At 47.1% G+C, this 70,143-nt stretch overlaps 6 protein-coding genes across 9 annotated transcripts; 1 reads left to right on the top strand and 5 right to left on the bottom strand.

Moving 5' to 3' along the window:
* Positions 1–18,407: 18,407 nt before the first annotated feature.
* On the bottom strand, positions 18,408–20,021 carry LOC109754014 (hydrophobic protein OSR8). The gene is made up of 2 exons (XM_020312948.4): positions 19,732–20,021; positions 18,408–18,747 (listed from the first exon to the last, which is right to left on the bottom strand). The coding sequence occupies exons 1-2, from the start codon at positions 19,819–19,821 to the stop codon at positions 18,622–18,624; spliced, it is 216 nt and encodes a 71-aa protein (XP_020168537.1). The 5' UTR covers positions 19,822–20,021; the 3' UTR covers positions 18,408–18,621.
* A 9,328-nt stretch (positions 20,022–29,349) lies between these two features.
* Positions 29,350–29,925, bottom strand: LOC109754017 (uncharacterized). The gene has a single exon (XM_020312951.1). The coding sequence runs from the start codon at positions 29,923–29,925 to the stop codon at positions 29,350–29,352; it is 576 nt and encodes a 191-aa protein (XP_020168540.1).
* A 3,248-nt stretch (positions 29,926–33,173) lies between these two features.
* Positions 33,174–39,357, top strand: LOC109754011 (probable protein phosphatase 2C 70). 4 transcript variants are annotated; one of them, XM_020312941.4, is made up of 12 exons: positions 33,174–33,476; positions 33,636–33,780; positions 34,807–34,870; positions 35,660–35,768; positions 35,862–36,015; positions 36,598–36,723; positions 36,804–36,927; positions 37,008–37,084; positions 37,164–37,216; positions 38,537–38,591; positions 38,680–38,906; positions 39,023–39,357. In XM_020312941.4, the coding sequence occupies exons 2-12, from the start codon at positions 33,664–33,666 to the stop codon at positions 39,060–39,062; spliced, it is 1,146 nt and encodes a 381-aa protein (XP_020168530.1). In that variant the 5' UTR covers positions 33,174–33,476; positions 33,636–33,663; the 3' UTR covers positions 39,063–39,357. The 4 variants fall into 4 exon arrangements, with proteins under 4 accessions (XP_020168530.1, XP_020168531.1, XP_073354225.1 ...); XM_073498124.1 differs by having other exon boundaries at positions 33,228–33,476; positions 38,988–39,357; XM_020312940.4 differs by having other exon boundaries at positions 33,331–33,470.
* A 12-nt stretch (positions 39,358–39,369) lies between these two features.
* On the bottom strand, positions 39,370–40,249 carry LOC109754012 (mavicyanin). The gene is made up of 2 exons (XM_020312944.4): positions 40,000–40,249; positions 39,370–39,857 (listed from the first exon to the last, which is right to left on the bottom strand). The coding sequence occupies exons 1-2, from the start codon at positions 40,169–40,171 to the stop codon at positions 39,514–39,516; spliced, it is 516 nt and encodes a 171-aa protein (XP_020168533.1). The 5' UTR covers positions 40,172–40,249; the 3' UTR covers positions 39,370–39,513.
* Positions 40,250–42,463: 2,214 nt separating this feature from the next.
* On the bottom strand, positions 42,464–46,343 carry LOC109754021 (transmembrane 9 superfamily member 9). The gene is made up of 7 exons (XM_020312954.4): positions 46,013–46,343; positions 44,893–45,057; positions 44,689–44,798; positions 44,506–44,611; positions 44,305–44,417; positions 44,051–44,204; positions 42,464–43,947 (listed from the first exon to the last, which is right to left on the bottom strand). The coding sequence occupies exons 1-7, from the start codon at positions 46,133–46,135 to the stop codon at positions 42,790–42,792; spliced, it is 1,929 nt and encodes a 642-aa protein (XP_020168543.1). The 5' UTR covers positions 46,136–46,343; the 3' UTR covers positions 42,464–42,789.
* Positions 46,344–52,832: 6,489 nt separating this feature from the next.
* Positions 52,833–55,254, bottom strand: LOC109754016 (serpin-Z1B). Its single transcript, XM_020312950.4, has 2 exons — positions 54,768–55,254; positions 52,833–53,767 (listed from the first exon to the last, which is right to left on the bottom strand). Exons 1-2 carry the CDS (start codon positions 55,176–55,178, stop codon positions 52,979–52,981), a joined length of 1,200 nt encoding a protein of 399 aa, XP_020168539.1. The 5' UTR covers positions 55,179–55,254; the 3' UTR covers positions 52,833–52,978.
* Between the last annotated feature and the right edge of the window lie 14,889 nt (positions 55,255–70,143).

The following is a 70,143-nucleotide window of genomic DNA, read 5'->3' as shown; positions in this document are numbered from 1 at the left end:
GTTTTTATGTTTTAATTAGTGTTTGTGCCAAGTTAAACCTATAGGATCTTCTTGGATGATAGTTATTTGATCTTGCAGAAAATTCCAGAAACTTTCTGTTCACGAAAATAATTGTTAAAAATCACCAGAACGTGATAAAATATTGATTCCAATTGCTGCTAATCAATAAACAAATTTTCTAGCTCGTCCTATTTTGGCTGATTTTTTGGAGTTCCAGAAGTTTGCGTTAGTTACAGATTACTACAGACTGTTCTGTTTTTGACAAATTCTGTTTTTCGTGTGTTGTTTGCTTATTTTGATGAATCTATGGCTAGTAAAATAGTTTATAAACCATAGAGAAGTTGGAATACAGTAGTTTTAATACCAATATAAATAAAAAATGAGTTCATTACAGTACCTTGAAGTGGTGTTTTGTTTTCTTTCGCTAACGGAGCTCACGAGATTTTCTGCTGAGTTTTGTGTTGTGAAGTTTTCAAGTTTTGGGTGAAAGATTTGATGGATTATGGAACAAGGAGTGGCAAGAGCCTAAGCTTGGGGATCCCCATGGCACCCCCAAGATAATCTAAGGACACCTAAAAGCCAAAGCTTGGGGATGCCCCGGAAGGCATCCCCTCTTTCGTCTACTTCCATCGGTAACTTTACTTGGAGCTATATTTTTATTCACCACATGATATGTGTTTTGCTTGGAGCGTCTTGTATGATTTGAGTCTTTGCTTTTTAGTTTACCACAATCATCCTTGCTGTACACACCTTTTGAGAGAGACACACATGATTCGGAAATTATTAGAATACTCTATGTGCTTCACTTATATCTTTTGAGCTATATAGTTTTTGCTCTAGTACTTCACTTATATCTTTTAGAGCACGGTGGTGGATTTGTTTTATAGAAACTATTGATCTCTCATGCTTCACTTAGATTATTTTGAGAGTCTTAAATAGCATGGTAATTTGCTTAAATAATCCTAATGTGCTAGGTATTCAACATTAGTAAAAACTTTCTTATGAGTGTTTTGAATACTAAGAGAAGTTTGATGCTTGATGATTGTTTTGAGACATGGAGGTAGTGATATTAAAGTTGTGCTAGTTGAGTAGTTGTGAATTTGATAAATACTTGTGTTGAAGTTTGCAAGTCCCGTAGCATGCACGTATGGTAAACGTTATGTGACAAATTTGAAACATGAGGTGTTCTTTGATTGTCCTCCTTATGAGTGGCGGTCGGGGACGAGCGATGGTCTTTTCTACCAATCCATCCCCCTAGGAGCATGCGCGTAGTGCTTGGTTTTTGAAGACTTGTAGATTTTTGCGATAAGTATGTGAGTTCTTTATGACTAATGTTGAGTCCATGGATTATACGCACTCTCACCTTTCCATCATTGCTACCCTCTTCGGTACCGTGCATTGCCCTTTCTCACATTGAGAGTTGATGCAAACTTCGCCGGTGCATCCAAACCCCGTGATATGATACGCTCTTTCACACATAAACCTCCTTATATCTTCCTCAAAACAGCCACCATACCTACCTATTATGGCATTTCCATAGCCATTCCGAGATATATTGCCATGCAACTTTCCACCGTTCCGTTTATCATGACATGTTCATCATTGTCATATTGCTTTGCATGATCATGTAGTTGACATAGTATTTGTGGCAAAGCCACCGTTCATAATTCTTTCATACATGTCACTCTTGATTCATTGCATATCCCGGTACACTGCCGGAGGCATTCATATAGAGTCATACTTTGTTCTAGTATCGAGTTGTAATCATTGAGTTGTAAATAAATAGAAGTGTGATGATCATCATTTTCTAGAGCATTGTCCCAAGTGAGGAATAAAAAAAGGCCATAAAAAAGAGAAGGCCCCAAAAAATAGAGAAAAAGAGAGAAGGGACAATGTTACTATCCTTTTACCACACTTGTGCTTCAAAGTAGCACCATAATCTTCATGATAGAGAGTCTCTTGTTTTGTCACTTTCATATACAAGTGGGAATTTTTCATTATAGAACTTGGCTTGTATATTCCAACAATGGGCCTCCTCAAGTGCTCTAGGTCTTCATGAGCAATCAAGTTGGATGCACACCCACTTAGTTTCTTTTGTTGAGCTTTCATATATTTATAGCTCTAGTGCATCCGTTGCATGGCAATCCTTACTCCTTGCATTAACATCAATCGATGGGCATCTCCATAGCTCATTGATTAGCCTCGTCGATGTAAGACTTTCTCCTTTTTTGTCTTCTCCACTTAACCCCCGTCATCATATTCTATTCCACCCATAGTGCTATATCCATGGCTCACGCTCATGTATTGCGTGAAGGTTGAAAAAGTTTGAGATTACTAAAGTATGAAACAATTGCTTGGCTTTTCATCGGGGTTGTGCATGATGAGAGCATTCTTGTGTGACGAAAATGGAGCATGACTAAACTATATGATTTTGTAGGGATGAACTTTCTTTGGCCATGTTATTTTGAGAGGACATAATTGCTTAGTTAGTATGCTTGAAGTATTATTATTTTTATGTTAATATTGAACTTTTATCTTGAATCTTTCGGATCTGAATATTCATTCCACAATTAAGAAGAATTACATTGAAATTATGCCAAGTAGCATTCCACACCAAAAATTCTGTTTTTATCATTTACCTACTCGAGGACGAGCAGGAATTAAGCTTGGGGATGCTTGATACGTCTCCAACGTATCTATAATTTTTGATTGCACCATGCTATATTATCTTCTGTTTTGGACATTATTGGGCTTTATTATACACTTTTATATTATTTTTGGGACTAACCTATTAACCGGAGGCCCAGCCCAGAATTGCTGTTTTTTGCCTATTTCAGAGTTTCGTAGAAAAAGAATATCCAACGGAGTCCAAACGGAAAGAAACATTCGGGAACGTGATTTTCGGAACGAACATGATCCAGAGGACTTGGACCCTACGTCAAGAAAGCTACCAGGAAGCCACGAGGTAGGGGGCGCGCCCTCCACCCTCATGGGCCCCACGTTGCTCCACCGACGTACTCCTTCCTCCTATATATACCTACGTACCCCCAAACTACCAGATACGGAGCCAAAAACCTAATTCCACCACCGCAACCTTCTGTACCCGTGAGATCCCATCTTGGGGCCTGTTCCGGAGCTCCGCCGGAGGGGGCATCGATCACGGAGGGCTTCTACATCAACACCATAGCATCTCCGATGAAGTGTGAGTAGTTTACCTCAGACCTTCGGGTCCATAGTTATTAGCTAGATGGCTTTCTCTCTCTTTTTGGATCTCAATACAATGTTCTCCCCCTCTCTCGTGGATATCTATTCGATGTAATCTTCTTTTGCGGTGTGTTTGTTGAGACCGATGAATTGTGGGTTTATGATCAAGTTTATCTATGAACAAAATTTGAATCTTCTGAATTCTTTTATGTATGATTGGTTATCTTTGCAAGTCTCTTCGAATTATCAGTTTGGTTTGGCCTACTAGATTGATCTTTCTTGCAATGGGAGAAGTGCTTAGCTTTGGGTTCAATCTTGCGGTGTCCTTTCCCAGTGACAGTAGGGGCAGCAAGGCACGTATTGTATTGTTGCCATCGAGGATAAAAAGATGGGGTTTATATCATATTGCATGAGTTTATCCCTCTACATCATGTCATCTTACTTAAGGCATTACTCTGTTCTTATGAACTTAATACTCTAGATGCATGCTGGATAGCGGTCGATGTGTGGAGTAATAGTAGTAGATGCAGGCAGGAGTCGGTCTACTTGTCTCGGACGTGATGCTTATATACATGATCATACCTAGATATTCTCATAACTATGCTTAATTCTGTCAGTTGCTCAACAGTAATTTGTTCACCCACCGTAAATACTTATGCTCTTGAGAGAAGCCACTAGTGAAACCTATGGCCCCCGGGTCTATTTTCCATCATATTAATCTTTCAACACTTAGCTTATTCCGTTGCCTTTTATTTTGCTTTTATTTTATTTTGCATCTTATCACAAAAATACCAAAAATATTATTTATCATATCTATCAGATCTCACTCTCGTAAGTGACCATGTAGGGATTGACAACCCCTTATCGCGTTGGTTGCGAGGATTTATTTGTTTGTGTAGGTGCGAGGGACTCGTGCATGGCCTTCTACTGGATTGATACCTTGGTTCTCAAAAACTGAGGGAAATACTTACGCTACTTTGCTACATCACCCTTTCCTCTTCAAGGGAAAACCAACGCAGTGCTCAAGAGGTAGCATATGGGAGGTAAAAACTTGTCAACTGATTCTCTTGCCATCTTTTCCTTCCTTTTTCTGACCCAAGTGTTATTTCCTTTTAGAAAAAAATGAGGCAGGCCTTGGAGAAGAAGGATCTTGACCTTGCGGCCACGTAGAAAACGGCAGAAGAGAAATGAGCACTCGCCAACCAGAAGCTAGCTTCGATCGGAAAGTTAGAAGAAGAAAATACCAAGCTGAAGACTGCTCTTGATGAAGCCAACAAGGAAGTGACGCGACTGAAGAAGGATAAGGGGACTCTGACCGACAAAGTGGAGGATCTCACCCGCAAGAGAGACGAGCTAGAGGTTTATCTGGGAGGACTCGCCAAGAAGTTGTTCCTTATGCTTGAAGGTACTTTTCTTTGTCCGATTGATTTGCTACCGTCGACTCGTCATATAACTGTCGACTCATTATTTCTTTGTGAGTGCAGAATTCTGACAAAACTTCGAGGAAGAGACTGGGCGAATTGAGACGAGCTTGGACCCCATCAACTCTCCCGTTAAAGATGAAGCTGCCATGAACGTGCTCCGACTGGAATCTCGTCTTGCCAGCGTCATGGACTACCTCGCTCGACTGAAGGTTGCGGTGTCGCGGATCAACACAGCGCTCTGGCCAAGGGTGACGCTCCAAAATGACCTCGAGTCTCTGATGACTTGACTCAATGAGATCCCCGGTCGAGTGCAGGAATGGTAGAAGTCATCTGCTCGGTGTAGTGCTGACATGGCTTTGTCTCTGGTTCGTGTCCACTGCAAAGAAGCCATGGAAGAGAAACTAGCAGCGCTCAAGGTCGCCAACACCAAGAAGCTTGACTTCCAGTCCTTCGTGGAAACCTTCATCGAAGCAGCCACTCGCATTGCAGATGGAATCGACTTGGATGAGTTCGTCGAGCCTGCCAGCCCTCCTCCTGCGGAGTGAACAAACTTTATGCTCTGATTAAATTTGCCTCGGGATGCTGAGTGATTTTGTAACCGTTAAAATCCTTCGGGCCTGATGCCCGAGTACTTTTATCTGCGGTTCGGAACCTCGTGGGATTTATCTAAACTTGGTTTTTCCTTGAATATGCTTGTCTTTGTCTCCGACTGGAACTTGTTTCTTCACTCGGAACAGACTTTTGTACTTGTGATGCAGCTCCGAGGAGAGGGTCGCAGATGACCTGCACCTCATCGTCCCTGCGAATCGAGATGGAGCATACATTTTATTTGTGGCGCAGCTCCGAGGAGAGGGTCGCAGACGACTTGCACCTCGTCGTCCTTGCGGATCGAGCTGGAGCGTATGTTGTATTTTTGGCGCAGCTCCGAGGAGAGGGTCGCAGGCGACCTGCACCTCATCGTCCTTGCGGATCGAAACGGAACGTACGGCCAAGTCCCGGAGGGAGAGGATTGCTCTTCACTCGGAGATTTTTAAACTTAGGCGAGTACGGGACTGCAGCTAAGCCTCCGAGTGAGAGGGCTGCTCTTCACTCGGTAGGATTTTTAAAACTTTGGCGAGTACGGAACTGCAACTCAACCCCCGTGTGAGAGGGTTGCTCTTCACTCGGTAGGATTTTTTTAAACTTAGGCGAGTACGGAACTGCAACTAAGCCTCCGAGTGAGAGGGTTGCTCTTCACTCGGTAGGATTTTTAAAACTTAGGCGAGTATGGGACTGCAGCTAAGCCCCCGAGTGAGAGGGTTGCTCTTCACTTGGTAGGATTTTTCAAAGTTAGGCGAGTACGGGACTGCAGCTAAGCCTCCGAGTGAGAGGGTTGCTCATCACTTGGTAGGATTTTTCAAACTCAGGCGAGTACGGGACTGCAGCTAAGCCTCCGAGTGAGAGGGTTGCTCATCACTCGGTAGGATTTTTCAAACTTAGGCGAGTACGAGACTATAGCTAAGCCTCCGAGTGAGAGGGTTGCTCATCACTCGGTAGGATTTTTCAAACTTAGGCGAGTACGGGACTGCAGCTAAGCCTCCGAGTGAGAGGGTTGCTCTTCACTCGGTAGGATTTTTCAAACTTAGGCGAGTACGGGACTGCAACTAAGCCTCCCAGTGAGAGGGTTGCTCTTCACTCAGTAGGATTTTTCAAACTTAGGCGAATCAGGTTCGCAGCTAAGCCCCCGAGTGAGAGTGTTGCTCATCACTCGGTAGGATTTTTAAAACTTAGGCGAGTACGGGACTGCAGCTAAGCCCCCGAGTGAGAGGGTTGCTCTTCACTTGGTAGGATTTTTCAAACTTAGGCGAATCAGATTCGCAGCTAAGCCCCCGAGTGGGAGGATTGCTCTCCACTCGAAGTAGTTTTTGAGACTTAGGCGAATCAGGTTCGCAGCTAAGACACCCACTGGGGGATTTGGACACATGCATTGACAGGACAACAATAATTAAGATATTACAAAAATCTTGTCTTTGATAAGCAAACTGAACGATTCTTATTACAACTCGTCGACTCGAGTGTTTAAGTGTAAAAATGGCGGAGCAGCTCTGCATTCCAAGTTGGTGGCTTGTCCTTCTTCTGTTCCACATTGTAGAGGTGATATGCTCCGTTGTGGAGCACCTTGGTGATGATGAAGGGACGTTCCCAAGCAGGAGCAAGCTTGTGGGGCCGTTGCTGATCCACTCGGAGCACAAGGTCTCCTTCCTGAAATGCTCGACCTCGCATGTTTCTGGCATGGAATCGACGGAGGTCTTGCTGATAAATGGTCGACCGGATCAAAGCCATCTCTCTTTCTTCTTCCAGAAGGTCAAAAGCATCTTGTCGAGCTTGTTCTGCTTCAGCTTCTGAAAAAGTTCTACTCGGGGCGCGTTGTGAAGCAAATCACTCGGCAGCACGGCTTCAGCCCCATAGACCATGAAGAAAGGGGTCCGACCAGTCGACCAATTTGGTGTTGTTCTCAATCCCCAAAGGACTGGTGGTAACTCGTCCACCCAAGCACCAGCCGCATGCTTGAGGTCACGCATCAACCGGGGTTTCAGCCCCTGGAGGATCAAACCATTTGCTCTCTCTGCCTGGCCATTCGACTGTGGATGCGCGACAGACGCGTAGTCGACCCGAGTTCCTTGGGAGGCGCAGAATGCTCTGAACTCATCAGAATCAAAGTTGGAGCCATTATCCATGATAATACTGTGAGGGACTCCATATCTGAACGTCAGCTCTCTGATAAAACTGATGGCAGTGCCTAAATCGAGATTCTTGATGGGCTTGGCTTCGATCCATTTAGTGAACTTGTCAACTGCTACAAGCAAATGAGTGAAACCACTTCTGCCGGTCCTCAGGGGTCCAACCATATCCAATCCCCAAACAGCAAATGGCCAAACGAGTGGAATGGTCTTCAAGGCTGATGCAGGCTTGTGGGACATGTTGGAGTAGAACTGACAACCTTCACATTTGTCGACTATATCTTTTGCCATCTCATTTGCTCGTGGCCAATAGAATTCCGCTCGGTATGCTTTGGACACGATGGTCCGAGAGGACGCATGGTGACCACAGGTCCCCGAGTGGATAACATTGAGGATCATTCGACCTTCTTCTCGCGTGATGCATTGCTGAGCAATTCCAGTAATACTCTCTCTGAAAAGCTGTCCACCTATCACGGTGAAGGCTTTGGATCGACAGACAACCTGACGGGCCTCATCTTCATCTTCCAGAAGTTCCTTTCTGAGCAGGTATGCAATATAGGGCACCGTCCAATCGGGGGTGATGACCAATACCTCCATGATGAGGTCGACCACGGCTGGATTTCAACTTCAGTCGGATCAGTAGAACTTTTTGGTTGTGGGGGCTCTTCTGTGAAAGGATCCTCTTGAACTGACGGTGTGTGAAGATGCTCCAAGAACACATTGTTGGGAATGGACTCCCGCTTAGAACCTATTTTTGCTAAGTCATCAGCTGCTTGATTCTTCAGTCGGGCTATATGGTGGAGCTCTAACCCTTCAAACTTCTTTTCTAACTTTCTCACTGCATTGCAATAGCCAGTCATAGCTGGGGTCCTGATGTCCCACTCTTTCATCACTTGATTGACCACTAAATCTGAGTCGTCGTAAACCATTAGGCGATGGACGCTGAGTGAAATGGCCATACGCAACCCATACAGAAGTGCCTCATATTCAACTTCATTGTTGGACGAATCAAAGTGAATCTGGAGAACGTAACTGAGCTGTTCACCTCGTGGGGATACCAGGACTACCCCAGCACCAGAACCATTCAGCATCTTGGATCCATCAAAGAACATAGTCTAATGCTCCGAGTGAATCTGAGTTGGTTGTTGCTGCTCAACCCACTCCACGAGGAAATCTGCTATTGCTTGGGACTTGATTGCTTTCTTTGCCTCAAACTTGATATCCAACAGAAGGAGTTCAATCGCCCATTTTGCCACTCGACCAGTTGCATCTCTGTTGTTCAGAATTTCTGACAATGGAGCGTCACTGACGACTATAATTGAATGATCTGAGAAGTAATGTGCAACCTTCTTTGTGGTCAAGTAAATTCCATAAACAAGCTTATGATAATGCAAATATCTCTGCTTGGATGGAGTCAAGACTTCAGAAATATAGTACACTGGGCGCTGAACCTTGTAGGCTTTACCTTCTTCTTCCCGCTCGACCGTGAGTACTGTACTAACAACTTGTCTAGTGGCTGCAATATAAAGCAGTAAAGGCTCTTTGCTGATTGGGGCAGCGAGCACTGGCTGGGTGGAAAGCAGGGCTTTGAGCTCTGCAAACGCTGCGTCAGCTTCAGGAGTCCACTCGAACTTATCAGATTTCTTCATCAGTCGGTAAAGAGGCAATGCCTTTTCACCGAGACGAGAGATGAATCGACTCAAAGCGGCCAAACAACCAGTAAGCTTCTGAACGTATTGCACACGCATAGGGCGTTTCATTCGGAGGACTGCACCAACTTTCTGTGGGTTTGCATCGACCCTCATTTGGAAACGAGGAAACCGGGTAACTTTCCACCTGGGACTCCAAATGTGCACTTTGACAGATTAAGCTTGATATCATATCTTCTCAAATTGGCAAAGGTTTCAGTGAGGTCAGTTAGCAGGTCGGAACCTTTACGTGACTTGACCACGATGTCATCTGATACGTCTCCAACGTATCTATAATTTTTGATTGTTCCATGCTATTATATTATCTGTTTTGGATGTTAATGGGCTTTTATATGCTCTTTTATATTATTTTTGGGACTAACCTATTAATCAAAGGCCCAGTGCAAATTGCTGTTTTTTTTGCCTATTTCAGTGTTTCGCAAAAAAGGAATATCAAACGGAATCCAAACGGAATGAAACCTTCGCGAGGATCTTTCTTGGAACAAACGCAACCCAGGAGACTTGGAGTGGAAGTCTGGAACTCCGCGAGGAAGCCACGAGGCAGGAGGGCGCACCCCAGGGGGTGGGCGCGCCCCCCACCCTCGTGGGCCCCTCGTAGCCCGACCGACCTACTTCTTTCGCCCATATATACTCTTATACCCTGAAAACATCCAGGGGAGCCACGAAACCACTTTTCCACCGCCGCAATCTTCTGTACCCGTGAGATTCCATCTTGGGGCCTTTTCCGGCGCTCCACTGAAGGGGGAATCGATCACGGAGGACTTCTACATCAACACCATAGCCTCTCCGATGATGTGTGAGTAGTTTACCACTGACCTTCGGGTCCATAGTTGTTAGCTAGATGGCTTATTCTCTCTCTTTGGTTCTCAATACAAAGTTCTCCTTGATGTTCTTGGAGATCTATTCGATGTAATACTTTTTGCGGTGTGTTTGTTGAGATCCGATGAATTATGGGTTTATGATCAAGATTATCTATGAAAAATATTTGAATCTCCTCTGAATTCTTATATGTATGATTTGATATCTTTGCAAGTCTCTTCGAATTATCAGTTTGGTTTGGCCTACTAGATTGATCTTTCTTGCAATGGGAGAAGTGCTTAGCTTTGGGTTCAATCTTGCGGTGTCCTTTCCCCGTGACAGTAGGGGCAGCAAGGCATGTATTGTATTGTTGCCATCGAGGATAAAAAGATGGGGTTTATATCATATTGCTTGAGTTTATCCCTCTACATCATGTCATCTTGTCTAATGCGTTACTCTGTTCTTATGAACTTAATACTCTAGATGCATGCTAGATAGCGGTCAATGTGTGGAGTAATAGTAGTAGATGCAGAATCGTTTCGGTCTACTTGACACGGACGTGATACCTATATTCATGATCATGCCTAGATATTCTCATAACTATGCGCTTTTCTATCAATTGCTCAGCAGTAATTTGTTCACCCACCGTAATATATGCTATCATGAGAGAAGCCACTAGTGAAACCTATGGCCCCCGGGTCTATTTTACATCATATTAGTTTCCCGTCAACTAGCTATTTCTATCACCGTTTATTTTGCAATCTTTACTTTTCAATCTATACAACAAAAATACCAAAAATATTTATCTTATTATCTTTATCAGATCTCACTTTTTCAAGTGGCCGTGAAGGGATTGACAACCCCTTTATCGCATTGGTTGCAAGGTTCTTGATTGTTTGTGCAGGTACTAGGCGATTTGCGTGTAGTCTCCTACTGGATTGATACCTTGGTTCTCAAAAACTGAGGGAAATACTTACGCTACTTTGCTGCATCACCCTTTCCTCTTCAAGGGAAAACCAACGCATGCTCAAGAGGTAGCATCATCCATGTATGCTTCCACATTCCGACTGATTTGAGTGAGCAGGCACTTCTGTATCATGCGCATGAATGTGGCGCCAGCATTCTTGAGACCAAAAGGCATGGCAACATAGCAAAAACACCCGAATGGGGTGATGAAAGCTATTTTTATTTCGTCGGGTCCATACAGTCGGATCTGATGGTACCCGGAATAAACGTCCAAAAAGGATAAGCACTCGCATCCCGCAGTCGAGTCGACAATTTGATCGATGCGGGGTAGAGGGAAATGATCTTTCGGGCAGGCCCGATTGATATGCTTGAAGTCGATGCACATACGAACTGAATCATCTTTCTTGGGGACCATGACAACATTGGCGAGCCGCTCGGAGTGGTATATCTCGCGGATGAACTCAGCTGCTAGAAGCCGAGCCACCTCTTCACCAATTGCCTTCCTCTTCTCCACGGCGGACCGACGGAGATGCTCTTTGACAGGTTTTGCTTTCAGGTTGACTCGCAAACGGTGCTCAGCCAATCCCCTGGGTACACCTGACATGTCAGAAGGCTTCCATGCAAAGATGTCCCAGTTCTCACGGAGGAACTGGATGGGCGCTTCTTCCTATTTGCTGTCGAGTGTTGTTGAAATATGAGTCGGAGCAGCATTGGGATCGGTCGGGTGAATGTGAACTGGCTTCGTTTCACCAGACGACGGAAATGCAGATTCTGAAGCAGGCTTCTTGGCACGTAACAAATCACTCGGATCTGAGTTCTTCTGATATTCTTGCATTTCCACTGCTGCCATCTGTTCATCAACGATCTTTGAGCCCCTCTGGAGGCACTCTTCCGCTCTCTGCCGATTACCAGTGACTGTGATCACGCCCTTGGGACCAGGCATCTTTAGCTTGAGGTATAAGTAACATGGTCGAGCCATGAAACGGGCATATGCAGGTCTGCCCAGAATAGCATGATAGGCACTGTGAAAATCCACAACTTCAAATGTCAACTTTTCTTTGCGGTAATTTCTTGAATCACCGAAAGCCACGTCAAGAGTGATCTGGCTGAGTGAATCGGCTTTCTTCCCAGGGATGACGCAGTGGAACCGCATGTTGCTCTCACTGAGCTTGGACATCAGAATGCACATCCCCCTGAGGGTCTCAGCATACAAAATATTCAAACCGCTGCCACCATCCATCAGTACTTTGGTCAGTCGGGTGCCCCCAACGACTGGACCAACGCTTGCCTCCCGGGGGTGGCTACGTGTGCTGGGTGATCGGACTGGTCGAATGTGATAGGAGTATTTGACCACTTCAAATATGTCGTTGTTGCCGGAGCAACCATGTCCACCTCTCTATTTATGACTTTCAGTCGACTTTTGCTCTCGACGTCAGCAAAAATCACTAAGGTGGAATTGACATTGGGGAAACCATCATCCTCCTCTTTGTCTTCATCCTTATCGGATTCTTTTTCTTTCTCACTGGGTTGTTTCTCTCGAAACTGCTGGATAAGGAGTCGACATTGTCGAGTGGTATGCTTGGGATAAATCAGATTTCCCTCTTCATCTTTCTTGGTGTGAATGTGACGTGGCAAATCCAACACATCATTTCCTGCTTGATCTTTTACCTTCTTGGGGATCCAGGGCCCCTTAGGCTTTCCCTTGAATTTTCCTTGGGTCACAACTGTAGCCTCTCCAGGACCCGCGGGCTTGGCTTTGCGCTTCTGCTTCCGATTGGAATTATCTCCTCCGGTGTCCTGGCCGACTGGTTTGCTCTTGCCACTGCGGAGTTGGTCTTCTTCTTCGCCGTTAGCGTACCGAGTGGCTATTTCCATCATTCGGGTCAGGGTCATGTCTCATGTCCGACCGAATTTCAGGTTAAGCTCTCTATACTGAACGCCCTCCTTGAAGGCGCAAACTGCTTGGTGCTGAGACACATTCTCCACTGTGTGATGCAAAGTGGTCCACCTCTGGATGTAATCCCTCAAAGTTTCATTCGGTTTTTGTACGCAATGTTGTAGTTCTGCCAACCCTGCAGGTCGTTTGCATGTGCCCTCAAATGTCCTGACAAACACTCGGGCCAACTCTTCCCAACCGAATATACTGCCTGGAGTCAACTGATTCAGCCATGCTCTGGCCGAACCCTCTAACATAAGGGGAAGATGCTTCATGGCTACCTCATCATTATCACCACCGATTTGTACGGCCACTCGGTAATCCTCCAGCCAAGTGTCAGGCTTCGACTCACCGGTGAACTTGCTCACTCCCATTGCCAACCTGAAATTGGGAGGAATCTCAGCGGCTCTGATAGCTCTGCTGAAACACTCAGGTTCGGAGACATGAACTCTGCTGCCAGTCGGGCGGTCTCTGTCGAGTCCTTCCCTGTGTGCTCTGTTCCTGTCGACCAGACCTTGAACGAGGGTCGACCTCGCATCAAACCCTGGCTCTCTTGGGTCGACTGGGACCCTTCGCTCATCGCTGTATGAGCGCCTGTCATCATATTGCCGGGGCACATACGGTCTGCCCCTCGGAGGGGGCGTAGGCACTCGGCGGCGGTCATCACGGCCGAGTTGATGATCATACTGCTCGTGATTCCGACCCAAATACTGCTCTTCGCGATGCCCACGTCCCTCACACCGCAGGGCGATCTTGGGTTGTGAGCCGACTGAACTGTGTCAGCCACCACAGATCTGCTATGGATCCTGTTGCGAGACTAAGAAACGGCTGTGTTTTGCTCTCTTGCTTCCCGGAGCAGTGCCCGGATCTGCATCAAACCTCTTCCAGCCTCTGATTGGGACGGCTGAATCGACTCTGCTATTCGGGCTGCAGCTGTAAGGTTCTGAATCGGAGTGCGGTATACCTGAGGTTTGGGCGGGAACAGTTGCCGTCGACTGGACTCAGGGATCTGCCGTCGAGCGCGTTCGTCGAGTGCATGCTGAAGGCTCTCCAGTCGAGTGCGCTCAGCCAAAGTGGCCAGGCGCGCAGACTCCAAGGCCCGAGCCTCAGAGGTCTCTCCGATGATGGGAGTGTGGAGCGCCTCCACGTTGCGGCGGTGTAGTTCCTCCCTCTATTGCGAAGAGAGGGCTTCGGGATGGTATCCTCGTGAACACGCGACGGATCGCCGTCGTCGCCGTGACGGAAACCAGGCGGGCTGCGCGCCATGTCGACCATCAGAACTTCCGCCGCAGGGTCGCTGCTGTCGCACTCGGACAGGGTCTCGACGGAGCCACTCGACATGTCAAATAGCCCGTAGAGAGATTCGTCGGGCTCGATTGCCGCGACTTGAGGGGTGGCCGTCCGACGAGCCACTGCATGCTTCACCCACCGCTGAAGCCGCGATCGACCAGATCGCTTGCGACGACGAATAGCGGGGAACGAAGATGCCGCGGGAGCCGATCGATACTGAGTCGACGGCTGCCGTAGAAGGACGGCGCGGACGCATGCACGAAAGTGCGTCGCCCCGCGGACGGGGAGCGCCTCGACGTCGAGGGGGGGCTCCTGGAGCCAGGCGGAGTCGTCGGCGACGAAAACGAGCGCGCCGAGACGGATCTCGCGGCCCTCGGCCAATCCACCGCCGGAAACCATGATGATGGGAATCGGAAAAATCGCAACCTCACCGGAAAGTCGCTAAGACACCTGCCCCAAGGTGGGCGCCAACTGTCGTGGTTCTAAGTCTGACAGTAGAATAGGGGGTACGTAGGAGGAGGCAAGATTCTTGCTACGATGAGGTTGTGCACGCAAGATTTACGAGTTTAGGCCCTTCTCGGAGGAAGTAACAGCCCTACGTCTCGGTGCCCGGAGGCGGTCCACTGGATTATGCGTGAAGTTACAGGGGGTGTGAACCCTTGTGCTAGTGGAGGGGGGTGGCTTATATAGAGTGCGCCAGGACCCCAGTCAGCCCACGTTACAAGAGGTTCAATGTACATAAAGGGGAGACGTTACTGGTAACGCCAATAATAAAGGCATATAAATGGTCATTAAGACTACGGAGTGAACGCCTGACCGTTGCCATTCTGAGTGACTTTAGATCTTCTGTACTCCGAGTGATTTCTGATGTGGTCGAGTGAGTATATCCTGGTCGAATGAAATTGGGTTATCCGAGTGAAATGCTTCTGGTCGAGTGGGTTGCACTCTGAGGTGACAGATGTTGCTGTGCTTTGAATGTCTTTGACTTTTAGGGCAGTGTCCTTGGGAAGGGTGTTTCGGTCAAGCCCATTACCCTACCCTAGGTACATGTCATCGTCACCACCTCCCTTGGCGTGGGAACGTCACCGTCCGCGCCAGTCTTCGTCACGCTGTCGGGTTGCTCGCCTACTTCGAGCATCTCCATCGCACTCCTAACCTAGACGCCGCCGCTGTCGCCACTCTTCTTTGGCCGTCGTCGTTACCCTTGTAGCCGCCGCCGCCCATCCACCTCCTTCGTCTTCATCTAGCACCAGCTCGTCGCCAGCGTTGCCGTCATCTACCTTGACCACTTCATCTACTCCGACAACCGCGGGCGACATCGGCCCCGTGCCGATTGGCGCCGCCACCGTCGTTGAGTCCTTCTCTGCTGGCCTCTCCGACTTCTCCGACATGGCGTACAGCTCGTGCAGGTCCCAGTCTACGGATGCCCGGTGTTGGCAACACCGATGCGTGCCTTCGTCCACGACGTGTCCCCGGGCCTGGCAAGCCTAGTGCGGCGCTTTGTCAACTTCGTCTTCGTCCGTCTACGCATGCCCAGTGCTGGCAACACCGATGCGTGCCTTCGTCCACGATGTGTCCCCGGGCTTGGCAAACCCGGCGCGACGCGTCGCCAACGACGTCTTCTTCCCGGCGCACCACCACTTCAACACCACTGCGCCCATGACTGACTCGGCGCCTCCTTGCGCCCGCGGCTCCACGGCGACTTCCCCGACACCGGCCGCCCCGACTCGACATTCTTCGCACGGCTACCTCGACCATGGCTCCACCACACACGCTCTCGGCTACCTCGACAAACGGCACAAAGGGCTACCGCCTTGCTTGAGCAACCTCGTCGGTTCCCACTCCAGCCACGCCTTCCGCGATGCGTCGACCGTTACGACTGTGGGAAGGTGTCCGTCGGCTTGCCTTCGGATTCTTCTCCAGTCTCACCTTCTGCGTCGCTACCGTTATGACTGCGGGGGGATGTTGAGTATATTGATTCATTAGGAAACACAAGATAGACTAGGATTTGTTCCTGTCTTGTATTGTACTTTAAGTCGATCATGTATTTTTATATATATTTCCATGAGGCTCAAGCAATATAACAACTATTCCACCAAAATCCCTCTCTCTCCCTTCTAGCAGGAGGGATATACAGATATAAGAGCATCTCCAATAGATGGTCCAAATGTAAAAGTAACTAACTTTTGGACCGTCTGAGGCCAAAAACGCAGCTCTAACAGATGGTCCATACGTAAAAAAAATTGAACCGCGGCCTCCTCGTGATGTAAAATACAACACCTCGCGGTGCAAATTTACATCACGAGGTGCATCTGGTCCAAAACCAGCAGCCGCCCGCGAACGACCAACCGCCACTTCATTTCCTTTCTCGCCCGCCCGCCCGCGACCTCCCGCCCGTTCGCCGTGGCCCCGCCGCAGGCCGCCCGCATCAAATCCGGTGCCGCCTCGCGCTCGCTCGCTGCGGCCGCCCATCCCGCTCGCCTCCTGCCCAGCCACCGCAGCCCCGCCTCCCCTGCCTCGCGTGGCCGCGCCATGGCCGTGCCTGTCGCGAGCTCCTGGCCGCTCAGCCACGCCCGCCTTCGCCAGCTCGCGCAGTCCGCGGGCGCGACACCGCGCCCCTGCTGCGCTCCAGCCGCTCCCAGGCTGCAGCTGCTGCGCTCCAGCCGCTCCCGCCCGGCCACTTCGCCGCCTCCGCTGCCTCGCCCGCGCCGCACTGGCCTCTGGCATCGCCGGCCTCCCGCCGACGCAGCCCCTGCAGCTACCCATACGCCATGGCCGGCCCCTGCCTACTGTTGCTGCTGCCTTTCTACTGCTGCCGCTAGCCGTTGCCGCCGGCTGCTGCTACTGCTGGCCATGGCCGTGGCCACGGCCATGGCCGAGCGGCCGTGCGTGTGTGTATGTGTGTTGTGCGTGCGTGCAGTGTGTGTGTGCGGTGTGTGCGTGCAGTGTGTGTGTGTGTGCGGTGCGTGCGTGCAGTGTGTGTGTGCGCTGAGTGTGTGGCCGCGCCCACCTCCGGCCTCGCCGCGCCGCCGCTGCCGATCTGCCGGCTGCACTCTGCTGCTGCACCAGCAATGTTCAGTTACTGTAGCAGTAGCCAGCTTTGCAACTATTACATTGACTAGCCCTCTTGACAGCCCCTAAACTGCGGTTAAACAGTTGTTAACATGAGTGAAAATAATATGAGTGGAAAGTATACATGACAAAGTCCATTTTATCCCACTGGACCAAATCCTTTTGATGCATGGATTAAATCCTACAAAAATCACAAAATGCTAAGTTCTGTTAAGTGAAAAGCAGAAAACAGCTTTATTTTCATAGCTACTTTAGTGCTGTTGATGACCAAGCAAATGAGCTCTAATATGGATGTAATTGGTACTAACATGTAGATCACAGAAAAATGCTCCAAATTGATATAAGGCACAAAATCATAGGAGGTACAGAACAATAGTTGTAGCATTTTGAAAACAACTAAGTGATGTTTAAAACTGGCGAATTCTCAGACTTGGCAAAATTTCAGGAATTTACATCTTCATTTTGGACCATCTATTGGAGTTGCTCTTTTGGACCATCAATTTGGACCATCTGTTGGAGTTGAGCTTTTTTCGAAGCTCCAAAACACACTTTTTGGCAGTTCAAATTTTGCATCTCCGGTTTTGGACCGCCAAATTTTGGACCATCTATTGAAGATGCTCTGACAAGGCCCGCCGCAAACAAGCCGTCCGGGTCCGACCGTGGTCGTCCCGCCATCACCCACGGCCCCATGCCCGGCGCCGGCTGCAGCAGGTGAACCTGACCTGCTGCTCCTGCTCTAGTCTGGTCTCTTCGTCCGGCGTAGCGATGTTTCAGGCTGTCAGCATGCCGAAACAAAGCACGTCTCAGATGTTTTGGACATGAGATGAGAGCTGATTGCAGCATCTACCCCGCAAAAAAAAAAAGACAGCATCTGCTGCCGCGTTTGGTGCCCATGCACAAGAACACCACACCGACTCACCTAATCCTGCTGATGCAGCGTCAGTTGCCCACTTGAGTTAGTTTAGGAATGGTCCTTTTCAGAAAACTCTGCCTGTCTCTCAAACATAAAAACGACAGTGATGGTTCTAAAACTTCTACAGCTTGATCTCTGGCCCAATGCTAGGCGGCATATATGTATGTAAAACTGACCTAGCTTTTTGAAAACAACACATTTGCACCATCAATCAAAAGAAAGAAAAAAGAAACACATTTGACATATGGGTGGTGCGGCTCCTATCAGCAATGAAGTATATATAGCACACAAAATTAAGTCCGACTGAACAAAGATCACCACGCAACAACGGTGGCGGGAATTCCTCGGATCGTAACTCCTGTTACATAACCCTGCTCATGTAAACCACTGGCATAAATCTTCGAAGCTGCTGAAATTGATTCGGTTGTATCAGAATTACAGGACGGCAAAACCGAAGGGAAGGATGGTTTAAGCATTTACAGGCTGACAGAAATAAGGCACGCTACACAGTCCAGATGGAAACACACGACGTCGATTCGCAACAACCAGGCGAGAGGTTCATCACACAATACGAGTTGCTGCAGGATTATTAAGCAAGGGTGTCGTAATCCCGATCACGCTCCTCTGAGCCGAGCGCAACGAGCACGTAGACCGCGTAGATGATGCCGGGGATGTAGCCCAGGATGGTGAGCAACAGGCAGATGCAGAACTCCATCTGTTCAAGACAGAAAGGAAGACCAATACTGTTAGTATGCTATCAGGATTGAGAAAAAACAATAGCATTGAACTGCTCCTTCTGTGCCACACAGAAGGCGCTTGCGCATCACCTATCCATTCAGGATCCAAAATTAATCCAGTGAATCATCGGAGCAACTTGCTCTGCCGACGAGGAACAGATTGTGCTACTTAGACAAATTTACCACACCGGCTATGCACATAAACTTCTACTTAGTATAAATAAACAACAGTTTTGCTAAAGCACCCAATAAACAATTGGTCGAATATAACCACTTGAAGCGCAATACAGTGGTAGTAAGAACCGAGAGAGGGTAATCCCAGGCCCCCAGCAGATGGCGTGGTTTTGCTTTCTATATAATGCGGGGCTGAGAGGAGAGGCCTTTTCTCTAAACAAAATTCAGACATTATCGACATTGCACCATACATGTTATCATCCCACTTAGATGACGACGAACCCCACGGATGGTCTGATTGTCTTCTTGATACTCAACAAACGTGTAAAAAGGCTTCAATCTGCTTTCATTGGCATGGCAGCAACCAGCAGGGCCTGCATAATTCCATAGCTAGAGCAATAGCAAACTACTAAACCATACCAGCCCTGAACCATACAGTAGTATGTTGCCTGCAATACTAGGCGTCACCTACAGGTCATTTGCAGGTCTAAAGACTGAGGAAACCGCAAGCCCAAGCTAGAGCAATGCTATACTACGCGTCACCGACAGGACATCGCGCGAGATCAGGGGAGACTCCGGACCTCGCGACTGTAGCCAAGGGGGAACCGCCGCCCGAATATCTCTCTCGAACCACCGGTCGCCTCGCCTGCTACTCGGCCGGCGGCTGCCAGCGCGCAAGCCCGCCCGACCGCATAGTTCGCGTTCGGGAACCTACCGGGTCGCGTGAATCCAGCCAGCAGAGGAGGGTCGCGGTTGGGGGGCGGGGGGGGGGGGGTTGAATTGCTTACGCTGCAGCAACCGTAGTGGAGGAAGACGCCGAGCGGCGGCAGGATGATGGCGAGCAGGATCTCGAGGAAGGTGCAGCTCCGGGACGCCATCGGTGATGCGGATCTCAGGTCGGATCGGGGGAGGAAGGACGGAGGGAGAGGATGATGTGATTACTTCGCGCGGAGACTTTACAGACTTGTGGCGCTGGCCGGGGCTGGCCGGGCCGACACGCCACCCACGCGGCTCCACGGGGAAACGCCGCAGCGGCCTCAGGTAGTCAGGTGCCGCACGCGGTTTATCCTTGGGAAAACGTTCGCCAGGGAGAAACCGACAGCGAACGCCCTAACTGCTACACGATCTTGATCCTATGGACGCCATACATTCGCCACATATGCCAACTATTATCCTATGGAGTACAGTAGAAAACAAAAACTGGATTTTTTTTTCACAAACGCGCAAAAGATTTGTGCATCATTGCATTGATAGAAGGGGGGAGTACAAGTACAATGTCCACCCAAATGACGCGTACACACTCGAATGGCGTGCACATAAGCACCCTAATGGCCACCCTATATTACACAAGGCTACAACTCAAGAAGGATGGAGTCCAGGCTACTGGCGCCAACGCAATGTCTCAGCAAATATTTTATCTGCCGTCTAGTTGTTTCTGTGTTTAGAGGTGTAGCGCCGAATGCTTACTGTATTCGGGGTACTTTATGTAACGATGATGTGTTATGATCTATATAGTGTTGTTTTCTCTCAATAAAAATAAGTTATATTGTATATGTAAATTGTGGCACCCCAAAACTAAGATCCTTGGCGCCCCATTGTGCGGGTGCGAGATCTTTGTGACTACGGCTAAAAGATGTGATGTCACACGTGTAACAGCTGTCGAGGCGACGGATAGCTCCCGAATCAGTTGGCTGATAACATCCAACTACTAGCCGACTAATTCCTAGCAGCTTCACTTGAATTTTTCAAACATTATAATATATGTGAAATTATATGAAGTAGGCATCTCTTCCAAGTTTATGCCTGCCCAATCTCTTGTGTCTCATAGGTGGATCTCCACATGTATCATCCATTGTTACTTGTTGCGCCGTTCCTTCAACGGTGAACGGCTCGCACATGTGGCAGAGACCCACCCTTCAGTCATTGTATACGCACCAGAAAATTAAGGGGCATTTCCTAAACGCCCCTTATGCGCCTGCTACTAGTGTTCCTACAATCGGACGCACACCACTGCCCCCGCGCTGGGCCAGCCCACTTGGCTTCTTTTTTCCCCTGTGAAACTACAAAAAACGCGGCGCGAGAGAGATTCGAACCAGTGATCTCTTTATTCGCGATAATCTACACTAACCACCTAGGCCGTTGCATTTTTCTTACTCTTTTTTTCTGCTTTTGTTCATTTCTTTTTTATTTTTTATTTTATTTTATTTTTTATTTCTTTTCTTTTCTTACTTTTGTGTTTTTTTTCAAAATCAATGAACTTTTTTCAAATTTATGAACTTATCATATAATTGATTTCTTTTTCAAAATTGACGATTTTTTTCAGTTTTGCGAACTGTTTTCCAAACTTGATAAACTTTTTTTAAAAGCCGACAATTTTTTGTCAAACTGGATGAACTTTTTTAAAACTGAATTTTTGTTAATTGTATGATTTTTTCAAAATCAATGAACTTTTTGATTTTGTGATTTTTTTAAATCCATGAACTATTTTTTTGTATTCTTGGATATTTTTTCCGTATAAGTCAACTCAGCTCACCCTGAGCGAGCAAACCATAAACGGTTCCAGGACGAGGGACCTAGCCACCATATAATTGGGCCAGCCCATAAGGCAGGCGCGTGGGTGCGGTTCCTCCTAGTGGTGCTCAAGGCGCCACATAGGAGCTCTCCAATTAAGGGCAAGTTCTTTTGTGGCTATTTGGGGTTGTATAAATAATCTGTCCTCTACCTAGCTTATTTTATTTTAGAAACCTACTAATTAGCTCTTAATTAGTAGGCTTCTAAAATAAAATTTTAAGTACGGCTTTTCTAGAATAAGTTGGGTAGGGGCAGCTTATTTTCACATCCTAAATTTATACCTACTGATAAAGCAAGGTGATATTATGACTTCATCCTGTCTATATATTTTAATCTGACAAGTTTTATAAATTGCCAATGTGGTACTAACGAACAGTTTGCTTTTGCCTCCTAGGTAGTGGAGTAATGCTACATGTAGGGGTCATTACCGGGGTTTTATGGGGGTGGACCCACTTGGCAGTTTGTGGTTGGTCATTTGGGAAAATTAGCCCATACCCTCCTAAAAGTTGGGGGGGGGGGGGGGGGGCGCTGGTTTAGTTAGTTGGAAAGGCCCCATAATGGCATGTAAAGGCCCGTGAGTCTACCATTTTGCTAGGTAGTACATCCACGCTCGTTGCATTGGGCCTACTTTAGTCTAGCCCATCAATGTGCAACTTCCAGGTCCGTCACTTCTGACGAGTGCTAGCCTAAAGTTGCTAGCCCACCCTACACACACCTCACACCTGAATGTTGGCATTTCCTAAACGGCGCCTGTAGCGCCCGTTTTAGGCTTACTGGTACACGGCGCACACCCCTTTCACCCCGCTGGGCCGGCCCATCTCCTTTTTCCTAAGCGCTAAAAAAACATGTCCCGGCAGAGGATCAAACCAGCGACATCCTTGTCGAGCAAAGCATCGCTAACCATCACGCCAACTCGCTTATATGTGAACTACAATCTTTTTCCTCTATTTCCATTCTATTATTTCCTTTTTTCGTTTTTGTTTTCTGTTTTTCCTTTTTTTTGTTCTTCCTAGTTTGAAGTTTTTGCTTGAAATTCATGAATTTTTTTCTTAAAAATCAATGAACTTTTTCAAATTCGATGAACTCTTTTCCAAATTCGATGAACTTTTTTCAAATCCGATGAACATTTTTCCAAATCCGATGAACTCTTTTTCCAATTTCGATGAACTTTTTTCAAATTTGATGAACTTTTTTCAAATCCGATGACCTCTTTCCATATCCGATAAACTTTTTTCAAATTCGATGAACTCTTTTCCAAATCCGATGAATTTTTTCAAATTTGATGAACTTATTTCAAATCCGATGAACTGTGACACCCAAGTTTTTTTTATTTGGATTTGTTTTTAAAAAGATTTTTATTTGACTTGAGGGGAGTGATTTAAATTTTTCTTCAAGAGAACTCTCACTCTCAAATATTTTTCTTTATGGCAAAAGTTTTATTTGGATTCAACCAAGATCTGTCTTTGGTCTTGGAGGTTCTTACTTTTCACTTGGACTCAAGACAAAATATTTTCACTTGGGAAATGACTTTTGAAAATCTCCTTGAAATTTGCACTATGGCTTTTGGAAAATCCTTTGCCACTTTCAACAATTCCTTCTTGCCATGGCCTTAGTGCAAATCCCCTCTCCTAACCCTTTCCTCACCTTTGGATAATGATTTGCATCAAATCCAGCAAGTTGAACCTCCCCATGTGATTTTTTCCATTTATATTCTATTCAAATAAATTTCTGCCTTCTTTTCTAGCACTTGGAGATTTACAAAGGAACTCCACTTTCTGTCTTGATTTTTGCCCCCAAACCTTTTTCCCCTCCTAGTCCTTTGAACCCTCAATCAAGAACCATGAAGATCACTGGTCTTCAGTTCAAAATTTTCAAACTACACCTGCTGCAAGTTTGGACCAGATTTGTCAAATTTGGTGAAATTCATTCAAAACCTTCTCCAAAAATTTCAAGTAAAATCAGGCAGCCTCTGGGTGCATTGAGTGGTCACCTCACCAAGTTACAGCTCCAGAAAAATTTATCTCATTGCAAAAAACTCCTGTCGAACACCTGCAGTGAACTGTCTGTATCAAGTTCAGAAAAATTCAGAGATTCAGTCAGTGGCTTGCTGTCGTTTTCTTCAGAGAAGGACATCAATCTCGCCAGTACCACCGCGTCGCCTTGCTCCTCGTCCCCGCCCTCTTGTTCCTGCACCGCACGAATGCCTGGCGCCTTGCGGGCGTCGGCGACAAGCAGCAGAAGGTGCGCCGCCCCGTGACCGACGCCGGCGGCGGCTTTGCGGACACCAGCGGGAGACACGGCGCCGACGACGCCACCCAGCGCCGCCCAAACCACCGGAGCTCGCCGCGTGGCCTTCCACTCCCCCGAACGCGCTGCCGCTCTCGTCGTGAACCGCAGGGCGCGGAGCGCGCTCTCTGCCGCCGTTGAGCCCGTGCGGTCACCTCACCGTGGACCGACGCCATTACGCCAAGACCGACCCCGTTTAGCTATGAAACGACTCCAGTAACCTCCACTGGTGCTGCCTGGCCACTCAAACCTCCTACCAATCCACTGCTCCGCCGTAATCGCTCGCCGGAGATTCTCCGTTCACGGCCACCCCGTCGATCTGCCTATAAATAGAGGCCCCGAGCTTCAACTCGAGCACCCACCATCCCTGCACTCCCCCTAGAGCAAGCCTAGCCACTGGTAGAGCCCCGAGGAGGTCTCCTTCCTCGACACCGGCCGCCGCGACCCGCCACGGGATCCAGCCCGATTCGCCCCCGTGTGTGCTTCCCCGCCCCCATTCTCTTGCCAGTAGCTTCACCTTGCATCCCTCGTTCTGACCCGCGCCTCAATTCGTAGTTTGCAGCCCTCCACCGGAGTCCCCCATCCTCACCCGAGCCGCCGTCCGCCGGAGATAGTGTCGCCGTCGACGTGGTGCTCCCCGTTGGACGAGTCCACCACCCACCGACGCGGAAGAAGACGCTGAAGCTCTTGGTACCCTCCGTTTCTCCTAACTCGCCGTGGTTCGACGCCGGCGTCCACCGCAGTCTTCGGGCGCCGGCGAGCTTTTTAAACCTGATAGGTGGACCCCGCCTGTCAGCCTCTATTCTATTCTCCTCCGAACCGTTATCTGTTGGCGCCTTCGGGCAAATACGTTTTCTCCTTTGCGCTTACGCATTCCCAACCGAAGCGTTTTCTGTTTCCTCAGTTAAAACCCTGGAACTTTTCTGTTTCATTACAGATAAGTCCCTGGACAGAAACCTTTATAACTTTTTAATAAAAAGGAATTTTTGAGTGATTCTTTTTCTGACAATCTTCAAATTTTGTCTAGTTTTTTATGGGATTTATTTGAAAATTATTTGGAAAAGTTTCTGTGCAAGTGTTGGTTTTCACGTTAGTACCCGTTTCGTGATTGCCGTAGGTTCCGGAAGAGGTGAAGGAGCCGCGAACTTCGCCGAGCTAGACTCCGACTTCTCCAAACCAGGCAAGCATGTTTTGAACATTTGATATGACAGGTGTTTTACATGTTCACGTGAGAGTTTGTGCGTGGCATATGAGTGTCGGTAAACACCTCGTTGCTTGTAAGGCAACGACCCGATTGTGCCAAAGTCGCGATGATCTCTGATGAGAGATGGCCTAATCATGTGGTGACATGAAGGGCAGCAAGGTGGTACTGTTGTAGCATACCAGCCTTGCGTCATCCGACTTTCTCCGACGTTAACGTGGTTGGAGCCACGTTATCGTTCTTTTCCCGCATGTTCCAAAGTTGCGATGATCTCTGATGAGAGATGGCCAAATCATGTGGTGACATGAAGGGCAGCAAGGTGGTACTGTTGTAGCATACCAGCCTTGCGTCATCCGACTTCCTCCGACGTTAACGTGGTTGGAGCCACGTTACCGTTCTTTCCCCTTTTCGTGCTACCACATGTCTCATTGCCATGATGCGGTTTAGTAAGTTGGTAACCTCTTTCCGTGTACACACCAAACAGAGAGGCCGGGATGATGGTACCTTGGCCCAGGATTAAAGCCAGTCATCCGGTCAGGGGGCATGGGTGTTTCCGGTTGGGACCGAGAGGGGGCACCCCCTTAGAGCGCGCGTATAGAAATTTGATCCCATGCTACGCGAGGTTGTAGCCTCCCCGTCTCAAGGTTTTTCTTGAATGTTGCCGAGGGTGATCCCTGGCTTCGGATGGTTGAATTGGGTGTGTACTGGTTAGACGTGTTTCTTCCAAAACACCGTAGACGGAACTAGTCCCCGTGACTACTGAAATCCGTTGGCTGTGGTTAAGTACAAACTCTGCAGAGTCAATTCTTTCCAAATCATCGTATCCATGATCAAGTAGTGTAAACATTATATCCATATCTATCCGTGTGAAAAACTTGCCCCCGGTGAACAAGCTCAAGTGGTAAATCCAGTTTTATTGTTATTCCTGTGGATGGACTAACTTTATATTTGTCATGTTTGTGATAATTTATGTTCCCGAACGATTGTATTATTGAGCTGTGATATAAGCCCTTTATGTGACGTCGCGCAGACGTCCGACTGTGGCGTGTACTTGTTTCTTACTTTAAATATAAGCCCTTTATGTGATGTCGCCCAGACGTCCGATTGTGGCATGCACTGTCTTTATTTCCTGTTATAAGCCCTTTATGTGGTGTCGCCTCGACGCCCGACTGTGGCATTATTATTCCGCATTTTCCGCTCGAGGAGTCTTTCAGACAATCGTTTGGCACCTGTATTATTATTCCGCATTTTTCGCTCGAGGAGTCTTTCGGACACTCGTTTGGCACCTGTATTATCATTCCGCCTTTTCCGCTCGAGGAGTCTTTCAGACACTCGTTTGGCACCTGTATTATTATTCCGCATTTTCCGCTCGAGGAGTCTTTCAGACACTCGTTTGGCACCTGTATTATTATTCCGCATTTTCCGCTCGAGGAGTCTTTCAGACACTCGTTTGGCACCTGTATTATTATTCCGCATTTTCCGCTCGAGGAGTCTTTCAGACACTCGTTTGGCACCAGTATTACTATTCTGCAGTTTCCGCTCGAGGCGTCATTCAGACCCTCGCTTGGCACCCAGTATTTATTATCTCTATGTCTGATCGCACTGGTTAACTTGTTCATGTGCTTCATGTTTACATTTGTTATACCTTATGTCCGAACTGTCTTGCGAGTACTTTCATAGTACTCACCTGGCTTGTTGATTTGGCCAGATGTTGACGAAGGCGATCTCTTGGATGAAGAGTTTGATAGCGCGTCCGACACCTAGAGGAGTCCCAGTCAGTCCTGCGCGATCCCGGATTTTGGTCACTTGTATTGTATACGCTTCCGCCACCCGCAATAAGTCTTCTCGAGCCTCACTCCGACGCTCGAAGAGTTGTAGTCTTCTGGAATCATATCACTCGCTTCGCGATGATTTTTCCACCACTGTTATTATCGTGAGTTAGTAGTTTGCCACCCTATCCGCCGTCTTGTTTTAGCGGCGTGCATGTAATAAATTATTGGGCAGTCTCTACTCAACCTTGTATTATATTTAGTACTCCTGGTATTTTTCTTCTGTGACCAAGATATTGTCTACCAGTGAGAAGGAATTCTTCCTCGCTGGTCCGTAAAAGGGATTGGTCTCTCAATAATTATTTTATTGAAAAACCGGTCGTGACATGAACTTTTTTCCAAATTCGATGAACTTTTTTCAAATTGATGAACTTTTCTTGAAAAATTATTAACTTTTTTCAATTTTGATGAACATTTTTCAAATTTGATGAACTTTTTTTCAAATTCGCTGAACTATTTTTCAAGTTTGATGAACATTAAATGAAAATGCATTAATTTTGTTTTTTGATTTTGATGAACGTTTTTCAAAACCAATAAGTTTTTTCAAATTTGATGTACCTTTTTTGAAAACCAATGAACTTTTTCAGGTTTGTGTAATTTTCCTCCAAAATGAAGAACAATTTTCAAAATCCATGAACTATTTCAATGTCACGATCTTTTTCCAAAAAAAATCTATGAAATAAAATAGCGCAGCGACATTATTTATTATGCCTTTGCCGCTGTTACTAATCACTAACGATAGATCGAGTGGCTAACGATGTCTTTTTCCGAAAAAACAAATCGCGAGCTTTTGTGTTCGCTGCTGAGCGCGATTCTTGGGCCGGCCCAACTGGGCGCCGTAGCGAGCGCCAGGGAGAGGTTCGGGCGCCTGAAGCGCCCGATAGGAGCTCCCCTGAATGTTGACGCCTTTCTCAAAAAAAAAACAAACTAAATGTCGACGCCAAAGGGAAAACGATAGAAGCTGCACTCAGGAAAAGAAGATGATGATGATTCTTTTTCTTGTGAGAAAAGAGAAATAATTTCAGAAAGGAAAAAACTCACGGATGATGCATGTACAGTGTATCCCCCTAATGCCTGTTCATGTCAGAAGATAATATACAGCGTATCCCGCACCCCATGGTGGGCGATCTCCACCTTGGTCCGTCTCCTCCCGTCCTCTGCGGCCAGTTGCTAGATATTGTTCCCATGCACGCACGTAAGCAACGCCGTCACTACATTTTAAAATACAAATGAGCAGATTGTTAATCCGCCCGGAGGATCCTTCTAAATCCGTCGCCCAGGTCCAGACATCCCGCACCCACCACACCACACCACAGCAGGGGGACCAGCTAGCTAATCGACCCTAACACCGTTGTCAAAGCCACCATCATCGTTAATTAGTGACGAACAGCTGCCGGTGCGAGGCCACCGTACGCGCGCGATCTTGCAGATTAAGGGCGGGGAAATCCGACAGGTTCGCATGGGCGATTAGCTTAGTGGCCATGCTCAGGGTCGGCAGCTAGCGCGATTGTTAATTGGGCCGGGGCGGGTGGCACACACATGGCGACAGGATCCCCCAGATATGATCTCGCATGCAGAAGCACACCACGAAGGAGCCCCAAAAGGATTTCCAACCCACTAAATAATTATATAAGGGGCAGAAAACTAAGGAGGGCTAAACATGCATGCATGAGACATCGGATTGTTTCTAGATTTGTCATGCGATCGAGAGCGTCTCCAAAGCAGGCAGAAGAGCTTGTGATAAACGGGTTCTGAAAAAGATTACTGCAACGTGTGGGATCCCAAAGATCATCTCCGTACGAACAGTTCAAGGGGCCAGTTTGCGAGATCAGATGATTAGGGTTCCTTGTGGTGGCATCAACCATCAGGTTCAAGTTCTAGACTTGTCGCTAGTGTTTGTGTTTTACTGGATGTGAGCATTTGTGCATTCATAGAAAATGAGTACACGTACGTGTATGTGGCCGTTTGTGACTATATATTGTGTTAAAAAAAATTAAAGAGGCCCTCCCTACTACCTAATTTTCGGTTTCTGGGGTGGCGGGTAATTTAAAGAGAAATTCAAGTTTATTCTCAAAAACTTTTAAAACATTTTGAATTTTTTTAATTATTAATTTTTTTCCATGTCAGGGGTATATACACCTAGGAACCAAAGGCATTTTCCATGTATACTTTTTTATACAAAGGGCCAAAGGGGGCCAATAAGGCCGGCCAGTGAAAGTACTTGTACATGCAGAGAGACCAGCATGAGAGCATCTCCAACAGCCGCGCAACGCGCCGCGCGCCGTTCGCCTGGTTTGGCGCGGCCGGCAGCGCTGGCTCCAGCAGACGCATCAAAATTAAGCGCACGCGCGTACCTCCAGCGGCCGCGCTAAACAGTGCGTACATTTTTTTAATTAAAATTCATAGATAGAAAAAACGATACATAGATATTTTACATAGTTTCATAGCATAGATAGATAAAAACTATTTAAGATAGTGCAAGAACATAGATAAAAACTACTAGATAGTGCAACTATAGTCTACTCCCAGTCGTCGCCGTCATCGTCATCGTCGCCATCCTCGCTGGTCTGGTCCGAGGTATCGAGCCACATGTCTTCCCAACGATCATCATCAGACACAAAGATCGTCTCATCACCATTTTCAACGATTTCGCACTGTGATAGCGCCAGGGCCTTCCGCCGACGCCTGTCCAACCGCTCAGCGCGGCGCCTTTGCGTCTCCTCCTCGCGGCGCCTTGCCCAGTAGGCTTGCTCATAGGTGACGTCCTCCGGGTGGCGCTGGCGCCACTCCGCCATGACCCGCTCGTCCTCATGGGCGACGAGGAGGCGGTTCTGCCGCTCAGCGTGATACGCACGAGGCGGCGGGGCGACATCCAGCGCCTGCTGCAGCGTGTGGACGTCGTGGAAGTTCATCTGCTGGCGCGGCCTGCCTAGGCGCCACAGCGCCGCGTCGTACGCGCGGCCGGCCTCGTGCGCCGTCTCGAAGGTGCCGAGGCCGAGCCGGAGTTGGCCGGACCGTATCTCGGAGTAGAACCCGCCGTTGGGGCGCTGGCGGACGCCGCGGTAGCCCGACGCTCCTTGGCGGCGCGGCGGCATGATGGCGGGGCGCTGGAGCGGTGGCGCGCGTGGCAGCGGAAGCAACCGAGAAAGCGGTGGAGGCGCGCGTGACAGCGGAAGAGGAAAAGAATGGTGTGGAATAGGCGTGTGGCGAGCGCCGCATTTTACAGGCGCGGAAGCGGTGCGCCCAAAAAAACGCGCGACTTGCCGCCTTTTCCCGCGCGTGCAAACCATTCCCGCGCGCCTTTCCCACTACCGGTGAAGCGCCGAAACATCCCGCGCGCGCAAAAGACTCGGTTTATCACGCGCGCGCCTTTTGACGCCGCGGTTAGAGATGCTCTCAGCTTCTTTCTCGTGAAATTAACAACCAGTCGATGTCAGGTATACTACTCAGGTTGGGGAACGTAGGATAGGATGTTGGAATTTTGGTTCTCATTAAAAAGGGCATTGCTTGAATCATTGCGCCGGACACCTAGTCCTGATGGGATGCCACTGCCAGGTGTAAGCAAGCGCTCCGTACGCACGTAACTATCCTCGAACTCACCATTGGTGCTGTTCGTTCACCAACCACTAACGCCTGCCGGGTCGACAGATGGAATTGCTATCGACGACACGTGTCAACCAGCCAAGCGGCCCGGCGTAGCATCAGTTTTTTTCTAGCTTTTTTGGCCTTTCAGAATAAGCTGCCCCTATCTAGCTTATTCTAAAGGTCCAACCAAAATTTTCTTTATTTAAAAGCTTACTAGTTAAATTTTAACTACCAGGCTTATAAAAATAATTGCCCCTGGCTTAGCTAGCTAGCTGACGAGGATTGCCTGCGAGTATGGGAGTTTGGAGAGTCCTTTTCAGCTCAAATGTCTGCTGATAAGTATTTCTTTCAGTTTCATTAGATAGGTTTTTTCTTTTTGACCTTTTGGCCAGGAAGATAAATCCATGAGACCGATGTGCTGGTCGGCAGCGGCTACCGACGTGGGTGGCATGGGTTGGACGGCGACGAGACAGAATGAGAATGATGCGGGTGTCCTGATCAGAGGTGTGGCAGTTGCTATTAGTAGAGAGAAAAAAGAGCTTCCAAATGTATAAAATGTACTGGTCGGCACTATGGAACCGTCCTTTCATTCACAGAGCTAACTACTGGTACGGGGAGGATTTTCATATGAATTCCGCGGGATTCTTCTCTATTTAATCCGTGCTAAAAGACTATTTTCTGCGGATTTAAACCTTTCATAAAGAATCCTTTGCCCTTTTGTAAATAAAATCTGACGAAGTAGCACACACATTTCTGCATAATTGAAGTGGTCGTGCCACTGTATTTTCACATCTTGAGAATCCTATGAATCAAAGAGCCATTAATAATATGACGATTGTGCTGGCGAGTATTTGAGAGTCATGCTGACTTGGTCAACCGACGCTGCTCCTACATATCCCATCCCGCCGGTATCTATAATTTTATACATCCTATGTTTCTAAATATAAGATGCTTTGACGGTTTAATTTAAACTGCAAAACATTTTACCTTTAGAAATAGGGGCAGTACTGTTTTAGTGTATGAAAATTCTGAATGGAGGACGAGTTCCATGGAGGCTAAATTTGATAAATGCAAATTTCATATCTTTTACATTTTATTTATTTATTGGAGAGAATACGTATATACCTAGAGGCATAATGTATATGTGTGTAAATTTTCTAGACGAAATACATTAAATATGTGGTTTTTTCAACACATACACTGTTCATTCTCAGTGTCTATGATGTTTTTCACAACTTGCATTTCAAGGTATTTCATCCAGAAATTTTATAGACATATACTATATTCATGTATATTTTTTGGAATTTATCAAAACTAAAAAGTTTGAATTACAATTCTTTTAAAAAATTGGACTCCATGGAGCTCAACCTTCAAAATGCCCTACTTCTTAGTGGACGGCTTATATGGTTGTTATGTGTGGCATTTCATCTAAATGCAATAATCTTGGATGAGTGTGTGCCTTCTTCCACAACATCTGCCCTCTACCCCTTAGCCTCCCTACTTGATCCAATCGGTTGTCTTCCCCATATGCGGCCAGTATCGCTATAGCGTCGCCTCATCCGATCACTGACGCCACTCATCATGCACCTTTCTAACCCCCACCACACCGTGCTAATTTCCTCAACTACGGTGTCCCTACCTGCACTGCGAACAATCAACCATGTTACCATGTCTGACTAGGTCAAGGCACCAACGCCATCATCGTCGGCTTGAGCGGAACTTAAATGAAAAACAAAGAATTACTTACCTACATGGCATCTACAATGATTGGGTGATATGAAACGAAGAAATCATTTCCGCTTTCCCTGCTCCGTGACCTAGGTGTCCAGGCAAGCGACCATCTACCTTCTTCGCCAGTGAGTCCACGGATCCCCTCTTCCTCCGTACGTCACTCTGTTGACGGGAGGAGGCGGGGAATCCCAAAGCATTGGTCTGATGGTTGTATGATTAGGAATAAAGTTAGGTTTCGTCTATGATTGGCGGTCAAGAGACGTTGGCGTGGAACAAGGTCTGCCCCTCCCGCCCTCGTTCCGGTGGTGCTTTCATTGAGAGGCATGTCCCCGGATCTGCTTCTTTGGCCTGGATTTTTCTTCCGCATGTTTGTCTCGGTGGCATTGTTCTACGGAGCGGATATTGTCGTTGTGCTTTTTAGCCGTTCGACTCCAGTTCCGATCGACGAAGGTTAACCAGTTTCGGCCTTGTTGGAGAGCGTGTGAGATTTGTGTTCCTCAACTCCCTCTGGCCAGACCAGGGGCGTTCTACAAGCCCTCTCTAATGTTTTCTTCTCCGTAGCGGCGATTTTCTACATAGATCATAGGTACCAACATCTTTTGGTCTACACCAATGACTTTTACATACCTTTTTATAGGGGATTCGATTACTACTTCTACAAGCTCTTGTGTTTAGACAAGTTTGCTCCACTGGAATAGAGACCTAGAGGCAGCAACGAGCTTTAGTCACGGCATGCTGCCGATGGATGCGGCAGGGAGAAGACTTTGACACCTCAAGGAATGGGACGTATTTTTCAGTCTTTATGATATATTTCATAATCATGAGAATGTATTTTTTTTAAATGAATCATGAGAATGTATTTGAAGGGTATGTGATACTTGATATATCATGCCTTTAAAAAAAGAGAAGGCATGGTTGAACTTATCCCCGTTGGGCACGGGCCACTAGGTCCAAAAGTAACCGCATACCACAACTAGCATGTCGGTTTTTATTTTACTACTAGTCCGGGGAGGCGTGGCCGGAGGGAGAGGCAGAGGGATCAGAACCGTCCACGACAGAGAGAGAGAGAGAGAGAGAGAGAGAGAGAGGCGAAGCCCGAAGCCGGCCGGCAGGGAGGCGATCCGGGGAGCTGGCGGTGAATAGAAAAGGCGGAGAGTAGATACGCAACATCTTCCCCGAATCCCCCACCCCACCCCGTCTCCCTCCCCCGCCCCCGCGCCGCGGCGACGGAAAGCCACCTCCATACAAATACGGAGGAGAGACGTCTCCTCCTCCTCCGCATCCGCTCCACCGCCCGCCCGCCGCAACCGCAACCGCAACCGCAACCGCAGTGAGTCCCTCCCCACCCCCCACCTCCTCCGCCGAATCGCGTCCCCGCTCCCACCGCGGGGCTGGAATTGCCGCAGTCGCGCGGGCCGGGGTCGCAGTCGCGGTCGCGGCCGAGACGGGCTGTAGCAGTGACGGCGAGGGTGTTTGCTGGTTGACGCAGGTGCGCCGGGCTCGAGGGCTAGGGCGCCATGGGGACGTACCTCAGCACGCCCAAGACGGAGAAGCAGACCGCCGACGGCGAGGGCGCCCGCGTCCGCTACGGCCTCGCCTCCATGCAGGGATGGCGGACCACCATGGAGGACGCCGTGAGTTCCTCCTTCCCCCACTTCCCCTGCTCTCTCTATTTTGCGTTCTGTGCGCGCCGCTCGGTACGGTACGGCACGGCACGGCCTAGGGTGCGCAGGCAGCGCGTGGGCCTCGACGCGCCAGCGCGGGAGGAATCCGCGGCGGCTCGGTGAGTCCCGGGGTGGCGCCTCTTGCGTGCATAGATTCGCTCGCCCGCGTCGTGACGAGTCAGTTGGTCGGCGGGGGTGCGATGAATTCCCGTTAGCGATTCCCCGCAATGGCGTTTCCCGTACTACTCCAAGCAGCGGTTTGGTTCGCATCGGGAGTTCGCTGTTCGCGATTCCGTCATGCCCTGTTCATTTGCGTGACGAGTTTATCTGCTGATGAATTGGTCCATTCCTGCTGTCTGGGAACAGCCTGAATATGTTAGTTAAATTCCTTGTGACTCACCCCCTGGCGGTTCCAATGTTAGATGCTTATATACGGCGTGTCACTTGCATTGGGAGTTCGATGTTTCTGATTCTGTTATTCATTTGCATCATGTGATTTGGTCTCTTCCTGTTATTTGGGAACCTAGAATAAATGTTGTTGTGATTCACCCAATGGCAGCATTTTACGTGCAAGTGGAACGGCTCGGTTAGCGCTTTGTTGGTTGCCATTTGCATTGGTAGCTTTCTATCCGTTTGTTCGCCCGCCCAATCGCCTTTCCTCTATAAGGTGTAAAGTTTGAGGTGCGGTTTGTCGGCTTGCGACTTGCGCTGGAAATTCCATTGGTTCGCTCGATGGCGCCAGCGCTTCTCTATAGGCGAAATGCTTGAGACAGCGGTTTTTCGGCTTGCTGACTTGCATTTGGGAGTTCACTGCTAGCTCATGTAAATGGATTCTGATTCTGACGTATGACTAAAGTTGGAGATGTAGAGTGCTGCATCATATCTGAAGCTATATTGTCGAGGATAAGAGTTGTTTGCTTGTGATACTTAAGTTTGAGTGTATCTGCATGTTTATTACTCGTTAGAAGCTGACTTGGCACCTGTTTACCCTTGTAGCATACAGCTATGCCACAGCTTGATGAACGCACATCCTTTTTTGCCGTTTTTGATGGGCATGGAGGTAAATACTGGCTGTTTTCTCTTCTCGTTTAACTTTATACCATACCATCTATTCAGTCGTACCTGTACTGTTTGTTTCACAATGGTTTGTACCTATTTTGGTTTAAGCTGGTCACATCTTGCTTTGAGTGGATTAGTATAATCTAACCCTTTAAAACCTTCCATAGAACGAAATTCTGTATTGTTACCTTACACTAAATCATGTATTGCACATCACTATGTCGTTTGCTGTTATTCTGTTCAACATAATATAATTAGCACTATTTTATCATGCTGGGGCTTTCATACAGTATTGGATGTGTATATAAGTAGCTACTGACAGGACTGCAATGTTCATGTTAACTGGCAGGACTTGTTATTTGATCATCATTTTTGCTTACTGTGTTGTCCTCTCCTGAAGGTTCATGGCCGTTTGACTCCCTCATTGGATTTTATTTTTTTGAAACCAAAAAGATTGCTTCAACAACAAAATGTGTTCACTGGCTTTATTAACTCTGAGAATTGAACATTTGTAGCATTGACTAGTTGTTGTGTGTACGCTGTGGAGATTAGCTATGTTGAGTTTGGCTTTACAGCATGGCAGTATCCTAACATGGCAATAGCTAATCAAATGACTCAGTAGTTACATGTTTCCATTTAACCATTGGATGTAAGAGATAGAAGCACATATTTGGAAAATGTCAGTTCAAAATCTACACGTGCTTTCGCTTTTAGTTAAAAAAATAGCTGCATTATGTGTTTTCTTATGTGTGACATGAATTTATTAGCCAATACAAAATACAATTTACAGGGAAAGCGGTCGCTAAATTCTGCGCCAAACATCTACACATGCAATTCTTAAGAAGTGCAGCATATTGTTCTGGTGATTTAGCTTCTTCTGCTCGGAAAGCCTTTTTGAGGTATCTACCATGTTCTTTCTTTGCACTGTGGTATGCTTTTTTGCTTGAAACTGACATGTTTGATGGTTCAATGAATCTGTATTGCTCTTTCAGAATGGACGAGATGATGAAAGGGCAAAGGGGATGGAGAGAACTGGCTGAGCTGGGAGAAAAGGGGCCAAAGTTCACTGGAATGTTGGAGAGTATAATTTGGTCTCCCAAAGCTGGAGATGCAGATAAACTTGGGGACGGATGGCACTCGGAGGAGGTAAAATTGCTTCCTCCTCCTCTCTCTGCTCAATCCCTTTTGCTGGATATGGAATCGAACAGGTTACTTTTCATGGCACAGCTCATCTCTTATTTGAGAATAAATTTGATGGATAAAACTGCTTGGATTGTGGGCATTTCTCAACCCATATCTAAAGAGGGGTTTGCTTCAAATTGGTGATGTTGTTAAGAAAGTGGGTTGGGTAGGAGGCTTGTGCCCTGCTTTAGAAAGGGGGGCGGATGGAGTTTCTGCAGGGATGGGTGGGAACTGGACCGGTGGATTGCTCAGATGAGATTAGTGAATCTCCTAATACTGACCAGTCCTAAAACAGACTGCAGATTGTTCCATACCCCTGTATTGAAATCCCTGATTGAAATACGAGAACATATCTGCAGTAATTACCTAACATCATTGTTTCTAAAACATTGGTCCGTCATGTTACTTGCAGTACAACAATGTTGGGGTGTTATATTTATATGTGCCCTTGTTTCTTATACAGTAAACTCACAAAAACTAGTTTTATGATGTTCTAGTGAATATTAAGTTTACCTGACCCTTTTTTTAACTATGCTACTGTACCAGGGTCCTCATTCAGATTTTTCTGGGCCAACATGTGGAAGCACAGCGTGTGTGGCTATCATAAGAAATGATCAACTGGTTGTTGCAAATGCCGGGGATTCCCGGTGTGTTATCTCAAGGAAGGGTCGGGTATGCCAGTTGTAACTATCTTTAGTTGTAATTGAAGTATATTTGCTAGCTTATGTTTTCCTAACTCATCTACTGTTAAGGCTCACGATTTGTCAAGAGATCACAAGCCAGAACTTCAGTCAGAAAAAGAGAGGATTGAGAATGCTGGTGGTTACATTGTTGCTGGGCGGGTCAATGGAAGTTTGAACTTGACAAGAGCAATTGGTAGCACACACTCCTATCAACTAAAACATTTATATATTGGATGTATTATTTGTACTCATTTTTGTAAATCTAATCCCCAGGGGATATGGAAATGAAGGAAAATAAGCTTTTACCAGCCGAGAAACAGACTGTCTCAGCTGAACCTGAAGTGAACACAGTGAGTTTTGCTGCCTCTTCTCTGTCAGTTTTGTTTGAACAAAATTACTCAAACTCAGGATTGCATTACTGTTGGTCAGGTTACACTTTCTGAGGATGATGAATTCATTGTTTTGGCCTGTGATGGTATATGGTATGAATTTTTGGCTGTAATAATTATTCATTCTGAGGGTTGAGACTTATCGTGATACCTGCTTTGCCTGCTTTTTTTCTTGTTGTTCATGATTTATATCATAGTAAAGCTTCCCAATTGTACCTTTCGTATCAAAGTCGTGAAACTTGAAGAGGATATAACACGATTATTTTCCTTGATTTCCATGTACTATAACTACTGTCCGAAAGCATAGAGGGAAAGAAAAACTTGCCACCACCGGGCATGCCATTGTTTGATCTGGGCACTACATATGATGCATGTTAATCAAGAACACACGGCTATGTTGGCAAGTTGACATAGTACAGGAGCTTATTGTCATCATTCATCAACATAATTGACATGGAACACATTTATTAGCTTTACAAGTTGCTGCTAAATTTTCAAAATTTTGCTGAGGTACTGTAGTATGTTTGCAGTTCTGAACCTTAAATAACAAATACGCAATAGTTTGTGTTAAGGATAGACCGAAAGCATAACATGGTGTTTTCCCAGTGTAACATTCTGGACGCTTAGAGCCCATTGACACACAATTCTCCTGAGATGTTATGTTGTCTCTTGAAGATTGAGAGCACAATGGTCGCTCAACAGAACTGGTGCCTTTTTTCAGATGCCACGTACATCCAGACAAATTATATACTCCCTCCGTCCCAAAATAAGAGTCACTTATTTTGGGACGTAGTACAAAGTTGAGTCACTTATTTTGGGACGGAGGGAGTACAGTACTAAATTTGAATTGGAGAATGCCAACGTGTCTTTAGAGAGCTTAGTTATTTCAGCATGTCCTTGGATCTGTAGAGACCAGTATTGCACAAATAATGTTGATCACACTCTTCTCTTATGCATCATATTGTGATTGTTAAGGGGTTAGATTTTGTGCATTTAGCAAGCGGTGTCAGACATGGTTAGACTGGTACTTGTGGAAGCTCAGTTGCAACCAGTTTTGCAGATACTACGAGACTTGGTTAGTTCCATGCCATGGAGTCAACACCTTTGATCTGGATCAGGCCAGAGTTTTTGATCTTTTAGGCTGTGGAATGTTCTGTTTTATCCACGTCATCTTAAATGCTATCACTGAAATGTTTGATCGGATGAATTACACATCGAAGGCAATAGAGGTTCCATACTAGAATCTGAGGCCACTTTCATACTCTTAGCGTGCTACTTTTGTCATGTGATCTGATGATGTATCAACTTATTACTCGTGTGACCTGATTGATGAGCTTTACAATGCACACATGCATTCATAATTACACTTTCCATGGCGACTTGGTTTTCATTAACTCCCTTATTGTATGACAGGGACTGCATGTCAAGTCAACAAGTAGTGGACTTTGTGCATGAAAAGTTGAAGACTGTAAGCACCTCTGTTTCGTCAAACATAGATTATATTGATATCATGTAGTGTTATGGTATTCATATACCAGGGGGTTGGAAATCTGCAGGAGGATAGTCTATCTGCCGTGTGTGAGAAGGTGCTCGACCGGTGCTTGGCGCCTGAGAGTGGTGGGGAGGGTTGTGACAACATGACGATGATCTTGGTTGTGCTCAAGAAGCCTACCGACTCGGCTGCTACTTCTAGCTCAGAGCAATCTCCTGTCACGCCTACCAAGTCGGCTGCTACTGCTAGCTCGGAGCAATCTGCGGTCACCGACGAAGAGATGCGGCCCAGGTAAGCAAGATTCCTCTGCTGAAGCAACACATATTACAGATTTTGAAATCCCACATTGTAAAACCTGAGCTACTCTTTCAGAATCTGAGCCCCTCCCCTGTCCCCTTTGTGAACAGCGAGCCTGATGCCCCAAAGACCCCGTCGTCGTCGAAGTAGCGCTCCGAGGCAAAGCGATGGTCAGAAGGTCGTGACCCGGTCGAAACAGCAGCGCTCCAAGGCCAAGCCACATGGTTCAGAAAGGGTCTAATCGGTGATAGACAAAATCAGATAGCAGTAAGTGAAGTGGTGTATATAACAGAGGGATTCTATTCAACAATTCCCATAGGGTTTGTTCTTGTAGCCTTTTGTCCAATATACATAGCTGTCGATCTTGGTTGGTGGATATGGGTTGTGGATAAATTGCAGAGCTTTTTTTTTCCCAGCGTTTTGGATCTATCTTGATGAATTGCAACTGCCGTGGTCATCCATGAGTACATTCTACTGATACTCGAAATGCAGATGCGGTTACATTACATCAGGAAAGCTAGCTAGTTAAATGCGCCCCAACTAGTTATACTAGATTAGAGACCACGTCTCGGTCAATTGCTGCAGATGATACTCCTAGGAACTAAAGGGCAATGATGGCAGCAGCTCCCAGCGCGGTGGCCGCCGCTGCCGCTGCCGGCCACGCCCCTGCGGCGAAGGAGGAGGAGGAGGGGGGATTGTCGGCGCCGGGGGCGGGCGGGGGGTAGATCTCTGGGCCGAGATCGAAGATGCGGACGGTGATGGCGACCTTCATGCCGGCCTGGCAGAAGCCGTTGCCGCAGATGAAGAAGTAGGTGCCGGGGTGCGGGAGCGGGATGAAGTCCTTGCCGGAGGTCCAGTTGCCGGTGACCCCGTCCATGGTGCAGTTGTCGTAGCCGGTCTCGTTCACCGCGAACACGTTGTGCGTCCCCTTCTGGTGCCGGAACGCTGCAAATCAGGAATGAGTGAGGCGGCAGGGAAGTAGTAGTAGATCTGGTGGAGCTGGAGCTAGGGGAGGGGAGAGGGGAGGGGAGGCCGAGGTGAAGAAAAGAGAGAGAGAGAGAGGGTGAGGGTTTTTCTTTGGGCATACAGATGAGGTCGCCGACGTAGAAGGTCTGGTTGGCGGACCAGCTGGAGTAGTTGATGTTGGGGTTCCACCCGCGGTTGGCCCCCACGATGTGGTCCGTCGCGCCGGAGAGCCCCACCGCGCACCCCGCCACCACCACCACGGCCACGGCGAGCAACAGCGCCCTGGACGCCATTGCTCAGCTCTCACCTCTAGAGAGAGTGAGCAGAGTGGCGAGCAGAGTGAGCAGTGAATGGGGAAAGCAAGCAGAGCACGGGGGCATCAGTGGCATATAAGTAAATTGCTCGTGCCAGGGCGCACTCATTGGTGGTCTCGTGCACATGACATCCTGGCCCACTCCTGGCCGGCGCAGCAGGAAGCGAGCGAGTTTTTCTCCTGCAGATTCGTCCGAGATTTTGAGTTTGAAACTTTTTTGAATCCCTACGCGCCAACCGAGGCAAGTCGCCCGCAAAAGTTTGCCGGTGGGGCAGTTCAAACATAAAAAAAGTTTGCCTCTTGCGCTCCGTGGTCGCCTTCTGTGCTAAGCAACGCATACACATGCCACAAATGCCGGAGCAATTCCATGGCGATGCCGAAAGCGCACTCTAGGAGGGAGAGTTACAATGATAGTAATGAAATTACAGGAAAGGCAGCAGTAGACTGATAGAGGCGTGAAGCTCTAGAGAGCACAAGAATATATTCTCATAATGGTGCTGGCTGAAAGCTTTTACAACCTTACAAGCAATTTCAGGATTGGATTGCCACGTTACTTTCCTCTTCCTCTTTGCGATTCCTCCTCAACGGGTTGCCCGTGCCTTCTATCAAACATGGCCGAGGGCTTTGATAAGGGGACCCCCATTCTCCGCCTTGCGATTGACCCTCTCCCTCAAATCCTCGACCTTGCAACTAGTAAAGGCATTAGACATAAGATTCGAGGACGTGGCGCCATGGTGTGTACATTCCTCTATGCGGACGACACGACCATTTTTATGGCTCCAATTAAGAGGGGCATGGAAAACCTCTCGGCCATCTTAAGGGGTTTGGCGATGTGACAGGCCTTTGCACCAACTTCCGTAAAAGTTCGGTGGTGCTCATTTGATGCAATCATCTTGATTCGGGGCATATCCTCCACAGCGCTCCGACAACTAGAGCTTATTTCACTATGGAATACTTGGGCCTCCAAGTCTTGGTTTGGCAACTTAGGAAGGTTGACTTCCAATATCCTGAAGACAAAGCAGCCAAAAAATTGCTAGCTTGGGAGGGCAAAACATCACCATCATTCGGCGCATGACCCTCGTCAAATCGGTTATCACCTCCAAAGCGGTGTACTCATCATGCCCCTTATTGTGCCGCAGGGCTCTCTTCATAACCTCAACAAGATGAGAGGGCTTTCCTTTGGTCTAGCTCAGACAAGACGACGAGGGCCAAGTGCAAGGTCAATAAAGAGGTGGTTTTTCGTCCTTCGAAATACCGAGGCCTTGGGGTCCTGAAACCGACAAATTTGCACGTGGTTGCCGCTGAGATGGCCTTGGTATGAATGGAATGAGCCAAACAAGCTTTGGGTTGGGTTGGGTAACCCATGCAACGAGGAAGGCCTTGATTTCTTTTATGCCTCCACCGCTATCACTGTTGGCAATGATGCCAAAACACCTTTCTGGGATTCCCCTTGGCTACTTGGGCGTAGGCCCGAGGATATTGCTCTGCTAATTTTTTAGGCCTCGAGGAGAAAGAGTTGAAAAGTGCGTGAGGCTCTCAATGGGTTGGATGCTAAAGATCAACCACGACACCGTCTTCTTCGGAGACCACATATGAGAATTCTTCACCCTTCGAATGCTTGTGCATGACTACCACCATGACGAAGAAAATGAAGATGACATTGTTTGGGAGTATTCTATGGATGGAATTTACGCTACCCCCATGGACTTCATGGTTTGAGAAGTTTGGACCCCTCCAAAAGTTAGATTCTTCACATTGCGAAGTTAGACTTGGACTGCCGGTCGGTTGGAGAGGCGTGATTGGGCAAATTGTGGTCTTTGCCCTCTTTGCAAAAGGGAGCAAAAAAACAGGCACCCGCCTCTTCTTCAATAAGTTTGAGTTCACTTAGAGGAATCCTTCGAGGATTGGTGGGATAAGAGAACCGACGTGCAAAACCCCCAATAGATGCAAAACTCCAAATAAACGAGCTATGACCTCCCACACCATGCTCGTGTCTTGACAATTTGAAACAAGAGAAATTCTGTGTTTACCACACCACAAGTGCACCGCCGCCAATTCTTCTTAAAATTGTTGTCAACGAGGCTAGGCTTTGGGTTTCTGCAGGTGCTAAGAAACTAGGGCATATTGTCTTGCACGAGTAGTTGTCATGCCGTGTATGTCCACTTGTAAATCTCTATTTCCCTTCTTATTTAACAGGTAAGGCAAATCTTATACCTCCAATTCGAAAGAAAACAAAACTTACAAGCAGCAAACCGATCCAGCAGCACAAGAATTACAGGTCATGAAATATAAATTGAATTTTATACGCTGATCCATTAAATTCTGCCAAAACAGACAACTCCATCACAGTGTATTGTATTCTACCCTTGTAACTCCAACATTTATCACTAACAAGTATCATCACTTGTGACCACAACAATAAACATAAATCATCAGTTCATAAACTAATCCCAAAATGTAACTTTTCCCTCAAAAGAGTAACAAACACGGGGATGATCCCCACCTTCACCTTAATCATACAATTATCACCTCTGACCGCGAAAGCTGAAAACATATGCTATGCTTTGTCTCTGTCTCTGCCTGCTGTGCTTCCAGCGACTAATCGATCTTCACGGACGAGTAGATCATCCTCGTGAACCAGAAGCAGGCGCAGAAGCCAATGGTTCCGGTGAGCACAAAGAAGGAGAAGGAGGCGAGCAGCATGTACCCGAAGTAGAGGATGCCCGACACCAGCTTGCTGATCTGCAGCTTGGTCCAGAAGTAGAACCCAGCGTACAGGAAGAGGTACAGCGCCGACGACCCCGAGGTGAGGTACGACCTCCACCACCAGTTGTAGTCTTCGCTGCACAGCTGGAAGTAGCAGAGCACGATGGTGATCTCCGCGCACGTGATGATGAGGATCACAAACACCAGGAAGAGGAACCCGAAGATGTAGTAGAACTGGTGCAGCCAGATCGAGGTGAGGATGAAGAAGAGCTCGATGAAGACCGCGCCGAACGGCAGGATGCCGCCGATCAGGATGGTGAAGAGCGGGTTCATGTACCAGGCTTGCTCAGGGATCTGACGCGGGATCTTGTTGGTCTTCACTGGAGGCTCCATGGCGGGCTTCTTGAACCCGAGGTAGCTCCCAACAAACACGAGGGGCACTGAGATGCCGAACCAGAGGAGGACCAGGGCAAACATGGTGGTGAATGGGACAGCACCGGATGACTTCTCCCCCCATATAAGGGCATTCAAGATGAAGAAGATAACAAAGGCAATCCCTGGAAACAGGAAAGCCGTGCGCAGGGTTATCTGCTTCCACTCTGCACCCTTGAACATCTTGTAGAGTCGTGAAGAAGAATAGCCAGCAATCAACCCCATCAGGACCCAGACGAGAAGCATTGCAGTCATCAATCCTCCACGGTTCGATGGAGAGAGGAAACCCAGAACAGCAAAGATCATCGTAACCAGCAGCATGCCAAAGAATTGGACTCCAGTGCCAACAAAGACGCAGAGCAAATCAGAGTTGACTGGAGGGCGGAAAACATCTCCGTGGACAAGCTTCCAGCCAGTTTCCTCCTGTGCCTCCTCTTGAGTTTCAAGCTGGTTGTACCTAGATATATCTCTGTACAGGGTGCGCATCATGATCATGGCCACCATACCAGATAGGAAAAGCACGATCATGAGAGAGTTAACGATAGAGAACCAGTGAATCTGATCATCAGACATCAACAGATAGGTGTCCCATCGAGATGCCCACTTAATTTCACTCTCCTGCAGAAGTAACAAATTCCATGAATTTTTCGGTAAAGCAGATCTAACATTAAAGGTTAAGAAACTATCATGTCGTAGGAGACAACAATAAAAAAAATAGTACCTCAAAGCGAACATCATAGGTGAATATGATATCTTTGCCGACCTCAACCTCCTGAGGAGTTTCAGAATTTACTACAAACTTGCTGTTATGAGGATCACATGTGGTCAAACGAGTGATTGCGTCATTCCAATTCCCATCAAACTGATGCTTGATGCTGGTGCAAACATACAAGACAGAACACAAAAATTAGGTACGTACATTCCATTTAGGTATGGCAAAAGTTATTAACACAACAAGCAAAGTTGAAAGAAAACCTGAATGGTTTGACCTCAAATCCCACTATCCTAGAAAGTTCTGAATCCTCATCCTTGTGAAACTTAACCGAAAATGACAAATGGTTGTGGATGAAGTGCTTCTCATCCTTGCTCTGGAAATATATTTATATACGTGAATTAGTTAGTCCCGATCATACATGTAAAGACAAGGGTAAGCATGAACAGGCTATATGAACTTACTCCAGCATACTGGCCCTTGACACCAACATGATATCCACCTTGGTAGGCCACAGTGTTCCTATCTGGCCTTTGAACTGGAACAACCAGTGGCAGATTGTCAAGAACCCTGCAAAGAAAACCCAGTCAATTTCAAAAAATACCATGCAAAGTAAAGCGCGACAACACCTACTATATTGCCCTTACATGTTCACACGATATTCATCCTCAATCTTCTCCTTGAGCTCCTTTGCTTCTTTCTCAGTAACAGTTATTTTGCAGATAATCTGGCACATCTTGGGCTCTCTCATTTGAAACTGCAGTTCAGACAAGGAGCATGTTAAACTAAAAACCAGGCACATTTTCCTCCCAGGTACATAAATTATTGATTATTCTTTACCGAATACTTACCACGTAAGGGGAGTTCTCAATTCGATCACCACGGAGAACCTCACCAAGGTTTTCAGCGCTGTCAACTATGGTATTCGGCTTGCAGAAAGGAAGGGAATAATATGTGTAGGGTAGCTGAGTCTTTATTGATGTCAGCTTGTTCACCTTCACCAACAGTTCATCTCCCTGTAGACGGATAAACCGAGAGATAAATCAAGGACATATTTTAGAAGCAAAAAGAAAAGCTATATGCAGATAGCTGTTCATAGAAATATCAGATACAGTCATAACTCAGCAGAAAAGATATCTGGCCCAACCAGTACAATTTCAGTTGAGGCAGATCCGGTGATCAGTTTGGTCTTCGAAACTATGTTTCAACCATCCCACACAATATTCTATACTGCTCTTCAGAGCATTTAGTTTCCTAGGAACATGTACTAAACCCCGGTGTATCAAACAGAACTTTTTTCTAAGATTATGACATAAAAGATCCAAACAAGAAAACTATCTTTGACAAACGGCGCAGCCTTTTAAACAGTAATAATAAACATAAAAAAGCAAGTCCTTGCAGGACGCGCAATTACTGCGAATTGGGCATTTTAAAACTATGAGATCAGATTTGTGCTTGGCTGAGACGTCTATTCTACTCAATCAGCCGATCGAGCCCTAGCTGTGGATCAAACTAAGAAAAAGATGAGATCTAAATTGCCATAAGCGTCTGCTTCCAATTCTCAGTGTCTTAGAACCACTAGCACTACAAGTGTACAAGGACACGCATGTAACAAAACCAACTGTGAGCCAGCACCATGGGTGAATCTAAGGAGCACGTTCGGGATCAGAACGGGGCGCGCGGGGAGGCAGTAGGCAACGCGCGAATCATGGCGCAACCAAGGATGCATGCGGATCCCGCATCCTAGTGCGCCCCTGGCTGCGATCGCGGCGAAGGTAATTGGACCATCAGCACTTGTGCGTACGAGTCTGTCCTGAGATCCGCGGATCCCGGGAGCCTGCGCGCGGGGAAGCGCCGCCCGTTGACCGGATCTAGCCGGCGAGCCCGGGCGCGAGCTACTCATTCCCTCGGCCGGCGGGGACGGAGGGGTTCTGGTGCGTGGCACCAGGGGGGGAGGAAGCGAGTTCTCACCTTGCCGAAGTCGGTGGGGGCGACGCCGGGGAGGTAGAAGGCGGCGGCGGGGGGCGCGGCGGCGAGGAGCGCGACGAGGGCGAGCCCGGCGGCGGCCCACCGGAGCATCGCCGGCGCCCGCATCGGGGATCCGCGCGGTGGCGTGGATCTGGGAGGGGCGGGTGGATCGGCGAGGGGGAGGAGGAGGAGGCGACGACCAAACCGCGCGCTGGCTGGGAAGGCGGGTGGGGGTGGGGCGGAGGGAAGTAGAGAAGCTTCGGGTGCGCGGATCTCAGCGCCGGGGGTTTTATCGGATAACCGGCTCTCGCGCCCAGGCCCCCCAGGAAATGCGTAATTCGGCGGAGGGTGTCGGCCATCCGCCGGACTTGACCGCACGTCCCCACGTGCCGCGCGCGTGCTCGTCTCGTTTGACCTGGCGGCGATCGATGCTGCTGCTCCCGGCTTGCGTGCGGAAGCAGCGAGGCAGGCCCCTCTTGTCATTTTCAGGCAAAGGTAGATTGGTTGGGGACTTGAATCATAATAGTAGTAGATGAAACTAGTGGCAATGTTTGATTTATCAAATTGCACTGAGGTGTTGGGATTTTAACCAACACACTCGTGAGTCCAAGTTGATTCGGGCCTTGAAAGTAAGACTATAGACCTTAGAAAAAAGTTTACTGCTAGCACTAAAACACATGGGCTCGTGTGTCGCCTGCACCGGCGCGGCCCGGGAGGAGCACCCCGCCGCCATTATCGGCTCCCCATCTCCCTTCCCTTCTTTTGCCGCCGGCCTCTGTTGCAGCATGGTGGCCCGCTGTTGAAGGTTTGTGGGGTTGTCCCGGTGCGGATGTTGTGTTGCAAGACATTACATGGTGGAGGGGCCCGGACATTGTATCTGACCGGCGATGGTGACCTCATACCTCGATTCTGACCGTCGACGTGCGTCAACGGCCCTTCCTTGACGCTCGTTGCCTCCTCGCGCTAGAAGGCACACGGATCTGGCTTGCCCCTATGCGGGCGGGACTCCTCCAATTCCAGGCGCGACTCGTAGTCGTCCGTCGATAGGAGGCCTTGGTTATCGTTTTTGCGCCAGAGACGGCTCTGTGGTGCCTTGTCGGAGCTAGTAAGCACGCGATGCCGAGGGCAGAGGCTGGTGAGGTCCGGTGCTCTAGGCCACCAGACTTAGCAGCAGTGTGGTTTAGTATGGGCATCGAGGTGTGATGCTACAAGAGAAGCACGTGTCGATTTTGTTGGCAATGATGAGGACAACGTTTGGGCATTGTCTTCTTCCTTTTAGGCATCTTCACGAAGCTCGGACACCTTGCCTCCTTGGTGCTCTCTAGGCGAAAGCCTTAGATCCATCTTCTGGACCGGACGATGCCGTCCTTGATGTCATGATATCCTTGGAGGCGGCGTCTTAGAGTCACTGACCCATCATTGGTTGTTTATTGTTTTGGTTGGCTGCTTTAAGGTCCATGGCCACGGGCGGCGACTAGATTAGTGGTGGCTACTCCCGCTTCCTCCCCGTTTCATGTGGTGTTTTCTTGCCACGATGTGCACACCGGTCTCGCCTCTTCGACCAAGTTTGTGGAAGAGCCTGATGCTCTCATCTGAAGCCGGGTTAGCGAGCCCGCGATTCGCCTTGGGCCCCCCTCCCTTTGAACCCTTCCCTCTTTGAGGCGTGTTGTCAGGTGGCAACGAGACGACCAAGATCAAAGCCTCGCCCTTCCTTGGTCAGATGAAGATGGAAGCTGAAGTGCTCCTCCATGTTGGTTCTGTCGATGCGATCAGTGGTTACAAGTGGCATTCTTTCCATCCTTTGTAGTTCCCTCGTTCTTTCCCCTCTCTACTATCTTGTTGTAGCATGTAACCCTAGTTGTTCTCGTGTGCTGTGTTCTCACCCTTGTCTTCCCTTGTAATTTCCTAACTCTCCCTTCTTAAAGAAGGGAACGTAGCGCTACTACTTCTCATAAAAAAAATTAAACATGAAAGGATATGTAGGTTGAAAATCGAAAAGCTTCACTGCCTCGACTTATTGTCGTGCACCTCGGCGCCTGTGCCACATGCCACCGGATGCCTTGCCGGTTCCGATAGGGGCTTTGCTGCCTGCCTCTGTATGCTTGCGTCACTTGACAGAGCGAAATACCGTCAGATCCCTCGGTAGGGGTCCAAGCGCAGCTGGAAGTCATGGATCGGAGGTCACGTGAGGGGTTTATCTAGGTTCGGGCATTCGGAGAGTAGTACCCTACGTCCTGCTGGTTTTGATGATTCATAATGGAGTGATACCTCGTGCAAGGGGTTACAATGGTGTATGAGATATTGAGATTGCTACTGATAGTTGTGGATAGATGATGAATGGGTACCCTAGACCTCCCTTTATATAGGCAGGAGAGGTCTAAGGTTTACATGGCAGATGTGATCTAGGTTGCGGCCACGCTCTAGTCTTGGGGGTCACGAAGGCCGTCTTTGCCTCCATAGAGTTTCTCCTCGAGTTGGGCCTAGCAGGGCCCTTATAGTTGATGAGGCCGGGCTCCTTGGTGTTATCCATCCTCGGTACAGGACCCCGTCACCACCGCTCGCTAGCGTTCACTCGAGGAGCAATCGGGAAGGACGAACATGCCCCTATTTTGTAACTTAAGTAGAGCAGGGAACTGATGGCATGATCCTTGCATTATGCGACAATTCAAGGACACGACCATGCATCGTTAGAGTGCTTTCAGTTTTCTCCAATATTTCAATACAATTTGGCTAATATTGATTGTTTTGGCCAAAGTTTCGAAACAAATTGAAGACCATATGCTAACGTTGGTCACACACTCTTGAATGAGAGATCCAAGATACTGTGGTTGGTACCTGATACGTCTCAAACGCATCTAAATTTTTGATTGTTAAATGCTATTATATTATCACTTTTGTATACTTTATATATTATTTTATATTTTTTTCTTGACTAACCTATTAATTTAGTTCTCAGTGACAGTTTCTGTCTTTTTTCATGTTTTTTGTTTTACATAAAATCGATACCTCCCGAAGTCTAAACACGACAAAACTTTTTGACGATTTTTTCTGAAACATAAGAGACCCTAGAAACTTGGGGGAGAGGCCCGAAGATCAACATGGGCCCCATAAGCTAGGATGCCAGAAGACCCACATCCAAACAGATCCACCGAAGACTAGTACCGACCGAATCACACGAGATCCACGGAGACCAGCACCTCCACACGCCCTCTGACGATGCTAGGCGCACCATCGTGACGGGGATGGAGTGTGGGAGACATTATTCCTACTAAGAGCATCTCTAGCAGACCCCGCAAAATCCCGACCCGCATAAGTCTTTTGCAGTTCGCGAAAAGGGTATATGCAGGCCGGTGCGGGCGAGGATAGACTCAGACCCCGTATAATTAACCCATAAAAAGAATATTCTCCGAATATACCGAACAGACTGAGCTAGCTCTTTTTTTTTGTCGTCCTCTTCCTCGCGTCAATCCGGCGAACAGGCGAACAAGGGAAAACAAGAGGCGAGCGCGGCGCGGGCGGAGGCCAAGGCGGCCGGGGCGAGCGCGGTGCGCGCGGAGGCCAGGGCTGCCGGGGCGGCGCGAGCGGCGGCGGGATCCAACGGCCGGCGCATCGAGCTAGCTAGCTAGCTCTTCGAATCCATTGAGCTGCTAGCGAGCTAGCTCCGTTCGAATGGATTGAGCTAGCTAGCTAGCTCGGTTCGAGAGCCATGGAGCCACGCGCGAGCGCAGCGGCCGGGACGGAGGGCCGGCCGACTATCGGACGGCCGGCGAGCGAGCGCGGTGGCCGGGGCGGACGGGCGCGGCAGCCGGGCGGCCGGGAGGCGGCCGGGCACGGCGCCCGGGCGAGCTTCATGGCGTTGGCGGAAGCAAAGATTCCTCAACCACCAACGTTGACCGGTATGCAGGGTCCTGGTAAAGTTGCCCTCAAAACTGTATATACGAGGGTTTCGCGTTCGCGTTTACAGGGCCCCTTAAAATTTTTTAAGGGTCGGACGATTTTGCGGGGTCTGTTCGGGCTCGTTTTTTCGACTAGAACTGCAAAAAACGGTTATTTTGCGGGTTTGACCATTTATACGGGGTCTGCTAGAGATGCTCTAAAAGACATCACCGCCATCATACAACCCCAACCAAGACGTTGAATCTAATAAGAACGAGAACAGGGGCCGAGATCCTTCGCGGCTCCATGGCCCAGAGGCCATCGGATATGGGGCGGACCAACGACGGCGCCGGCGGGAGGAGAAGGGACTTTTCTTGTGAAGGAGGAAAGAGCTTTCGTCGTGGACTTCTTATTGTATTGCGGAAGAATGAAACACACACACATTTTTTGATAAATACTTTCGACCTTTGCTGTACATATTTATAGTGGTGACATCAGAATTGGTAATACTTGCCTGAGCTTATTATAATTCAGTGCTACTGAAATCATGATTTCTTTTCCGCACAGTATAAGTTTTTTCCGTGACCCAAAGCTGCCCTCTATGTTCTTCATAGTTTTGTGTAAAAACATAGGCAGCTAAATAAAAAAGATTGGCCTTTTCTGGTGTGTCCAGGATCGACAGGGTGTGTGCAAATCAGAAAAATGTTCAGACCTTTTTCGTCCACGGGGTCACCAATGAGGCCACCAACGCTCAACACCGGTGTGCATACATGTAAATCTTGCATGCATCTAGCAGGGCAGCGACTAGCACCCAGCACAAAGACGCAGCAGATCCAAGCGTGCTAGTCAATACCTCTCCTTTGTTTGCTGCATCACCGAGATGAGGTTAGCAGCAGCCAGGTGATCGAGCAGCCAAACACCATGAGAAGCGCACGTCGACCGTCGACTCGACAGCGCGGGAAGCGCGACGATCCAGGGAAGTTGCATGAAGGGGTGCACCGGAGGTCGGAGGAATTGCGGGAGGCGACGCAGACGACTGCTAGACGGTGAACCGAGCCCTGGATTGGGTTGGCCGGGGGGAACGTTCGGAGGCGAAAGATTGAGGCCGAGAGCGTCTACACCCGGGCACTCTAAACCCGTCTCAAACGTCCGGACGGATGGCCTGGTCATTAACTGATCATAAAAATTTGATCCAGACGAACACCTCAAACGGGTCTCAAATGCTCGGATTGTCCGGCGCCCCTCATATCCAGCTCGAATCTAGGGTGTATTTGGGGTGGCCCGGGCGCATCCGCCATGTTAGCCCGGTCCACCCCAACCTCACCCCGTCCTCATAAATATTCCCAACCCGAAAAGTACCTCGCTTCGTCCCTTTTTCTTCTCCTTCGATTTCCCCGATTCGATCCAGTCAAACGAATCAGCGACCATGTCGAGCTCCGGCAACCGGTCAGACTCTGACCTCGACATCAACGAGGAGCCAGCCCTCCGCATTGCCCTCAAGATGTGGTAGGTGGACAAGGGGGGGGGGGGGCAATTCCAGATCTGCCGCCTCACCTCTCCCCCGACGGCGCAGTGAAGACGCCGGCCCCTCCTGGCCCGCGCGCAGCGCCACGAGGGCTGGGTAGTCCGCGCCTCCCCCATGCCGTCCCCTGCCCCCGCCGGCTGCTGCTCCCCCACATCGGTAACGGTGGATGCTTGTGCCCGCCCAGCGAGCATGGACGCGCACACCGGAACCGGAGGCGCGCGCCGCCTGCCGCGACAGGCAGCGGGCAAGGGAGAGGGACGCGGCGGAGAAATCTGTCTGCCGCCATCGTGGGTTTCCGGCGGAGCCCGACAAGGACGAGCGGCTCCCCACTCGGTCGCTTATGACAACGGAGACGGACGCTCGGTGGCTCCGCCGGAAGAACACCAAGGCGCTCCGGCTTGCCATCGAGCAGTCCGAGCGCGAGGCCAAGAAGAAATCCTTGGAGGCGGCTCGGCTGGCGAAGCTCAAGCGGCAGCAGGACCGGGCCGTCCGACGCCTCAAACGCCTCATCATCCTCTGCTCCTCCTACGACGACGGTGATGACCATGACGACTCGGACGATCCTCCACCAGCCGCCGATGCCTACAGCTGTGCCGACGATCAGAAGGTGAAAGGGCCGGCAAGGAAGTGATGAAGATCCACTTTGTTCACTTTAATTGCAAGTTTTTAGATGTAGTTTAAAGCTGTCTGTCATTTATGTGCATTATGTGAACTATGGCTGTCTTTTGAAGATTTGTTGGTGATCTTTTGATGAACGTATAGTGCATTTCTATGTCCATTTGATGATTTACGTAGTTTGATCAACGATGTATGGTTTAGTATGGATACAGAAGATTGGATATGAGATAAACGAATGTTGACGACATGATTTGTGAAGTGATCGGTCAGTGCCTGCGGACACGCCGTGTCTGAGGCTGTAGATGCTCAGAGGCAGGGAATCAGAGAGGAGAGCGAGAAAGCGGTCGGCCGCACCAACTATAGTGCTGGAGGCGTTATCTCTACGTCGGAATAGATTCTCGGAAGGGAGAGAAACTGAGGAAGGATCCGCGGCAAGGAAGAGGGTAGCATGCAAGGTCGCGTCCGTTCATGTGGGGCCATGCAAATCGATCAACACAATTGGCTCCGGGAGCTCCAATCCCAAGGAGTTAGTGAATCTAAAGATAAGCGAGGATATGAAAAACGTAAGAAGAAGAAGAGAAATTGAAGAGCATATTCAATCACAAAAAGTGGCCATTGGCAGTTTTTTGTGTGAAAAAAATATAGATGTTAATGACGATGAGATTCATGTTGGATAGTACAGTACTAATCAAGATGACTTGGATTTTCCTTTTGGCATGAGGTAGTTCTTCCAGAAATCCGCAGCGCCGCAATGATTAATGAAAAACAGTCCAATTGGCTTTCCTTTGCGCAACAAGCAAGTCATTATTAAAAGGCAATTTATATATTGGATGTCTTAGCAGAACCATTTATTGGATTTATTGTATGGATAACATGGCTGACGGTTGAAACCCTTCCATTACATGTAATGGCTGAGGCAACCGACAACACGCACTTTCAGAGCAAACACATTACCAAGATAAGAGGGGATTGACCACATGACCCATGAATAGGACCACACCAGAGATGTCTTCCCGGAGAAGGAAGAGGAAAGGGTGATCCGCGATGAAATCCATGACCGAGGGCGGCCTTGCCTGTTGCGGGACCATTTTAATAGCAGTTGATGCTGCAGCCTCAGTTCCTTGTTCGTTCACTTCCACAAACGCTTGGTGGAAAACAGATGAGACACGAAGACCTTGTGGCATTGGGGAATCCACCATCTCCGAAAAATCGGCTTCATCGCTGAATGGAAGCTGGAGGCCCAAGCATTTGAGCAAATCAGATGCTTCAATTCCAAATGATATCTTGAACTTGGGGAGCTTGAATTGCCTAATTGCAACCCTCTGCCTTGGGATATGCCGCTCCAGGAAGTCTGGTTCAGCACTCAATTTTTCGGCCAAGCTCGAGAGACCACCCGGTGCTTCTGGAAGAAGGATATACATGGAGAACTGCCTATTGTCCCCACCTTGCTTGTAAGGAAGCTTAAGTACCTTCAACCCATCAGAAGACGAAATGTATTGGTCGTCATCCATGCTGGACATGAATGGTGTTTGAACTGAGCTCCCATCAAGAAGGTAGAAGTAGTCGTTTTTTGTTCCATATGAATCAAACTGATCTGTCCAAGCTCCTTTGAAATAAAGGGCATTGGCAAGAACAAGTTTAGTGGTATTGTCAACAGATCCTGATGGGAGAATGTTCTTGATGCGACCGCTTGTGACTTTCTCTACCCATGAGTTCACTTGAGTAGTAACTTCAGCGGCCTGCGCCACGGAGAAATAAACAAAGGTCAATTACGTAACGAAAATAGATTGACAGTACTGCTGTGCCGCCAACCTTTGAACAAACAAACAGAAAATTCTTTCAAAGAACAAATTATAATAGTCGTGCTAAGAATGCAAAGCAGCATACTAGCGTTTTTATAAAGCATTTCTATAGTAAAATTTCCAAACACATAGTAAAATCATCACATACAACGACGGATGACAGAAGAACAATTCATATGAGCATACAAACTTAAATGGTCATCACAACATCTTGAAGCACCACTATGAAATACTTTTACAGAAATATTCCCGAAATTATAATCTTTAGCTGATTTTTTTGTACATCTTCTTAGGTCGGAGACAAAGACTCCAGAAAATACTCCCAAAATTATAATCTCACTATGCTGAAGAGCGTAAAGTAAAACACACCAGCAAATTCCCCAGCCTTCATATCCCAAGATAGCACAGTATGAGAATTACACTCCCAAAAGATTAGATATGCTCAGAAAAGTAACAGACTAGTTATCTCCAATCATGCCGACTAACAGGATAAGCAAAATCATTCACAATTCAAGGTCGCAGGTGTGAACTATGCTCACAAAGGTGAATCATGCCGACTAACAGGATAACAACTACACTTCATAGAAATGGCAAGGGACTAATAACGGTTCCTGTCAAAGAGCTCCTGTTTATTTTACCAAGCCAACCAAAATACTAAACGTATGTACCTATAGGAAGTTAGAAACAGTGCTAAAGCTTCTAGTGTAAAAAACAATAGTATACAATAACCACTAAATTACAAATCTAGAATGTGTATAAGATTGATACAGACCTCTATATTACATCAGCACAAACCAAACACTTTGAGTGAAGCAATGGCATGGCAACATGTCATTGTTTCTCTCAAATGTACATAATTATGTCCGTTAAAAAATTCTTTTACTCTGTTTTTGTTTTCTGGTAAGAACCGAGAAGGGGGGGGGGGGGGGGGGGTCACCTTAGTTTGGAAGTCCACGGATTGGGTCTCGGCCTTGTACTTGCACACTGCAAGCTCTTGGAAGGATGGCTTGAGGAGCAGCGACGCGTCCACGAAGACGCCGTTGGCGAAGGCGACACGCGGACCTCCAGCGGAGGACGCGTCGGCGAGCACGAACTGGACCACTTGCTCGGCGAGCGCGTGGAGTCCCTCGACCTCGCCTGTCCCGAGTGTGGCGACGAGTTGGTCCCGAGTGGCACTGCCCGCACCAGCGGCGAGGAGGCTAAGTGCGGAGTGGAGGGAGACCGGGGAGAAGGCGGCATTGCTGGCAGCAGACTTAGGGTTGGATGAGATGGTGGAGGCGAGACGGAGGGCGAAGCGGGTCTGGTGCGCGATGGAGAGGCGGACGTCGGTGGCGAGGGTGGTTGCCATGGCCGAGGTGGTGGTTTGTTGGGCTTTGGTTAGACCTGAGAGGAAGATGGAATAAATGGGAACTTTGGAAGTGCTATTTTCATGGGTTCTTGTGGCTATTTAAAGGGAGCCACATGCCCATTGTGCAAAGGTCCGAAGCATCTGCATTGTGACCAACAAAACCGCAAAAGCAATTTGGAAAGGCTCTCGATCAATTGCGTCATAAAGGAAGCTAAGTGGTTTGTTGTCTCTCGTTTAATTAGTCATCGTCCAGTCATTTCGTATATATGGGAGAAACCTGAACTAATCCTTATCTATTTCTCAAAAAATATCCCATCCTATCCCGGGTAAGTGTGCGGTTTTCAGTCTTATCTTTCCGCACTTATGAATTCTGTAGAACATCAAATTCATCTGGAGATTGGTACACGCCTCGTGACCTGTTCGTTTTAGAAGCATGGTGTTTTATTAACATCACACAACTAATTAGTAGTATTTCCTCTGATCCATATTAGTTGTCGCTGAAACAGATGTATCTAGATGTATTTTAGTGCTAGATACATTCATTTGAGCGACAACAAATATGGATCATAGGGAGTACTAAATGCCAAGCTTAAGATAGTGATGCCAATGTGTAAAGTTTTAAAGAAGATTTGCATTGTAAATCATGACATAACATGATTGGGATTTTCATCACTTGCCGTGGGGTGTGGGCTTGGCTTGTGGTCATGTGGATGACCCTCCCCCTCCCAAGATGACGAAACAGATAATCCATGCTTGTCATCACTTTTCCCCTAGAACAACACTTTTCATCACTTTTCCCCTGGAACAACCAATTTATTCGGAGATCACTAAGTGTCCCGTGACCTTTTAGTTGTTCATTTTAGATGTATAGCGTTTTCTTAAGATCACACAACTGATTAATGAGTAGTACTAAATTCAAAGCTTGAGATTACGATGGTAACGTGTAAAGTAATGATCTAAACGCTTTTATATTTCTTTACAGAGGGAGTACATAAGATTTGCATTGCATTGCATCACATAACAAATTTTGGATTTTCATCACTTTTCGTGTGGTGGAGGCTTAGCTTATGGTCAAATTAAAATCTTATGATCCAAAATGGAGCATGATTTCATTCCTTAACTGCTCCCTGGCATACTAAAGGATGGCGCTGCAAAAGATGACAAAACAATCTGTCTTTTCCATTGCGTCTGCTTGTTGCCATGGACCTTGCGTTCAGAGATGTGCCACCTCTTTCTTATGTCATGTACATTGGTCTGATCCTGGCAATTGTATCGCTCTTTGTCATGTGCATATCTCACTACAAACAATACATGCATACACAAAAATTCTGTTTTTCTCATTTACCTACTCGAGGACGAGCATGAATTAAGCTTGGTAATGCTGATACGTTTCCAATGTATCTATAACTTTTGATTGTTTCATGATATTATATTATTAATCTTGGATTATATGCATTTTATGCTATTTTATACCATTTTGGGACTAACCTATTAACCCATTGCCCAGTGCTAGTTCCTATTTTTTGCTTGTTTTTGGCTTTTCAGAAAATCAATACCAAACGAAGTCCAAATACGATGAAACTTTACGGTGATTTTTTCTGGACCAGAAGGGGTCCTAGAAGGTTCGGGAGGAGGCCAGAAAGGCTACGAGAGAGCCACGAGCTCACAAAGCACGCCCCCCTGAGCTCATGGGCCCACGCAACTCCGTTTGACCTAATTCCAAGCCTATAGCTTCACAAATATTCCTAAACCAACAGAGAGCCATCCGAAACACTTTTTCCACCATCGCAAGCTTTTATTCTTCCGCGATTCCATCTGGAGGCATTTTCCGGTACTCCGCCAGAGGGGGAATCGATCACGGAGGGTTTCTGCATCATCCGTGCTGCCTTCCGATGATGTGTGAGTAATTCACCATAGGTCTACGAGTCCATAGCTAGTAGCTAGATGGCTTCTTCTCTCTCTTTGATCTTCAATACAATGTTCTCCTCGATCTTCTTGGAGTTCTATCCGATGTAATCTTTTTTTGCAGTGTGTTTGTTGGGTTGTTGGTTACTGTGGTGAAATCTACAACAGAGGGCTGAGTAGATTGTCGCTTTAGAAGCAACAATGGAGAGTGATCAATAACACTTTCATTGAGCTTGTTATGATTTCTAGATGATTGTGCCAATGGAACACTGTACTTAATAGTGGTTCTATAGCTCAGTCCAAGGAATCATAGGTCCTTCTAGTGATTTAATGCATACAAAGTGTAAGTGCATCTAGCGCCCCTTAGTGATTTTGGTGTATTGAAGACTTATAGGTTAAGGGACTAATGCGTTTGTGAGTGTACACAGGTCTATAAGTCTATGAGGAGTTTGATATTTGCAGAGAAAGTCGACCCCTAAAAATGAATGTCTTCAACTGAAGACTTTAGCTTTCTGAAGACTTCGAAAGTGAAGAAATTGGTGTGACCGTGAAGACTTGATATTCATGCGAGGAATATGGAGCATGAAGACTTTTGTTTTCATAGTTTCAGTTTCTCTTTCTTGAGTCATAGGAAACACCGTACTATTAAAGGGGGCCGAGGTAAAACCAAGGAAAAGTTTCCAAGTGATGCTCATCTCAAAATCCTACACCTACCAATCCTTTCGAGTTAAGCCATTGGAAATCTCATACAGTTCAGTCAATTTCTTCAGTGGAAGGGACGAAGATCTTCTGGTCTCTGAGGAATTTGTATTAACTGAGGAGTTAGGAATTCGCCAGTGCGGATTGCCTACAAGTGAGGAACATGATAGCCCTAAGGAATTCGATAATAAAATATCCGACCGTTGTTGTGCTATGCGCCAGCTGTCCTAAAATATCTACCCACCTAACGGTCATATCATTGAATGGCATTTATGTCTTATCATGTCAGGATGCTCCCTAGGCTATAAATAGCCCCCCTACAACCACTAGATGGTTGGCTGCTCTGAGAGAAACTGACACTTGTCATTGAGAGCATCCCATCCTCCGAGGACTTTGAGCGAAAATCATCAAGTGAGGAAAACCCAAACCCAAACACCTACAAACCCAAAGTGATTGAGCATCACTGAAGAGATTGTTCCTGTGTGGAACCGACGCTTGTTACCTTTGCTGACTGTGTATCCTCCAGACGGTTAGGCGTCATGGTCTAGAGCATCCAAGAGGAAATTGTGGATGCTGAGTGACCGAGTCTGTGAAGGTTTGGAAGTCACCTAAAGACTTACCACGAGTGATTGGGTGAGGTCTGTGTGACCTTAGCTCAAGGAGAATACGGTGAGGACTGTGTGTCTGGGACTCTGTGTCCTCAGGTTTAAATACCTAGCCGCTCCAACCAGACGTACGACTGTCACAGTAGTTGGAACTGGTCTACCAAATCATTGTCTTCACCAAGCTACTGGTTCTATTTCCACAACTCTTCCATTCCCTCATTCATATACTGTTGTACTTGATCGTTACTGTTTGAAGACTTTGACTTTGACTGACAACCCACAATTATAGGGGATCGCAACAGTTTTCGAGGGTAGAGTATTCAACCCAAATTTATTGATTTGACACAAGGGGAGCCAAAGAATATTCTCAAGTATTAGCAGTTGAGTTGTCAATTCAACCACACCTGGATAACTTAGTATCTGCAGCAAAGTATTTAGTAGCAAAGTAGTATGATAGTAACGGTAACAGTAGCAAAAGTAATATTTTGGGGTTTTGTAGTGATTGTAACAGTAGCAACGGAAAAGTAAATAAGTGGAGAACAATATGTGAAAAGCTCGTAGGCATTGGATCAGTGATGGAGAATTATGCCGGATGCGGTTCATCATGTAACAATCATAACATAGGGTGACACAGAACTAGCTCCAATTCATCAATATAATGTAGGCATGTGTTCCGAATATAGTCATACGTGCTTATGGAAAAGAACTTGCATGACATCTTTTGTCCTACCCTCCTGTGGCAACGGGGTCCTATTGGAAACTAAGGGATATTAAGGCCTTCTTTTAATAGAGTACCGGACCAAAGCATTAACACATAGTGAATACATGAACTCCTCAAACTACGGTCATCACCGGGAGTGGTCCCGATTATTGTCACTTCGGGGTTGCGAGATCATAACACATAGTAGGTGACTATTGACTTGCAAGATAGGATCAAGAACTCACATATATTCATGAAAACATAATAGGTTCACATCTGAAATCTTGGCACTCGGGCCCTAGTGACAAGCATTAAGCATAGCAAAGTCATAGCAACATCAATCTTAGAACATAGTGGATACTAGGGATCAAACCCTAACAAAACTAGCTCGATTATATGATAAATCTCATCCAACCCATCACCGTCCAGCAAGCCTACGATGGAATTAGTCACGCACGGCGGTGAGCATCATGAAATTGGTGATGGAGGATGGTTGATGATGACGATGGCGACCAGATCAGCCCTCCCGAGAGAGATTAGGGCTTGGCGGCGGCTCCGTATCGTAAAACGTGATGAATCCTTCTCTCTGATTTTTTCTCCCCGAACATGAATATATAGAGTTGGAGTTGAGGTCGGTGGAGCACTAGGGGGCCCACGAGGCAGGGGGCGCGCCCTGGGGGGCAGGCGCGCCTCCCACCCTCGTGGACAGGGTGTGGGCCCCCTGGCCTTGATTCTTTCGCCAATATTTCTTATTATTTCCAAAAATAATCTCCGTGAAGTTTCAGGTCATTCCGAGAACTTTTGTTTCTGCACAAAGATAACACCATGGCAATTCTGCTGAAAATAGCGTCAGTCCGGGTTAGTTCCATTCAAATCATGCAAGTTAGAGTCCAAAACAAGGGCAAAAGTGTTTGGAAAAGTAGATACGACGGAGACGTATCAACTCCCCCAAGCTTAAACCTTTGCTTGTCCTCAAGCAATTCAGTTGATAAACTGAAAGTGATAAAGAAAAACTTTTACAAACTCTGTTCACTACTGGAATCAGCTAATTTGCCATCTGCCAGCTCTTTGCCGTCTGCTAGCAGATGGCAAAGAAGGTCTTTGCAATCAGCTACCCAAAAGCAGACGGCAAAGAAATGGCTGACGGCAAAACAGGCCTTTGCCATCAGTCACTTCTTTGCCGTCAGCTGGCGGACGGCAAAGATTCTTTGCCATCAGCTGGCGGACGGCAAAGAATCTTTGCCGTCAGCTGGCGGACGGCAAAGAGAGAGGTGGCCCCCCACTAACAAGCCGTTTACGGAAAAAAAACGCCCCCAGACGGCAAAGAGACAAAACGGCGGACGGCAAACCAGATCCACACCCACCACGCCCCCCGCCCGTTATCTCTTCTCTCCCTCTCTCCTCCCCGATGCCCACCAGATCCACACCCACCGCCACCCCGCCGCCCCCGCCGCCCGGCGCCGCCCCCGCCGCCGAACCCGCCCCGCCGCCCGGCGCCGCCCCCGCCCCGCCACCCGCTGCCCGGCGCCGCCCCCGCCACCCGCTGCCCGGCGTCGCCCTGCCACCCGCCGCCCGGCGCCGTCCGGCGCCACCCCCGCCTCCCGGAGCAGCCCCCACCACCCCTCCGCCTCCACCCCACCCGCCGATGCCCCGCCCGGCACCGCCCCCCGCCCGTTATCTCTTCTCTCCCTCTCTCCTCCCCGACGCCCACCAGATCCACACCCACCGCCGCCCCCGCCGCCCGGCGCCGCCCCCGCCACCCGCCGCCGAACCCGCCCCGCCGCCCGGCGCCGCCCCCGCCCCGCCACCCGCTGCCCGGCGCCGCCCCCGCCACCCGTTGCCCGGCGTCGCCCTGCCACCCGCCGCCCGGCGCCGTCCGGCGCCGCCCCCGCCTCCCGGAGCAGCCCCCACCACCCCTCCGCCCCACCCCACCCGCCGACGCCCCGCCACGCGTCGCCCGGCGCCGCCCACGTGGCCGGCCCACCCGCCCCACTGCGTCCTCTTGCGACCACGCGTGACCCTCCCCTGCGGCTAGGGTTTCGGCCACCACATCGCCGGCGTGGCTCCGGTGTTGCTCCGGTCGCCGTGAGGATCCTCCGGCGGTGCTGGATGTGCCGTGGCGCGGTGGTGCCCCTGGGTGGCGCCTCCGTGCTGCGGTGCCCCTGGTTGGCGCCTTCGTGCCCGTGCTCTCACTGGTGCCGCCGTTGTGGTGCTCTCTGGCAAGCTCCGGCTTGTTGTGCTAGTGTTGGTTGTGATGCTGGTCACACCATAGTGATGGTGTGGCTGCATCCTACTTCGGCTACAACTCCTTTTGGTGAGCTTCTCCTTGCTCCCCTCCTGATCTCTCTAATGCATAGCTCTAGCTCTTGATCTTGTTGGATGTGAGGCTCTATTAGCTGTGGTTAGCTGCTGTAGATGAGCATCAACTTGTATTGGAGCTCTCTGTGATGGATTCTTGCTGTGTCAGGGTTTTGGTCAGTGACCATCTATGTGTATTTGTGAAGTATATATACTCCTGTACTGCTCTGTTATGTTTAGTTGATCCTGGAGTTGTTACTTTGGTCAGTTACTTTACTCATGAACGGATACTCACTTGTTCTTAGTTATTTTACTTCTAATACTGATATGAACAGATACCACTTGGTTTGGCTATTCCTATTTGTCTCTTTCTAATAGCCTATGAACAGATGCTATACTTGGTTTTGGCTGTTACTTTCCTAGTTTTCTACTGATAAGACAGATACTACATCTGATTTGGGCAGTGATGCTGGTCTGAGCCCCCCTCTCTTAGGCTTAATTTACATGTGACTATCCCTGTGCTGTGATGAACTAGCCCTGGCACTTCCAGGCTGTCTGAGCACATAATCCCTCAAGTATACCTTGAGGTCTTCTGTAGCTCTCCTTAATAGTTATCTCTTCTAAGCTACTGGTGGTTGGATGTGTTGGGAGTTGGTCTGGTTGGCTGGTTGTGATGTATATCTCCTCCTGGAGCTTTGTTTTTGGCGTTGCACAGTGACATGTACCTATTGTCACTAGACAAAACTGATTGTGGTGATGAAGTCTAATCTTTGGCTTTAATCACTAGTTTTTAGTTGGCTTAATTCCTGGAGCTAGTACTGATAGTGGTCTTTGTGTTGGCATTTAACTTACTGCTAATTGTGGTGGCTTCTTGATTGGGTCCTTGGCTGGTTCCCTCCTTTGGCTCTTTGGTATTGGTTTACTCTATTTGGCTTTATAATTAAGATCACTTTGAAAATCAGGATCTTAACTAAGATTATCTTGATCTCAAGTACTGGCTCCTACAGCATTGCATTTCACCAAGTGAAATGCTACATTTCTACTCCTAACCCATTCTCTCTTTCTTAGTGTTTTTGTTACGCAGGTTGGAAGAAAAGAAGAAGATCCGGAGAAGATCTTAGTAATAAGATAGTTTTTTAGGAAAATAGATATTTAGTTTTAGATCATTCCTTGTAATATTTGTTGGATATGTGTTCATGGATATGTGTTGGATATATATGTGTTCATGACTATATATTGGTAACATGTGTTGGATATATATGTGTTCATGAGTATTGGTAATATGTGTTGGATATGCTATATTGGTCATATATATATCTGTGTTTGATTTTCTGTGAAAATGAATTGATATAAGAAGAAACAGAATTAATGCCTATTTGGTCTCTTTGCCATCTGCCAACAGATGGCAAAGAGCCTGCAGCCTTTGCCGTCAGCTGGCGGACGACAAAGGCTGCCGTTAGCCACCTAACGGACACTAACACTACTCATTTTGCCGTCCGCGGCAGACGGCAAAGTAGGTCTTTGCCGTAGCCTACTTTGCCGGAGCCTTTTGCCGTCCGCGGCTGACGGCAAAGGCCTTTGCCGTCCGCCGTTCATGCCTTTGCTGTCCGCCGTGGCAGACGGCAAAGTAGCTGATTCCTGTAGTGGTTTGCTCTTGTTGTTGTAAATATGTAAAGCCAGCATTCAAGTTTTCAGCAAAGATTATGAACTAACCATATTCACAATAACACTTAGGTCTCATGTTTACTCATGTTAATGCCATAATCAACTAGCGAGCAATAATAATAAATCTCGGATGACAACACTTTCTCAAAACAATCATGATATGATATAACAAGATGGTATCTTGCTAGCCCTTTCTGAGACCGCAAAACATAAATGCAGAGCACCTTTAAAGATCAAGTACTGACTAAACATTGTAATTCATGGTAAAAGAGATCCAGTCATAGTCATACCCAATATGAATTAATAGTAATGGATGCAAATGACAGCGGTGCTCTCCAGCTGGTGCTTTTAATAAGAGGGTGATGACTCAACATAAAAGTAAATAGATAAGCCCTTCGCAGAGGGAAGCAGGGATTTGTAGAGGTGCCAGAGCTCGATTTTAAAGCAGAGATAAATAATATTTTGAGCGGCATACTTGTATTGTCAACATAACAACTGAGAGATGGCGATATCTTCCATGCTACACATATTATAGGCGGTTCCCAAACAGAATGGTAAAGTTTTTACCCCCCCTCCACCAACAAGCATCAATCCATGGCTTGCTCCAAACAACGAGTGCCTCCAACTAACAACAGTCCCGGGGGAGTTTTGTTTGCAATTATTTTGATTTGACATGCATAAAGCATGGGACTGGGCATCCCGGTGACCAGCCATTTTCTCGTGAGTGAGGAGCGGAGTCCACTCCTCTTGAGAATAACCCGCCTAGCATGGAAGATACAGACAGCCCTAGTTGATACATGAGCTATTCGAGCATGCAAAACAGAATTTCATTTGAAGGTTTGGAGTTTGGCACATACAAATTTACTTGGAACGGCAGGTAGATACCGCATATAGGAAGGTATGGTGGACTCATATGGAATAACTTTGGGGTTTAAGGGATTGGATGCACAAGCAGTATTCCCGCTTAGTACAAGTGAAGGCTAGCAAAAGACTGGGAAGCGACCAACTAGAGAGCGACAACAGTCATGAACATGCATTAAAATTAATAAACATTGAGTGCAAGCATGAGTAGGATATAATCCACCATGAACATAAATATCATGAAGGCTATGTTGATTTTGTTTCAACTACATGCGTGAACATGTGCCAAGTCAAGTCACTCGAATCATTCAAAGGAGGATACCACCCTATCATACCACATCACAACCATTTTAATAGCATGTTGGCGCGCAAGGTGAACCATTATAAACTCCTAGCTAATTAAGCATGGCATAAGCAACTATAATCTCTAATTGTCATTGCAAACATGTTTATTCATAATAGGCTGAATCAGGAACGATGAACTAATCATATTTACAAAAACAAGGGAGGTCGAGTTCATACCAGCTTCTCTCATCTCAATCAGTCCATCATATATCGTCATAATTGCCTTTCACTTGCACGACCGAACGATGTGAATAATAATAATAGTGCACGTGCATTGGACTAAGCTAGAATCTGCGAGCATTCAATAAACAGGAGAAGACAAGGCAATATGGGCTCTTGGTTAAATCAAAAATAATGCAGAATAGAGCCACTTCAACATTTTCATTATGGTCTTCTCCTATCGACCCCCAAAGAAAAGAAAAGAAATAAAACTATTTACACGGGAAAGCTCCCAACAAGCAAAAAAAGAACGGGAAATCTTTTTGGGTTTTCTTTTTAATTATTACTACTACAGGCAAGGAAACTAAACTAGCTAAAAACTGCTACTTATTTTTTGGTTTTCTTAAGGTTTTTCAAACACACAAGAAGAAAGCATAAAAAGAAAAGAAAAACAAATAAACTAGCATGGATATTACAGTGAAAAAGTATGAGCACCGACATCTAGCAATGAGTGTGTAAACATGAATGTAATGTCGGTGAGAGATACGTACTCCCCCAAGCTTAGGCTTTTGGCCTAAGTTGGTCTATGGCCACGGCTGGCCGGCGGATATCCAAAGTTATAGTTGGGGTCATACTGAGATGCAGCGGCTATTGCATCGTGGGCTGCAGCTTGGAGGCGAGCTGCCCTCGTCCTCCTCTCGTACTCATTTGCCTCCTCCCTGGTTATGACATATCTCCCCTTTGCCTCCTCACAAAGGAATCAGTGAGATAGTGGTACTGACGGCACTTATCTGCCTCGAAGCTCACAAGATCAGTGTTACACACATATGCGTTAAATTCTTCCTTGATTCCTGCTCGATCCATGAAGTCCTCTGAAGGCCATTCACAAGCCCGCACTTGAGCTTCCCTTGGTGGTTCATCGTCGGCATCGCGCATTGCGAGCCTGGGTCCTTGCTTCCTTGAAGGGCCACCTTGGTACATCTTCTAAACATATTTCTTCCTCTGAAAAATTTCTGAAAATTTTAGTAACTTCAAATGAAAGTGAACCAAACTCAACAAAATTGATAGCAACTACTCCCACAAGTGCCTAGAGACTATATCATGCATTAGAACTACTTGGGACCATATAAATTTGACATGCAAGCTCAAGAACAGGGTCACCTAGGCAGCAAAAAATTGCAATGAATAAAGCACTAGAACAAAAACTAATTGGACCATTGGAGGAGTCAGATACCAAGGAACAATCCCCCAAAGCAGTTTTGTGAGAGGTGCTTTAAGCAAGGAGATCAAAGATCGCAGCAAAATGAGCTAGAACTCGTGCTTGAGCTGGTTGGTGATTTTTTTGGGAGGAAGGAGTGTGTGGTGGCTGGAATAAGTGGAGGGGAGCCACCATGGGCCCACGAGGCAGGGGGCGCGCTCAGGGGGTGGGCGCACCCTGGACCCTCATGGCCAGGTGCTTGCTCCCCTGCTGTGTTCTCAGTGCCAGATATTCTCAAATATTCCAGAAAAAATCATATTTCATTTTCGGGGCATCTGGAGAACTTTTATTTTCAGGGTATTTTTTATTGCACGGATAATTCAGAAAACTGACAGAATATACTATTTTTTGCTTTATTTAATCTAAATTACAGAAAGTAAAAGGAGTGTACAGAAGGTTGTGCTTTCTAACTTCATCCATCTCATGCTCATCAAAAGGAATCCATTAACAAGGTTGATCAAGTCTTGTTAACAAACTCATTCCGAATAACATGGAATCGGAGAAATTTCGAATAACACTATGTTACCTCAATGGGGATATGCACATCCCCAATAATAAGAATATCATATTTTTCTTGACAGTAGGAAGAGGAAATTCAAAACCTCCAAAAATAATCGATGAAAATTTTCCAATAGAGTTTATACTATGAACTTGAGGTTGTTTCCTCGGAAAGTGTACCATATGCTCATTACCATTAACATGAAAAGTGACATTGCCTTTGTTGCAACCAATAACAGCCCCTGCAGTATTCAAAAAGGGTCTTCCAAGAATAATAGACATACTATCGTCCTCGGGAATATCAAGAATAACAAAGTCCGTTAAAATAGTAACGTTCGCAACCACAACAGGCACATCCTCACAAATACCGACAGGTATATCAGTTGATTATCAGCCATTTGCAAAGATATTTCAGTAGGTGTCAACTTATTCAAATCAAGTCTACGATATAAAGAGAGAGGCATAGCACTAACACCTGCTCCAAGATCACATAAAGCAGTTTTAACATAGTTTCTTTTAATGGAGCATGGTATAGTAGGTACTCCTGGATCTCCAAGTTTCTTTGGTATTCCACCCTTAAAAGTATAATTAGCAAGCATGGTGGAAATTTCAGCTTCCGGTATCTTCCTCTTATTAGTAACAATTTCTTTCATATACTTAGCATAGGGATTCATTTTGAGCATATCAGTTAAATGCATACGCAAAAAGATAGGTCTAATCATTTCAGCAAAGCGCTCAAAATCCTCATCATCCTTTTTCTTGGATGGTTTGGGAGGAAAAGGCATGGGTTTCTGAACCCATGGTTCTCTTTCTTTACCGTGCTTCCTAGCAACAAAGTATCTCTTATCATAATGTTGATTTTTTGATTGTGGGTTATCAAGATCAACAGCAGGTTCAATTTCTACATCATTATTATTACTAGGTTGAGCATCAACATGAACATCATTATTAACATTATCACTAGGTTCATGTTCATTACCAGATTGTGTTTCAGCATCAGAAATAGAAATATCATTGGGATTCTCAGGTGTGTCTACAACAGGTTCACTAGAAGCATGCAAAGTCCTATCATTTTTCTTTTTCTTCTTCTTAGAAGGACTAGGTGCATCTACATTAGTTTATGAGAATCTTGCTCAATTCTCTTGGGGTGACCTTCATGATACAAAGGTTCCTGAGTCACTTTACCTCCTCTAGTTGCAACTCTAACAACATAGTCATTATTCTTACTATTCAATTCATTGAGCAAATCATTCTGATCTTTAAGTACTTGTTCTACTTGAGTGGTAACCATAGAAGCATGTTTACTAATGAGTTTAAGTTCACCTTTAACTCTAGACATATAATCACAAGTGTTCAAGCATATAAGAATTGTGTTTCAATTGTCTACCAACATAAGCATTGAAGTTTTCTTGTTTGACAATAAAATTATCAAACTCATCTAAGCATTGGCTAGCAGACTTATAACGAGGAATATCACCTTCATCAAATCTATAGAGAGAATTTACCTTTACTACCTGTGTCGGGTTATCAAGACCAGGTGTTTGTTCAATAGGTGATGAATTAAGACCATATATTTCTTCAACAGGCGGTAAATTAAGACCATGTATTTCTTCAATAGGAGGTAAATTCTTAACATCTTCAGCTTTAATACCCTTTTCTTTCATAGATTTCTTTGCCTCTTGCATATCTTCAGGATTGAGAAATAGAACACCCCTTTTCTTCGGAGTTGACTTAGGAGTTGGTTCAGGAAGTGTCCAATTGTTTTGATTGGTCAACATATTATTCAATAGAATTTCAGCTTGATCAACTGTTCTTTCCCTGAAAACACAACCAACACAACTATCCAGGTGGTCTCTGGAAGCATCGGTTAGTCCATTATAAAAGATATCAAGTATTTCATTTTTCTTGAGAGGATGATCAGGCAAAGCATTAAGTAATTGGAGAAGCCTCCCCCAAGCTTGTGGGAGACTCTCTTCTTCAATTTGCACAAAATTATATATTTCCCTTAAAGCAGCTTGTTTCTTATGAGCGGGGAAATATTTAGCAGAGAAGTAATAAATCATATCCTGGGGACTACGCACACAACCAGGATCAAGAGAATTAAACCATATCTTAGCATCACCCTTTAATGAGAACAGAAATATCTTAAGGATATAATAGTAGCGAGTTTTCTCATCATTAGTGAACAGGGTGGCTATATCATTTAATTTAGTAAGATGTGCCACAACAGTTTCAGATTCATAACCATAAAAAGGATCAGATTCAACCAAACTAATTATATTAGGGTTGACAGAGAATGCATAATCCTTATCAGTAACAAAGATAGGTGAAGTAGCATAAGCAGGGTCATATTTCATTCTAGCATTCAGAGATTTTTGTTTCAGCTTAGCTAATAATTTCTTAAGATCACTTCTATCATTGCAAGCAAGAAAGTCTCGGTTTCTTCATCCATAACATAGCCCTCAGGCACAACAGGCAATTCATATTTAGGGGGAGTATCTTCATCATCACTTTCATCAATATTATCAGTTTCAATAATTTCATTCTCTCTAGCCCTAGCAAGTTGTTCATCAAGAAATTCACCAAGTGGCACAGTAGTATCAAGCATAGAAGTAGTTTCATCATAAGTATCATGCATAGCAGAAGTGGCATCATCAATAACATGCGACATATCAGAATTAATAGCAGAAGCAGGTTTAGGTGTCGCAAGCTTACTCAAAACAGAAGGTGAATCAAGTGCAGAGCTAGATGGCAGTTCCTTACCTCCCCTCGTAGTTGAGGGATAAATTTTTGTTTTCTCGTCTTTCAAGTTCCTCAAAGTGACCAGCAGATATAAATCCCAAGTGACTCAAAGAATAGGGCTATGCTCCCCAGCAACGGCGCCAGAAAATAGTCTTGATAACCCACAAGTATAGGGGATCGCAACAGTTTTCGAGGGTAGAGTATTCAACCCAAATTTATTGATTCGACACAAGGGGAGCCAAAGAATATTCTCAAGTATTAGCAGTTGAGTTGTCAATTCAACCACACCTGGATAACTTAGTATCTGCAGCAAAGTATTTAGTAGCAAAGTAGTATGATAGTAACGGTAATAGTAGCAAAAGTAATATTTTTGGGTTTTGTAGTGATTGTAACAGTAGCAACGGAAAAGTAAATAAGCGGAGAACAATATGTGAAAAGCTCGTAGGCATTGAATCGGTGATGGAGAATTATGCCGAATGCGGTTCATCATGTAACAATCATAACATAGGGTGACACAGAACTAGCTCCAATTCATCAATATAATGTAGGCATGTATTCCGAATATAGTCAAACGTGCTTATGGAAAAGAACTTGCATGACATCTTTTGTCCTACCCTCCCGTGGCAGCGGGGTCCTATTGGAAACTAAGGGATATTAAGGCCTCCTTTTAATAGAGTACCGGATCAAAGCATTAACACATAGTGAATACATGAACTCCTCAAACTACGGTCATCACCGGGAGTGGTCCCGATTATTGTCACTTCGGGGTTGCCGGATCATAACACATAGTAGGTGACTATAGACTTGCAAGATAGGATCAAGAACTCACATATATTCATGAAAACATAATAGGTTCAGATCTGAAATCATGGCACTCGGGCCCTAGTGACAAGCATTAAGCATAGCAAAGTCATAACAACATCAATCTCAGAACATAGTGGATACTAGGGATCAAACCCTAACAAAACTAACTCGATTACATGATAAATCTCATCCGACCCATCACCGTCCAGCAAGCCTACGATGGAATTACTCACGCACGGTGGTGAGCATCATGAAATTGGTGATGGAGGATGGTTGATGATGACGATGGCGATGGATTCCCTTCTCCGGAGCCCCGAACGGACTCCAGATCAGCCCTCCCGAGAGAGATTAGGGCTTGGCGGCGGCTTCATATCGTAAAACGCGATGAATCCTTCTCTCTGATTTTTTGTCCCCGAACGTGAATAT

The sequence above is a fragment of the Aegilops tauschii genome, chromosome 5 (genome assembly GCF_002575655.3).
Source record: "Aegilops tauschii subsp. strangulata cultivar AL8/78 chromosome 5, Aet v6.0, whole genome shotgun sequence".
Lineage (NCBI taxonomy): Eukaryota > Viridiplantae > Streptophyta > Magnoliopsida > Poales > Poaceae > Aegilops > Aegilops tauschii.
This window is presented reverse-complemented; position numbering and strand designations above follow the sequence as displayed.

Bases quoted from the DNA above. Each gene is read 5' to 3' on its own strand.
- LOC109754017 (XM_020312951.1), bottom strand. From the start codon at position 29,925: ATGCCGCCGCGCCGCCAAGGAGCGTCGGGCTACCGCGGCGTCCGCCAG.
- LOC109754012 (XM_020312944.4), bottom strand. From the start codon at position 40,171: ATGGCGTCCAGGGCGCTGTTGCTCGCCGTGGCCGTGGTGGTGGTGGCG. The intron at 39,858-39,999 runs GTATGCCCAAAG...CCTGATTTGCAG, and splicing joins CTACGTCGGCGACCTCATCT to CGTTCCGGCACCAGAAGGGG.
- LOC109754021 (XM_020312954.4), bottom strand. From the start codon at position 46,135: ATGCGGGCGCCGGCGATGCTCCGGTGGGCCGCCGCCGGGCTCGCCCTC. The intron at 44,799-44,892 runs GTAAGTATTCGG...TCTGAACTGCAG, and splicing joins TTGAGAACTCCCCTTACGTG to TTTCAAATGAGAGAGCCCAA. The intron at 43,948-44,050 runs GTACTATTTTTT...TTACTTCTGCAG, and splicing joins CCTATGATGTTCGCTTTGAG to GAGAGTGAAATTAAGTGGGC.
- LOC109754011 (XM_020312941.4), top strand. From the start codon at position 33,664: ATGGGGACGTACCTCAGCACGCCCAAGACGGAGAAGCAGACCGCCGAC. The intron at 33,781-34,806 runs GTGAGTTCCTCC...TTACCCTTGTAG, and splicing joins GGACCACCATGGAGGACGCC to CATACAGCTATGCCACAGCT. The intron at 37,217-38,536 runs GTATGAATTTTT...ATTGTATGACAG, and splicing joins TTGGCCTGTGATGGTATATG to GGACTGCATGTCAAGTCAAC.
- LOC109754014 (XM_020312948.4), bottom strand. From the start codon at position 19,821: ATGGCGTCCCGGAGCTGCACCTTCCTCGAGATCCTGCTCGCCATCATC. The intron at 18,748-19,731 runs GTAAGCAATTCA...TGTCTTGAACAG, and splicing joins TCCACTACGGTTGCTGCAGC to ATGGAGTTCTGCATCTGCCT.
- LOC109754016 (XM_020312950.4), bottom strand. From the start codon at position 55,178: ATGGCAACCACCCTCGCCACCGACGTCCGCCTCTCCATCGCGCACCAG. The intron at 53,768-54,767 runs GTGACCCCCCCC...TCCGTGGCGCAG, and splicing joins CCGTGGACTTCCAAACTAAG to GCCGCTGAAGTTACTACTCA.